Source organism: Setaria viridis, chromosome 1 (assembly GCF_005286985.2).
Source record: "Setaria viridis chromosome 1, Setaria_viridis_v4.0, whole genome shotgun sequence".
Classification (NCBI taxonomy): Eukaryota; Viridiplantae; Streptophyta; class Magnoliopsida; order Poales; family Poaceae; genus Setaria; species Setaria viridis.
In genome coordinates this window covers 25,416,677-25,486,750 of record NC_048263.2, presented here as the reverse complement: position 1 = coordinate 25,486,750, position 70,074 = coordinate 25,416,677, and the positions used below count along the sequence as shown (strand labels likewise).

Below are 70,074 nucleotides of genomic sequence, written 5' to 3'. Positions count from 1 at the left end.
ATGTCCATTGACACAAAAGTTTTTTCTCTAGGTTTTTAAGGGAAATGTGATGCAAATTTCAGATTGATCCTCAGCCTTATTCTTCAATTCAACCTAAGGCTCAGGGGCTACCCCATATAGAGTGCGACTTTCGCGGCACTTTCATATAAAATTCAAGGTTGAAAGATACAAGACTAAAGTTAAATGATGTTTGAGTACATTCTAGCCGTATAGCAGTCTTTGGGTACCTTTGAAGATTCAACCAGATGAAGTACTTGAAGAGCATCAAAACTAGTCGGTGAAGTCTGCAAAAGTGCTCGAAACTGCTGCATTTGACTAAAAAGTACTTGGGGGTTTATCGTACATACATCTATGGGCCCACCAGAAGATTTGGACAGTTCTAAATATAGGACTGGACACCGAGACACATCTGACATGCAGACTATAACATAGGACGGCGTAGTCTACATGGAGAGATAGAAGCTAGTCTAGGATTAGAAAAGTACTCGTAGTAATAAGAGTAGAATTGTCGAGTCGAATCCGACTAGTACTCTTGTAACCAACCGACCTATAACTCTGTACCTAGCAATATAAGGCGAGGCAAGGACCCCCTCCAAAGCAATTCAATCTAACCAACACATAGGACATTGGGTATTACGCTATTCCGTGGCCCAAACCTGTCTAAATCGTGTGTCTGCGTTTACCTTCGAGTTCCTAATCTCAACGATCCCTACTAACCAAAACACTACCTCGGGCACCCCTCTCGGTAGGTTGCCGGGTCTAAACACTGACAGTGGGTGTGTTTCCTACCATCTTCCCTAGTGGGAGAGTGGATGTCATAATTTGTGGTAGAAGGGGTACGCGTTCGCATGGCCCGGGACGTATCCTTCATTTAAGCATGTGTTTGGTTTTGGAACGATGTGGGTTGGGTCGAAGCTGACCCACTTTTCTAGATTGCACGGATGGGTTGGACCTAGTTTTTTGTTTGGTTAGATGGATGCCATTTTAACACCGTTATCCATTGGATCCCATGTGTCATTCTCTTCTTCTTACTTTTTTATTTTGCTTTGCCTTACCTTCTCGCAATGCACAGCCTCCACCACCCCGAGCACCCTGGCGGCGGAGCTCTCCGGCGCCGGCCGCCGCTCGCCCCTCCCACGCCCCGGCAGCGAAGCTCCCCGACGTCGGCTGCCACACGCCCCTTCCTCTCCTTGGTGGTGGAGCTCTAAAAGGATCTTGATGTCGCCTGGAGGGGGGTGAATAGGTGAGATCACAACTTCTTTTAATTTCAACCCACTCAAAACGTACTGCAAGGGCTGACTAGTCAGACCAGTCTACCAGACCGGTCAAGTGCTGTGTGGCACACCAAGTACTGTGAGAGTCCCTCTTCAACTTCTAGCACCAACCAAACTTGGAGAGTAGCTTCTGTAGATAATTTCCGGTAGGACAAAGCAATCCCTACACACAAGAAAGGCACACCCAAGTAGATCGAAGCGGAAGCACATATTATGCAAGAAATTAACGAATGAGGCAAATCAAAGGGAGACACGAGGATTTGTTTCTCCGAAGTTCAGATTCACCCTTATGAATCCTATGTCTCCGTTGAGGACCTTATTGGAATATGAATACGAGTCTATTTCAACTCCCTTCCAACAAGCTGGGTTGTCTTTCGACCACTTTCCTCGTTTCCACTAGTTGATCTTTTTCCTTGCGGAGGCAAGATCACAGCCCTCACAAACTTGCCACTGCTCACCACACCTTGGGAGCTAACCGACGACGCCTAGCCGTCTAGGAGGTATACCTCCAAGAGTAACAAATGCTTCAATGCTTTCTTGACGTCAACCACAGGTGCTCAGGTTATGGATTGCTCTTCTTATCTCACAATTACTCTCAATTGGCTTCTCTCTACCACCCAACTCACAAGATCTATCAAGGATCACACAACCTCATAAAGAGGGGTTGGGGAGAGCTTTTCTTGGATTTGGTTTGGCTTAGAATAGGTAAGAAATACTTCAGGAACTCCAAGAACAATAACCTCCAACTGAGAAGGTCGTGGGGTATAAACACCCCACTGCCCAAAAAACTATCCGTTAGGAACACTGGCTAGACCGGTCAGATCGGTTGCTCAGACAGGTCAGACCGGTCTAGTTTGAAAAACTAGGCGTTGGGTCAAGGTTCCGGAATTTTCCGCAAGTTTCTTCAAAAAACTCCGCAACTTCCGAAATATTCCAAAAAATCTTCCGAAATAATCCAGAGCCCTTAAGTTAGCACTACCTAGAACACCCTGACCGGTCAGACTGGTCTGCCAGACTGGTCAGAATCGGTCTGGCTGACTCAGTCCCAAATCTCTCAAAACTCACTATTGATCCACCCATAGGTTGAACCAACTGTTGTTAGCTGATGTGGAACATTTAGCATACTCAAGGACTTTTCTCAAGGTTAAACTCACATAGGTCAACTAAGAGCATTTTTGGGTGTTGTCAATTAGCTAATGTTGCATCCCTCTTAATAGTACGACATACCTATACTTAAGAATAAATATAAACACTATATCATCCACTTGAGCTTGTAAATCTTCATTCACAATGTACTTTAATCAATAGTCACTTGAGGGCTTTCAATATAGCTATCCTCTTGATCACATCCATCTTGAGCTAGTGACTTAGGATTTTTCCTTATTTATGATAAGATGTACTTTAATCCTTAAGCCACTCCATTTTACCAATCACAATAGATTATATGCATTGCATTGCTTCTCTCGGTAAGGCTTGACTTGATACCTCGAAATCCTCAAGAGATGGCCACTTCACCTTAGCAAAGTTCATGGCTCAAATCACCACTTGACCAAACCTTGCTTAGTAACTCGTTGCAAATCCCTTGCTTGATTTCTTCATCAATTCATATCATTTTGAGTTTAGCTTTGCTTTTGACATCAATAATAAGATCCTATTTGGATTCTGCTTCAAATGCTTGTTCTTCATTGATAAAGAATCTCTTATGAGCTGCAATCTTCCAACAACAAGACCAATAAGTAATCCAAAGGCTCATGTCATTTTTATTATATGCACATGAAGTCTTGCAACTATCCATTTGTGAATATTACTATTCTTTTCTTGATGATCCCTTTACTTTGTCGAACAAGCTATCATATGATTTGGAGATTTATAGATCAACCATCATAGAACATATCCCCAAGTTTCACTTTACTCTTACTTGTCATTGATCTTTTATTTGTATCATGGGATCACACACTTGTTTGCTATCTTCATTGTGAGCCATATGATACTCATTCACCACATGAATCTATCACAATATTAGTATAAGAATAGAACCCTGCTCACAATATTAGGCAAACAAGTTAGTCCTTTAATCGTTTTGTCATTCATCTAACCAAAACCCACTTAAGGGTCTAGATGCACTTTCAAGCTCCCCGATGCCGGCTCCCTATCCCCGACGGTGGAGCTCCCCGGCGTCGAACGCTACTTGCCTTGGCTCTCCCCCAACCACGGCCTCTGCTCCTCACCGCCGCGAGCTATCCAGCTCCGGCTGCCCCAGCGCCACCACGGCCTCTGCTCCTCGCTGGCCATCACAACACCGCCTCGCCCAGGCTCTACCCCAGCTGGCCAGCGCAGCTGTTGCTCTTTGAGCCGATGGCCAAACCTCACCCTAATCTGCTCCTGCTTGAGTCTGCAGGCTCGCTCATCGCACGCACTAAGATGGAGAAGTGATGCGTCCATCTAGCTTGGGACGGTCCGCTCATTTTGGAGAAATCCATCCAACCTGCATCTACGTGGAATATTCCATACTGGAGCCACTCCAACCCACATGTATTTCCAACCAAATAAGGGGCCAACTAGGTCAAACCCGTCCCAACCCACTTCAACCTCCTATCCAAACACATGCTAAGGGTGTGTTTGGCTGGTTGTATCATTTTATTCATGTATGAAATTCAAAATAATAATGATCCTTTTGTTTGGTTAGGTGAATTGTACCAACTCATCCAGAACGAGGCCATCCTACTTAATACATTATTTTACTAATTAGAGTGAATCATATGGTACAAGCAAATTAGTTGAACCACCCCATCCAGAATCATCCATTCATGCATCATGTGGTGTATGCAACCAAACACATCCTAAGTTTGGTCCCTAGTCTTGCGTTTAAGTCAAAGAAGAATAATGGTTCCTGTTAGGTAGATGTAAAACATATTTTTGCAACTTTTAAACTAAAAATGTTTGCATAGTATGTTACTGTATTCGTATTCAGGGTCAGCCATAAGGCCAAATATTCAGGGTCAGCCATAAGGCCGAATAACAAAAACGACAATGCTAGGACGCAGGCGTCCGGACGCGTGTCCCCCGTCCGGACGATCACGTGGCAGGTAAGCCTTATCCTCTTTCACGCTGTCTCCTCTTCTCTACCACTCGTTCATCTCTCTCCTCTCTAGGCTGCGCCTCTCCTGGAGCCCGTCGCTCCCCCGCAGCCAGGGGGCGAGTCGCGCGAGGGCTGCTGCTTCCTGTGGCTAGGGGTGCGTGCGCGGGGCTACCGCTCCCTTGCACGGTGAGGAGGAGGTCTAGCGCGTGGAGACCCGCGGCTGCGCAGGTCAGGAGCGGGTGACTTGAGGAGGAGGCCGGCGGGGATGCCGAGGAGTGGGTAGTGGCGGCCGCGCGGGGACGCTGCGAGGTGGAGCGCCGAGGCGGCGTCCAAGAGGACAGCCCGGAAGGTGAAGACGCCAAGCCACTGCTAGCCCACGACGTCGCTGGGCGCGCCGATGTTCCCGCACCCCAAGCTCTCCACTACTCCCCTAAGCTGCAAGATGAGGAGGATGTGTCGTGCCATGGGAGTAGAATGAGATGTGGATCCATGTTGCAGTAAAGATTTGAAGATGTTGCAAAAGAGATTTAAAAATGTTGAAGTGTCACGTTGTAGATGTTTCAATAGATTTTTTTCTCTCGATGTCACGTCATGATTTTTTTTATGTTGCAATAAGTGATTTTCCTTGTTGCATTAGCTTTTTCTTGATGTTGCTTGAGATGTTCCCCCACCGAGACAATCCAGGTACTCCTCGTCAGAGGAATGTTGAAGTTTCCCATCTGCTAAGCTCTAATAGTTACTCATGTTGCGATTGATTATTCTGAATGTTGCAATAGATGATTATAGATGTCGCAGATTCTTAATGTTGCAATTTTCATGTTGTGGATGTATCTTGGTTGTTGCAATATTATTTTCTAAGTGTCATAGATGTTGTTCGTATCTTTTGACGTTTGCACTATTGCGCTTTCTGATGCTGCAGCATATCTGTTTGCCAAAGTTGATTTTAGTTGTTGCAAGCTACATTTTAGCATGTTATTGAAGGAAATTTCTAACGTTGCATTCGGTATTTTGGAATGTTACAACAGACTTCGTGTTCGATTGAAAAGAGATTGAATGTTACATGCAACATCGTATACATGTTGCAGTGGGAGTTTTTTGGGTGAGGCCACTGTCCGATGCTACGCTCGGATGTCGGACGTCCAGGCGCTAGCAAGTCCGTAACAAAAATAATTGGCTTACATGGACACCTGCAAATGGAATTTGGCCCAACCCTACTAAGCCCCTATTTGGACACTAGGGGTTAAACTTTAGCCCCTCTCACATCGGATGTTTAGATATTAATTAAGATTATTAAATATAAGCTAATTATAAAACTAATTGCACAGATGGAGGCTAATTCGCGAGACGAATCTATTAAGCCTAATTAGTCCATGATTTGACAATGTGATGCTACAGTAACTATTTACTAATGATGAATTAATTAAGCTTAATAGATTCATGTGCCCAATTAAACTAGAGCTTTCGCTAAACTTTGGCTCGGATCAAACACGCTCTAAATGAGACCGGGCTAAAAAATATAGAAATCGATTCACGTTGGGTCTTTGCTTGCCTTCTCCGTTCTCTGATAGCCGCCGTGGCCATTCTCGCCGTCCCGCACATCTGGCCGGCTGCGCCTTCTCCCTTCACGGTGGAGAGATCCCGGCGGCCGCACGATCTATTTGGACAACTTCACATCTTAGTTATCGAATCGAATCTCTCAGACCTGGCTCGCTACCTCCGGAAGGAGTTGGTGAGCTCGACGGAGCTGAAGGACCCCAGGTTCTTGTATGGCCCCGGCGAGAGACCGTCGTCGACGTCGCCCATCTGCCGCCTCGCATCCACGGCGGTCCGCCGCCTGCTGTCCCACACCTTGTACGCCCCGAACGCAGCCGCGCCAACCACCGCGGCGACGCCGACGGCGAGCAGCACCGCCTTGACCCTGCTCGCGCCGCTCCGCCCGCGCGCGGCTGCCTCGTCCTCCAGGCTCCTGACCTTGAAGTAGCCCACCTTCCTCTCGTCGCCCTCCACCAGCAGCTGCGCCGGGTAGTCCATGAGGTAGCAGTACCCTGTCCCGTTGCTGTACACCGCGCCCCAGCAGCTGCAGTTGCGCTCGCACCGCGCCTCGCAGTCCGCCGCCGACGCCGCGCGCTCGAACCCAAGCAGCTCCTTGTTCACCGGCTCCACGCCCTGCCGCCGCACCGCCCGGTACAGCCCGCCGACCTCCCCACCCGTGGTGCCGCACAGGTTGCCCCCGACGGAGGCCGCCGGGGCGGCGGCCGTGGCGCATCCCGAACCGTCGGTCGCGTTGGCCAGGCACTCGCACCGGCCGCTTGGCTGCGCCCTACAGACGCTGTAGGCGCCGCAGGTGGTGGGCAGCTCGCACGGCTCGGTGATGGCGGTGTAGTCGAGGGCCCACCGGGTGCCGTCCAAGTAGTAGGCGCGGAGGTTGCCGTCGGGCTCCAGGGTCATGCGGCGGAACGCGCGGACGCCGCGGTTGAAGGTGTCGAATGAGAGCACGTCGGCGGGCGGGCCCTCCTTCTGGTACATGGCGAGGAAGCCGTCGGGCTCCACGCGCGCGTACGTCGGCCCGCCGCCGGCCACGATCTGGGCCTTGGCCTCCAGCGCCGTGTGCTTGAAGTACATGGCGGCGGCGACGCCGCTCGACGACGGCGGCGGCGGCTCGATGTACAGACCGAAGTAGTTGCTCCCCAGCCGCATGGCGAAGCGCCGGTCGAAGGTGTAGAGCGCCGCCGCGGAGGTGAAGTTCTGGCCCTGGACGATGGTCTCCGACGGGTAGTCGAAGCTCTGCCACACCACATCCGCTGAGCTGCCGCTAGCGCTTTGGATTTGGAGGTTGGACGTGTTGAGGAGGAGGACGCGGTCGCCGGCCGAGGCAGAGGCGGCGGCGGTGGACCAGAGCACCTTGTTGACCGCGTGGTCGGTGAGGACGAGGCCGCCATCGAAGGAGAGGGAGGCGGCCGCGGACCAGGGCGCGGGGCGGTCGGGAATGGCGCGCCAGAGCGGGAACGCCGACGGGAGGTGGAGGACGGCGAGGTCCAGCATGGTGGTGTTGACGCGGAGGAAGCCGAGCGCGAAGGCGCCGGTGGGGTCGCTGAGTACCGGCTGGAACTGCGAGTAGGACTGGTCGTGGGTTACCGAGAAGCCTCGCCGCAGCTCCTTCGCTGTTGCCGCCGCACCCTCGCCGGCGGCGGCGACAAAAGAAGCCATCAGCGCTGCCGCTGCCACGCACAGCACCAGTACAAGATTAATCCTTGCCATCACTGCTTCCATGTTGACCTTGTTGATCTGTAATCACAAGCTTGGATTCTTGAAAAGTTGATGAATTTAAGAGAAGAGCTGACAGCATAAGGCGGTGGCTGGTGGTGGACAAAGATCATCAGTCATCAGTGACGGACGAGCAGGAGCAGACAAAGAGCCCGGAATATTTATGATTCGTCCGTGGCGATGGTGGGGGTGCCCGCTGCGAGCTACACCAGGGAGTGAGAGTGATGCGCAGCATCATCAGCATGGCCGTGTGTGCGGATGGGGAGTTTGGTCAATGCGCATTGAGCACCGAGCACACCGAATAGATTACTGCTGGACTCTTCCTCTCCATGAGATTACGATCGGCAACTCTGAATTGTATATTCCGGTTGCCTACTTGCAGTTGGAAAGCGGAACTCTTCCACCGATTACAAGATAAATAAGGCGCTCAAGGAGTGATCAAGAGTCCAATCCATGTGGGATGGACTTGCCCACCTGGGCAGTGGCTCGCCTACTATATTTGGTGAAGTCACCCCTTTTCCACTCCAGTCCTCTTCCTGTACACCCCTGATCTAAATATGGCTCATTTTAGTTTCGTGACCGTTTGGCTGGCTGAATCAGTTCCGATTCTTGTTTGAATAACTAAAAACGCTGCCAAACGGTCACAGAAGGGATCGGTTCCAGCTAGAAATGTTTCTAGTGTTTCTACTTTTTTCTACTTAGATCAGAATCACCACCCAGTTAGTTTCTCATGATTCCGATTCTTGTTGTCCTACCTCCCATCTAATCTATAAACATTTCTATTGGTCCTTTTTAAGCGCAACAAGTTAAAATGGGTCACATTTTAAACGTTCGTCACTAAAAAAATCAATATTTTGTTAAATATATCAATTTCTATAATTTTTTGTGTAAATATATTGTTTTTAAGTGCCTTTCAAGAATCCGAATCTAACCAAACGATTCTACGAAAGTGATTCTGATTCATACGAGCAACGTTTTCAAAGAGAATCTGGATCCGAAACGTTTCTACAAGAATCTTGATCCCTACCGAACGCGCCCTTAGACTTGCATACACAAGAACATCAGATAAGCTTGTTGATTATTGTTTATACTAAATCGGGTAAGGTGTATTCCCTTCATTTCAAATTATAAGTTGTTTTGAATTTTCTAGATTCATAGATGTTTGTATGCATCTAAACATACATTACATTTAGATACATATAAACATCTATACACCTAAAAAAAGTCAAAACGACCTATAATTGGAACGGAGTGAGTATCATTTATTTATGCTAGTTATATGATTTGTCAAGCAAAGACAAAGAAGAAAAAGGAGGAAGGAAAAAGTGCATAGAAGTATTACATTTGGACTTTGGAGAGAGTAGTTGAGAAGGCTAAAACAATCTACATTTCCAATAGGATAAAATCGGAAAATGACCCTGGTGAAATTAGTGATCTAAGTCAAGTGCTGAAATTAGTATCAAAAGTCAAATGGTGAAATTACAAGTTAGTGATCTAAGTCAAACCATCCGCACACCAGGGTAATCTGGTTGCTCAACCATCGAGCAGGATGTTATGTGGCACTATCTCATCTTATCTCGGCCCTAGGATTTGCGAAGATGTTTCATACTTTCAGCTGAAAGCCTGTCCACTCGCCCTGTCTTTTGAATTATCTTATTGTAAACATGTAATCATGTGGCCACGACGGACAATTATACTCGCGATCATGTTCATACCGACCGTGCGGAATGCATTGTTTTCGTTGACTACCCGGCTGTTGCACGTAGCCAATTTGAACAAGGCTCCTTCATTTGACTAGGTTTTTTCTTTTCCCCAATTTTTCAGTGTCCTCTTGAACTATAAGCACATCACAGATTCACGGATCAAAATCCTTCCGATGATGCGAGATTTGGTTACTAGGGTTTTCGTATTTCCTTTGTCGATGCTTTGCAATTCAGTGGCTTTAACTTTTATTTAACCGTTCCTTCCAATTTCTTTTTCCTTTTCTACAGCTAACTGGTTGCTTATTCATCATGCAAATGTTCAGACAGGTGCCTATTTTATTAATTGTATATTTTTCATGATTCGCAGTGTTATGCTAATGGAAATTAGGAGGCATGTTTTCTCGATCAGTTCTTTGGTAAGCACCTTCAGTTCAGGAACAATCAGAAGTCAAGGCAAGCGTGCGTACTCACTACTCAGTAAAAATTATCATCTTAACTTGACAGTGACATTAACTGTCATCATAGTATGACGTTTGGCTGAATGTGCAATGCTGCGTTGCAAGGATATTATTGGTCCAGTCCATGATCTGCAAAAAGATTATGGTTAGTCCACACCCCACAGCTATGGAAAAATACAGCCGTCGTATTTTAAGTCTTCAACTGTGCACGGTGTGCTCTGTCCTCCATTTCCCTTCTGGCAAGTCTGAAGAACAAGAACCTAACCAAAATTTCACGCGGTTGAATTTACTATTATTCTGTTGTTAAAGAAGTCTTATGCTATTTTTTTATTTTAGTTATCCACTCTAGTCCTCTTCCGAATAAGTCAAACTTCTGGAACTGTCACTTATCACCAACACATGCAGAGAGAGGAAGCCCCATGCCACGATATCTGCTGCAGATCCACACATTATTTGGTCAAAACTGAGAAGCCACTCTGCAGCTGTGTCTGCGTTTGTCAACTGCATTTTTCTAGAACTGGTCTGCATTTGCACGCTGAAACTTCTACTGACTAGGCTGTTTGGACACGAGATGCTAAGATCCTATCGGATGTTCAGATGCTAATTAGAAGGATTAAACATGAGCTAGTTACAAAATTAATTGCATAGATGAGTCTAATTCGCGAGACGAATCTATTAAGACTAATTAATCCATCATTAGCAAATGGTTACTGTAGCACCGCATTGTCAAATCATGGACAATTAGGCTTAATAGATTCGTCTCGCAAATTAGACTCCATCTGTGCAATTAGTTTTGTAATTAGACTATGTTTAATACTCCTAATTAGTATCAAACATCCAATGTGACAGATGCTAAAGTTTAGCGGGTGTTCCTAAACACCCCCTAAGGTTCAATGGCTGGCTGCTCAAGTTGCATCATAAAATGTCAGCTCACCTGTGCAATTTGCACTGGCAAGGTTGGAGGTTGCAGCTCCAGCGGTTGAGCCGCCAACTGCCTGACGTGCTGTTGATTCAGCCTCGGTTGGCAGGTGAGGTAGGCATGCCTGTTCTTCACCCTCGCCATTGCAGTTGCAAGCCGTTGGCTGCGTGATCCCCATGACGGATCAAACATAATGGTGCTCTCTGAATGAGGTTCAGTTTTGTGGTGAAACCAGTGCCTTTTGCAGTTCATTGTCTTTCTGACGAGGCAGTGCTGTCGGTGTTTTTCTTTTCCTTTCTCGCGATTGCGTTGTCGAGGATGAAGCTTTTCCAACAAAAAAAAGGGGTGCTCTCATCTGCAACGTTGACTATACTCCTTCCAAAGTGGGGAAAAAAAAGAAAGTGGGTGTTTGGATACCATGTGTTAAATTTTAGCAGTGTCACATCGAATGTTCGGATGCTAATTAGGAGGACTAAACATGAGCTAATTACAAAACTAATTGCACAGATGGAGTCTAATTCGCGAGACGAATTTATTAAACCTAATTAATCCATCATTAGTAAATGGTTACTGTAGCACCACATTGTCAAATCACGGACTAATTAGGCTTAATAGATTCGTCTCGCGAATTAGACTCCATCTATGCAATTAGTTTTGTAATTAGCCTATATTTAATATTCCTAATGAGTATTCAAACATCCGATGTGACGGGTTAGCTCTGGCCCACTGGCACGTTGAGCAAAATGTTGTGGTGTACTGGTTCTGTTTGACACGATTAGAGATTGTGCAGAATCCGCTTATTAGAAAAGGCCTGTGAACGTTAGCAATTCCAGTGTTTTTTTTAACATCCTTTCCATTTTCAATCGGTGCACTTCCTCACATGTTGACATCTTCCGGACAATTTTCTGTACGTGAAGATCCTCTGCTCAATGTCAGCGGTGTTAAATGTTTTTTTTAGGTAAAGCGGTGTTAAATGTTAATCACGCGCCCGCGGAGGTTTTTGACTTGCTTTATATCACCAAACGTTTTGTCAGTCGCATCGTTAGTTCGTTACCGAGGTTGTTGGAAATTAAACTTTCAAGTACGGCGCACGACAAGGTAGACTCGACACTGAGAGCGATGCCTTTTCTTCGATCTGAAATGTAAAATCGTAGACTTTTTATTCCGTTATTAAGCTAGGTAGAGCGCTAGAGACAATCAAATTGAAATTGCTGGCCTTTGTCCTCCATTTTTTTGGATGAAATCATGGAAACGTTTCAATATATGTGTTCTATCTAGCTTAATAACGGAATAAAAAGTGAAATCCTAGACTTTTTCTTCGATCTGAAATGTGAAATCCTGAGAAAAACATGCATTTGGACCTGGCCCATTGGATTTGCCAAGATATCTGGGCTGGTTTACAACAGCCTATGTGCTTTGGGCCATTTCCGGTCTAGGCTAGGATTAGAACTTCAGCCCAAAAAAAAATCCACCCACTGTTGATAAAACTGTGAACTTATCTAAAAAAACCTCTAAATTTACTGAATAATCATGTGGAGATCCATGAACTAAAGTTTTAGTAATCTTAAACATATAATCTTCGAATTACATATAAGAAAGAATATTGGAGGTGAACAAGATATCGTAATAGTGATAAAATAATCTCTCCGTTTCACATAGTTCGGAGGTACAAAAGCTGGGTGATTTTCTACAGAATTGGATTGTCTTTCCCGTTATTAATCGGCTGTATTAGGTACACTTATGTGATGCTATTTCAATAAATATTGCTCAAATATCATATCATCTCTTTTCTTTACACAGGGCGTATAAGAACGGGCAAGGTCAAACTTTATAAAGCTTAAGGAAAAAACTAGTCAAATTATATTCAGGTTTAGTTTTTAAAAATTGTGCCACTAGTCAAGAGAATCGGATAAAATAATAGGAAAAAGCCCCTCCCTGTTCACTTTGTCCATCCCTGTGGTGAACCGCCTAAATTAACATGGCTAAAGCACACTTAAGTCGCTTAACACGCGATCATGTACTTTAAACAAGTTGAATTTGGTCGTCCGTCGGATTTCATCCGATAAACCACTTAACTCAGGATCGAGAAAAGCAGAGCTCACACGAAGGTGAGTGGTTTCAGAGATTACAATAGTCCATTTAGATTAAATAAGTGCATCAAATTATTACAACATCGAGTTCCAAATTCAAACATAGTTTGTAGAGTTTCAAGCAGCAGAAATAAATAGGCGGAAGCTAACGTCGTTGCCGGATATCATGACGAAGCCGATCATGACATCAATGATCCCGATCCTCGTCGTCCGAGGAGGGATCCCACTCGACCGTCCACCCAGGAGGAAGCTGGGGCGGCCAAGTGCCACTTGCAGCAAGCTCAGCGGCGTCAGCATCACCTGAAAGAGATATGCCACAACAAGGCTGAGCGACTACGCTCAACAAGACTTAACCGACCGGTAGTACTATTCCACCAATACCTAGACATGCAAGCTTTTTTGGCTAGAGGGGTTTATTTTTGCCAAAAGCAACTAGTGTAGATCCTTACTTTCATATTTTAGTCACAAATTCTACGTTCATTTACCAGTCTAAGTTAACAACTATACTAAACAAGCATAGTTTCCAAACAATTAGTGCAGATAACCATATTAGATCATCATCATCTTTCATTTTTACTCAGTGTACCATAGCGATCAAGTAATCCCAAACGGTGAGAGGCAGACGAATTGATTCGAATTTCTTAACCATGCATGGCGAACCTAATCCCACGACATCCGCGCACCACGAAGGGTCGCTTCATTTGTCACCCGTCCCCATCAATTCCTAGACCCGTGTCAGGCCCACTTCTCTTGGTACATGGCTCCAAAGACCCGGCCTCTGCCGTCCTATGACCACACTTGTCACCACATGCGGCCGCAAGGGAACTCCGTTCCGAAGACAGTGGAACGATCCGCTCACGTTCCAGTTCAATCAGGTACTAGGCTTCCCTATCCCATACTAGGTATGAGATTAGTACTTTCAAACACTTGATCACGAACACTATCACATCTCGACTTTAGTCCAATTTCATGTAGACAGATGGGGCAAACCACCGAGTACCAAACATAAGCCTGACCCCGTCCATCATCCTTATAGTTACAACATAAGTAAAGCAATCAACTCCTATAACTCGCGAGTGATAGGAAATCACTCGACTTTTACCGAGTCCTATTAAGCATTGCAACTACTCGGCCTATCATACTAGTGTTCAGATCAAAGGACACCAATTCATGCATCTACGATTTCAAGCAATTCCTATAAATGTAAATGCATAATCAAACATTCAAATATGTTGCAAGTAGTTAAAGATAGGAATTTATGCTCCGGCGCTTGCCTTCACGCGGGGAGGTAGCAAACGGGTCTTCGGCTTGCTCGGGCTCGGCTCCGATGGGCTGCAGATCGGCTACGGCTCCTTCTGGCGTCAGGTGAAGCTCGTAAGTCTTGTCAGCGAGGTTCAGCTCTACACGATGCAATGCATCAAGTTAAAATCCCAAACTTTCTCATAGGATGCAAAACACGAGTTAGTACTGAAGAAGAAGTTATATAAGGGCCACATTCACCTAAACAAGGTTCTACACCTTCTTTATTTGCATAAGGAAGGTGGGGTGTGGTACAAGTCTGGGGTTGTTTTGATGACGATTGTGTACATATAAACACTTACTTTATTAAACTTTAGATTAGAAAGTTATCTTATTTATGAATGTTCTTTTGTACCTCTTCCAATATTACCTTTAATACCTTAAGGTAGCATATGCTTAAATATTTTATAATAGAAACCATAATGAAACTGGTCATGAAATTTTAACAGTGAGTTATAGGGGTGATACAGATCCTTTGATGAATTTTTCACAAGTTTTAGTGAAGGGCATTTTTTCTATACATTTACCATATTTATTCTTCCCTAAACAGGAAGGTGATTTCTCTTTCTGTTTCTGGTCAGTTCCATATTTTTCCGCAAATGATATTATACCACTGACTTATTCCAAAAGGTTTCATATTTTTATCATTTCTGGTTTAATTATTATGCAAAAAGGCAAAAATAAGCTTAGATTTCCATGGCAAAACTAAACAGAGAATTAAACATCTGATCTGGGCTCCAAATCATTTTTCCAAGCTTCTACTATCTGAAACAAACACTTGAGGGTTGGATTTAACTTTTAGCATTTTTCTATGATTTTTTATGATTTAAATAGCTTAAATAAGAATTAAAACACATAACATTAATTCTAGAAGTGACATGTCCCAAAAGTATTTTTATTAAAAACTACACTTTATACTGAGCCTTGCAAAATTGGTTTGACATGTTTCTAATTTTCTATGAGTTTTGGTGAATTTTCAAAGTTAAACATATATTCAGCCGATATAAAAAGATAAACCGCAGGAAACTTACGGTCTAGTCCCTGGGTCTACGGTTTAAATGCGCAAAGGCCCCTGGTTTTTGCACTAAAACCCCTAATTTGATTTTCTCAATCGCAATCGGGTCCTTGGGTGTGGGCGGCGGCGGTCGGCCAAAATTCCGATGACTCGCTGGCGGCCTTGGGGTGGTAAGGGGCCGGGAAGGCTTATGGGCTCACCTTGGGCTGGTTTGAAGCAGTTGGGGGCAACGGGGAGGCTCGGTCGAGGTAGAACGCGGTGGCGGATAGCGTGCGGCGGCGGTGGCTAAGGGTGGCGGTGTTCCGGCGGCGGTGGCACTCATCGTGGGCAACAAGCAGGCTCTAGAGCTGCGGGAGAAATAGGCGAAGCGGCTGGTGGTGTCGGCGAGGTGCGGGGTTGAGCAGAGGTGGGGGCTCCATGGAGGACCGAGCGACGAAAGCGAAGAGTGAGGACAGGGGAGCTTCGGCGAGGCAAGGGCGAGCGGGGAAAGGGCACCGGCGGCGCTGGGCTTCCATTTATAGGGCTAGGGTGGAGCGGCGAACGAGGCAGGGCCGTGGCTCTGGCAAGTGGGACCGGAGGAGAGTTGGGGCGCTGATGCGGCCATTAATGGCGGCGACGCCATTGGCGGACAGAGGGGAGAGGGTGGCGCGACAGGCGAGGCGTGCAGGTGTGGGCGAAACGAGTAGGCGTGCGCAGCGACATCGGCTTTGCCGGGACGCGTCACTGGCAAGGTGGGGAGGAGTTGTCACGGTCGGGGCGGCGGTTGGCGGAGGTGGCGGCGCTCTGGCAGGCGGGCGTGGGGGCGCGCATTCGACAGAGCAGCGGTGGGGCGTGCCCTTGGGCGGAGCAGGGCGCGGCACAGGCAGGGCAGGGCGACCGCGCGCTCACTGGGTGCGGGAAGGCGCGCGCCTTCCTATCGCGGCTGGAGACCGGCGAAAGCGCTGCGCCGGTGAGCGGCGTCCATGCGGCGGGCGGCGAGCGAGGCGCGACGCGCGCGTGCGTGGGCACGCTCTGGCCAAGGGATCCGTGGGATCGTTTCGCCGGGCCGATTTCTAAGCGCGAGATGTCCCAAATCTTGAACCGCACAGCATTAACTCCCTTTTCAAAAGTTGTAGTTCTCAGACCAAAGTCCAACTTTTGAAATTGAACCAAGTTCAAATTCATGATAGATTCGGAGATACAAAGTTCCAAAGTTTGGAGGAACGCTGGTTTTTCGGACTTAGAGGAAATCTGCGGCCTGGCTATTTTTAAGGTGTTTGGCTGACTTGAGCTTCAGTTTTGAAAAGCTTCAGAGGCGAATTGGACTAGATTCCAATTGACAAAGTTGTTGTATAAGCTTAGTTCTCAAACTCTTATAAAGGATTTTTTTGATGTTTGATTCAACTTTTGAGATATAAGTTCATGCCAAGATGTAGGTTTGATCTGATTTCTAAACTTAGTCTAGATTGCAATCTTGGACTGAGTTGACCAAACTAGGTGACTTTGACCTCAATTTTGAAGGATTTTGGGGCAGATTTAGAACTTACTCCTTTGATAAAACTTTAGTATAGGGCTCAGCTTGAGTTTATATTGGACATTTCAAAATAAAGAGCCCTAAAGTCGGGACTTCAACTGTTTTTCTTAATTTAACACAGATTCAAATTTTAAGTTTTTGAAGGACTTCTGCTCATATTCAAGAAAAACACCAAAATAAAAGTTGTTGGGAAAGTTGAGTTCTACAACTCTTAGTTGGACTAATTTTTAAGTTCTTAAGCAAAAATTTAAGTTACTGTTTAAATAGCGGTTTATCTTGTGAGGGGCAAAATTGTCTTTTCACTTGTCTTCATCACTGTCAAAGATCTTCTTTAAGTGCTAATAACTTTATTTAAGATTTAAACATGGCTTAATTAAGCTAGGTTGTTACATCCTCTAACGTAAAAGTTGGCTTAATTTAGTCCCTCGTTCTATTGATACCGGATCGATTTAACCCCTAAACAGGATTCACATTTGATTTTGCCTAAGTGGCATGGTTTTAACCGATCTCTAATCGTTTTGACCGCCATGTAATCTAGAGGCTAATAGTGTGACGTGGAAACGCTGCACGTTGTGTCCCAAGCCAAGCCGATCGGAGCCGAAGCGTTGTCGCACGTCTGAACTAGCCAGCGCCCATCCGTCACTTGCGCACCATTCGAGCCGAGCCTGGTATCACGGGCTCACAACCGTGGATGCATCTCGTTAGTTGTAACTTGTAAACTGGAGGCTCAACCGAGCAGGCTCATACTAACGTGCAGCTGCAATAAAAAGGCAAACAAGGACAAACTGAGTAACTGACCAACCAGTCTTAGCTATTCTACATTATTTTGCATTTACAAAGAGCCACACAAAACCAATGAAAAAGCACCATTATTCCTTTTGCATTTAGAAATTGCCAAACAGATACATAACTTCTTAATTTCTAATACACTTGTGAAACATCATTGTAGTGCCGTCAGTAGAAATAGGAAAACATGCAGTATTTTAGTGCTATCAGGTTAACACTCTTAGACAGCACACCAAAGCTACCAAACACTTAGGAGGGATGTATAGAAGTTCAAAATATCACAAAACAAATTACAGTTTCTAAACCTAAGTCACTGTCAGTTCACGGCTTCATATTTTGGCTTCCAAAACACTATCACTTTCAGTTGATAGCCTTCGGTTGTCATTTTCACCAATAGCTATCATATTAATATGAGGCCTAACACGTACATAAGTGGGAAAATGGTAAAATGATCGTAACTTTAAAACTTTTGGTTAACGGTTTTGGTTGACTTCTTCCTTTGTATGTGCTCCGGTCTATTAATTGTTTAAGTAATATTGCCACTCAAAGATAACGATGAGAACCATGTCCACAATGAAACCTTAATGCCAACATACATGGAATATTGTAGTTACTCTCAAACACTTTTCACTTGCAGCATTTAGTAGTTGCATTCTTTCTTCTCTTACTAACCTGGCACAGCAAACCCATCATAGTTAGTAGAGAAACAAGGCAACAACAAAAAACAGAACAAAAGTGAACAAGAAACAAGGCAACACAAAAAAACAGAATATTGTAGTTACTCTACTCAGTTTGCTATTGATCAAGAACTTAGTCTAGTCTAATATTAGTTTGGCAATGTTTATCAGCTTTGGCTGCCAAAAAAGGAAGAAGAAGATATAGTAGTACCAATGACACTAGTATCATAGTATGAAGTAGCATACAAGATTCAGGAAAGATCACTAATCATCCAAATAAACCTACAGGCTGTACCAAATAATGTACTCTGAAGAAATAATGCATGTGCACATACATGTAATTTAAGTCGATCGAGTAATTGGCATCTACATGCATGAAAATTCACTTACCATCAAGTAACTCCACTATTGATGTTAGCAATTCGAGAAATTGGAATCAGTGATTACATTAAGGAAAGCTAACAAGTTTAGGAGCTAACTAAGAGCAAGACTTGCGGTTAGTCGATGGCCATATGAAGACCGACAAAACTAAAGAAGGTGTTACTGACGAAACTGAATTTGAATCTCTACGAACTACATTCGTGATAACTAGGATGGCAAATTTGCAAAAGAATCTCAGTCAATCCATCCCTCCAACAAATTAGCCTACCCACCATGCATTTGGAACCCTACATAATCTCAATTAATAATCAATCTCATGAAGAACTTGCCCTACCCACCATGTATTAACAATCCTAGCTGACTGTCATCCAATATTGCAGAAAAATCGGCACCTAAATTTCGGATCACTCACCTCAATCCTGTTGTAGTCCACGATCCATCGGCGTCGTTCCCATGGTCCAGTTCCTTTGATGGTGGAGACGATGAGCAGCGAAGAACAGAACCAAGCAGGGAGAGATGGGTGCAATGGGATGTGGTACTTGGGCGGCTCACATCTCGTAGGAGTTGAGGCGATGTGCCTCGGCTTGGTGATGGCTTGCGCAAGCCGTTTCTACGTGTTAAGCAGTGACAAAGCAAAACAGCTCAGCTCAGGCACAAACCTACTACGTCACACACCCAAACGAGTTTGACACCGGTCAAAATCACGCCACGTAGGCAAAACCGAGCGTGAATCTGCTTAAGGATTAAATTGATCCGGTATCAATAGAAGGAGGGACTAAATCAAGGTAACTTTTACGTTAGGGGCGGGATGGACAAAGTTAATATACGTGCAGCAGATCCACGTCGGACATAGTGCCACGGATCGCTCACCGCCCGCCCGGACCGGTTGGCAAGTGCAAGTGGCGGGGGCTTGGAACACGGCGGACGATGCATGCACCTGACGGTTCCGTCGATGATGGGCACTCCCGCTAGCCCACTCCCCGCCGTGTGCCCGTGTCCACCTGCCGCATCGCCCGGCCCCGCCGCCGCCCAAGGCGGGCCCCCTCCTCTTCCCTTTCGACATGCTCCTCCGAGAAATCCCACGCGCGCCGCACGCGCCGCCGCGTGCCCTGCGCTGCGCTCCACCCGGCAGCCGCTCCTCGACGCGACTCCGCAGTCCCCACGGGGCACCCCACCAGTCCTCCCTCCGTCCATCCGCAAGTCAGCGTCCGCCGCCCCTCACATGCGAGCTACTCGTAAAAAGGCTAGCAAAAAGCACAGGCAGCGCCCGCACACCACCAGCGATCGACAGATCGACGACCGACCTGCGCCCCGCGCGCCGCGCGAGGTGGTGATGAAGGACGCGAAGTGGCCGCACGCGGCGGTGGGCGATCGACGACCGGCCTTCGCCCCGCGCGCCGCGGGGGCGTCGTACGCGCTCCTCGCCTCCTCCCCGCCCGCCAGCGTCGGCAACAACGACGGCTGCTCGCCGCACTGCCCTCCCGCCCCCGCGTCCGACGACGACGGGGGGCCCGCCTCGCTCGACGCGGCCGTCGCCTCAGTCAGACCGCCGTTCCAGCAGCAGCAGCCGGCGCAGCAGAGGAATAACGGCGGCCCCCAGCTCGGCGTCGCGGACTGGCTGCTGCTGCAGCGGCAGTCCAGCGGGAGCAGCGTCGGGGGCGACGACGGCGAGGGGTCCTCCACGGCTTCCACCCTCGCCAACGCGGCGGCCGAGTACAGGGACAGGGGCGACGCGGACCGGCCGCCGCCGAGCAGCAGCAGCAAGAGCTGGGCGCAGCAGGCGGAGGAGGCCTACCACCTCCAGCTCGCCCTCGCGCTCCGCCTCTGCTCCGAGGCCTCCTCCGCGGCGGACCCCAACTTCCTCGACTCGTCCTCATCCACCGCCGCCGCCGACCACCACCTCCAGCACATTGCGTCGCCCCAATCCCTCTCCCACCGATTCTGGGTCCGCACATCTCTCTCCCTCTTTCAGTTACCACATCGCTGTCGGTAATGTAGCGAATGCCTGAGTGATCCGAGTCACCACCGCGTCGTGCGCAGGTCAATGGCAGCTTGTCCTACTCCGACAAGGTCCCGGACGGCTTCTACCTCATCCAGGGGATGGATCCCTTCATATGGACGCTCTGCAACGACGTGCACGACGGCGGCCGCGTCCCCTCCATTGAGTCTCTCAAGGCTGTCAATCCCACCGAGTCTGCCATTGAGGCCGTCATCGTAGATAAAGTGGCGGACTATGAGCTGAGGCAGCTGATAAGCATGGCAATGGATGTTTCTCGGAACCGTGCCGACTCCAAGGAGATTGCCACTCGTCTCGCTGGCTTTGTGTCCGCAAGGATGGGGTGAGTAATGCAACTGCCCGTCTCATTTGGTATTGGTACACTTGCTGTCTATCTTACGGGCACATTTCCGTTGAAGGGGATCAGTAGCAGCTACTGAGGAACACGAGTTGGGTCCCCGGTGGAGAGAGACTGTTGGGTTCCTGAAGATTAGCTCAGGGTCTGTTGTCCTTCCAATTGGAAAGTTATCAATTGGCTTTTGCTGCCACCGAGCGTTACTGTTCAAGGTGATCTTGTTTTGTGCTTATAGATTGTGTGCTGAATAGATGTTGACATTTCGTTACATTCTTCATCTCCACTTGCAAGAGTTTATGGGATATTGGGAGGAAATTGTTCTTTTCTGTGATGGAGTTGCTATTATTCCTTTGCCTTAAGATTTTAACAGATCTTGTGTGTCATCCTTGCTCTCTCTGTAAAAGCTCTTATTGTTATTGTTAATCAAATTATATTGATCCTTTTATAGCTGAAAAGATGCCCACCTTGAAGTATCTTGTATCCATTTTGTATACTTCACCATTTCATTTTTCATCACCCTATTTGTTCCTATTTCGTTTTCTTCCACTGATCCTGTCTTCGATCTTTGCCATATAACAAAAAGACCCTGGCGGACTCCATCAATCTCCCCTGTCGCATTGTGAAGGGATGCAAGTACTGCAAAGCTGGTGCAGCCACATCTTGCTTGGTGCGCTTTGGCCATGACAGGTTTCTATCTTGACAAAAACTCTACATTTGGTTTACAAAGATGAGGATACAAAATAGTTTAAGTGAAAGTTATCCTGTTCTTGCGCACATGGTGATACTTCTCGTCAAATATATCTGAAAATATTTAAAATTATGATCTAAATGATATACATAATGCCTCTCCCCTATAACTTTCTTTTGTGAAACATAGTCCAGACACAACCTGTGCTGTAACTTTGGGTTTCTTTAACCCTTCTCTTCTTAATATATCGATACGCAGCTCTCCTGCGTGGTCGAGAAAAAAAGTCCAGACACAACAGATGCTGACATACATGCACGCGCACTCACTTATAACTGATTTTGCAGAGATACATAAGCATGAAGCTGGTATGCTGATAGTATCATACTCGTTCTAAACTGCTTTAAATTTTTGATGAGAATGTGAATACAAAAGCACAGTGGGCTATGCATTCTACAAAAGAAATATAGAGGGATATTCTGCATTTTTTAACTGAAGTTAGCTATTCATTGTTTAATTCTGTTTATATTCCAGCTATTAGAAGATGTAAATGGTGCTTAATCAGTTCTTCCTTTAATTTATTTCCTGATGACAGGGAATATCTAATTGATTTGATAGGGAACCCAGGATTCTTATCTGAACCAGACTCCCTCTTGAATGGACTGTCATCTATCTCGGTTTCTTCACCATTGCGCCCACCAAAACATAACTCAGTTGATATTGCCGACAATTTCAAATCGTTGGCCAAGCAATATTTCCTTGATTGTCAATCGCTAAATCTCATGTTCAGTGATCCAGCAGCTGGTATCTTTCTGCACACTGAACAATGTAAGATTCAGGATCTCTTGGAAATGTCATCTGATATATATTTTATTATTTTAGGAACAGTTATCGACTTAGATGAGGCTATGGGATCAAATCTGGGTCCAAACACATCACATGGAACAAACAGTGATTGTCAAGCTACCTTTCCTCATCTTAATGCTGGTGCACAACTTGGTAGTCAAGATGAAAATTTTATGATGCAAAGGAGGTAGGCAGCTCAGATTTCTGTCTAAAAGGAAAGTTTTTTTTTTTGTCATCCAAAGTTGATTATATTAAAATCTTTTTCAGTTTCCCAGAGGATACTCAGTCTGGACTAAGTGATCCCTTTAGTGATATGTCTCTTGACATAGAAGACTTGATCATCCCATGGAGCGAGCTTGTTTTGAAAGAAAAAATTGGTGCAGGTGTGTCTCCTGTAAAATTATGTACTTACCATCTGTATTTAGGTTTTATTCTCCTTGTTACAGTATAATAACATGCAGTTTTCTATTGCATTATGCAACTCTTTTGGCCAAAATTTAGCACTTCAGCTGAGTTGAGGTTTTCACGTCCTGTATTCCTACAAGGGCATGTCTTGACAATAAAAAACATGTACAAAGTCCTCTTCATCAAAATTTAAATGTTTTTGTATTTATACTAATGAGAGAAACTTCCAGGTTCTTTTGGTACTGTGCACCGTGCAGATTGGAATGGCTCGGTATGTATTTTTGTCACTTATCACAAGCATGGCGTTGCAGTTGGGGTTAATGGATATTCTCTATATCTCTGTAAAGACATAAACACAGTATTTTATATGGAACATGTTAATTATGTTGGTTACAAACTTAGATATTCCTGATGTTTCAGCTGCTATTAGCCATCATTTTAGCATTCAGGACACCAAAAACCTTTTTTTCTCATTAAATCAGACAAGGGTGGAAGAATTATATTAACATGATTACTTTGTAACTCAGGATGTTGCTGTAAAGATCCTAATGGAGCAGGACTTCCACCCAGAGCGTCTCAAAGAATTTCTGAGAGAGGTATGAGAGGGCAAGACTGCATCTTGCATACATTTGAATCGCATAATTCGCATTGGACTTCATGGCTATCTCTGCAGCTAACAGAACCGATTAAGATGTCAGAAACAGCATTCTGAATGTGTCCCAATATAAATAGATTGTGCGATATACCCTACGTATGACTAGATGCTTATTCGGAATTTCAGAATAATTTTCTCCTTTGAAACTAATGTCCAGTGTGTCCTTTGAATATTGAATGCTTAAGCTGTTGCCTCATTGAAGAATCATAAATGTACATTGATGTAGTAATAAGATGTTTGTTTGCCATTTACTGTGTTGGGAATTCTCCTTTGTAGGTTGCAATTATGAGAAGTTTGCGACATCCAAACATTGTTCTTCTTATGGGTGCTGTTACTCAACCACCTAACCTTTCAATTGTGACTGAATACCTATCAAGGTGTGCTAACTTCAAATATACCATATGTTGTGCTCTTACAAGTAATCTTAAGACTGCAGGACTTAATCCGTTTATTTTCTTTGTGCAGAGGTAGCCTGTACAGGCTTTTACACAGGCATAGTGCAAGGGAGAATCTGGATGAGCGGCGGCGCTTGAGTATGGCTTTTGATGTGGTAAAAATTATTTGCAAATAGCATCTAGTGGAACTGTGGCTACATGGGAAAATGTGGTTTTATAATGACAATCAGATTGCATGGTCTTGGTTAGGTTCGCATAGCTATCAATTTCATTTTTTATATCTGAAGTCCGTGGGTAATAATTCAAAATGGAATATGGTCAGAATATATAGCAAAAGGATCATATATGAAATCTGAAATGTATTGGACTGAAGCATGGCTACATATGGTAAGCTGTTAGCAACCATAAAGGGTTGTGAAACGGTTATACTTATACCACTACAGCACCAAAATTGTGCAGCAGCAGTTGCACTGCTGCCACTAGCCTCAGTCAGCTATATGTGGGCTGTGGCAGCATGCCTATTCGAAACAGCGGATGAATCCATAGATACTTTCTTCAATACATAATTTACTTTTAAAAGAATGATGAGTTGATCTATGCTTCGCATAAAGCTGAAAGTTGACATTTCAATTGAAATTGAAGGAACTCATTTTTTAATGTTCTTTACCGTGTGGTCTTGTTTGTATAGGCAAAAGGGATGAATTATCTTCATAAGCGCAATCCTCCAATAGTCCACCGGGACCTAAAGTCACCAAACCTGCTGGTTGACAAAAAGTATACTGTGAAAGTATGAACTTTCTGTTTTTCTTTTTCTTTCAATAGGACAGCATTTGTCTTCAATTACTTAAAATGACATTTTAGTATTAAAATTTCAAACCTGATGATTCCTCATTTGTTTCCTAATCTTCCTGCTATAAGCTATCGTATTCTGTTTATTATGATTAGGTTTCATCAGAGGAAAAAAAATATACTAGAATAAAGCTGATTTTATTTTTTATGGCCAACTTTCTAATATAATCATTGGCTACCTATCTAATGAACATCTTCTCTTGGGACTTAACCAAAGTAACCTTGCAATTCTGCAGGTCTGTGACTTTGGTCTCTCCAGATTGAAGGCAAACACTTTTCTGTCATCTAAGACTGCAGCAGGGACTGTAAGTTTTGAGTTTTTATTTGTTCCGTTTCATATGTTTTATTTTGGTTAATCAAACCCATGTGGTCAAATGTTTTTCTGTCTTATCCAGCCTGAGTGGATGGCACCAGAAGTTCTACGTGATGAGCCATCAAATGAGAAGTCTGATGTTTATAGCTTTGGTGTTATCCTATGGGAGCTCATGACATTGCAACAGCCATGGAGTAATTTAAACCCAGCTCAGGTTTGCATCCCTTGTTTTATGCATCACATGAGTGTTTTCTAGATTCAGAAATACTGGATTGAGCGAATCATGTTCCATTCTACGTTTTTTTTTTCAAAAAAAAAACAACACTCTAGGTGGTAGCAGCTGTTGGTTTCAAGGGACGAAGGCTTGAGATTCCAAGTAGCGTCGACCCAAAAGTGGCAGCACTAATTGAGTCCTGCTGGGTCAGGTATCTAGTAACATACTTGCTGTTACTTATCTTTTCAGAACTCAATTGATCAAAGTTATTTTGATGCATCGTGTTATTTTTATTCTCAGAGAACCCTGGAGACGACCCTCTTTTGCCAGTATCATGGAATCCCTGAAACCACTCATCAAGACACTGCCACCCAATCAACTACCGGAGGAATAGTTGCAGTCCTGATGACACAAGCTTCTGACATCTTAGCCAGCAAAGGTGACTGGCTTATCCTACTTGTTAGGCGTAGAGATTCCGATTCTGGTTATTATAGTTATGTTTGTGTTCTGAAATTTATTCAGGTTATAGATCACTGGTTATTATAGTTATGTTTGTATTCTGAAATTTATTCAGGGTATAGATCACACAAATTGCTGCACTGGTCATATTCATCAAGAGCAGCGTGGGTTTTCATGACAAGATATGTAACCATACTACATTGTAATGTACATAGAAAAATGAACAAGCTCTGAATAAATTCCACCAGTTTAGTCCCAACATGATCTTCACTATTGGGCATCGCTTGATTTCCTACCTCCTTGCCACGCTAAATTTACTCCCTGTGGAATCTTAACTGGTGCAAAATGTATGGCGCGAGAGAGTTTTATGAATAGGTATCATTCTTTGCTTCGTGCGGTGGACGTTTGCTTGATATATTTTAGCTCTTTATTATGTCAGTGACTTTGTAATGATTGATGTATAGACAGGCTGGAATATTTTCTTGTTCCATCATCTGAAAAGTATCAGCCTCTGCTGTGGATCACACATGTGATTTGTTTGCTTTACTGTATGGCTGTAGTCAAGAATATACGACATTTTTCACTAATCATTTGTAATGATCTAGATAAGATATTTTTTCAGATATTGATAATAAAAGGTTTGCCATACAAGCGGGTGTTTGGATCTTTAGTTCTGACTAAAATATATGTCATATCGAATATTCGGAGGTTAATTAAGAAAATTAAATATGAGCTAATTATAAAACTAATTACACAGATGGAGACTAATTCACGAGATGAATCTATTAAGCCTAATTAATCCATCATTAGCATATGTTTACTGTAGCATCACATTGTCAAATCATGGACTAATTAGGCTTAATAGATTGGTCTCCATATGTGCAATTGGTTTTGTAATTAACCTATGTTTAATACTCCTAATTAATATTAAATATTCGATGTGACAGGAATTTTAGGAGGTGCTAAAAAACAAACACCCCCTAATAATTGTTCAAAAAGAGTGCAATTTTCTCAACAATATATAATGTGCTGGTTCAATCTGCCTTCCTTTTGTGGGCATCGGCTTTCGAGCTGATTGGACAGCCGGTTGCCCTTGCACTTATTACCACGTCTGGTCGGAAATACATGACATTTCCAACTGGAGGTTTCAGCTAAGAAGCAAGCTAATCAAGTTGGTCGAAACGTCATCTATTACCGACTGGGTGGAGTACGTTTTTATTTTTTAAATGGACTGAATGACACATATGGAGCATATAATTAAGATCAAAATGCATATTGATTTGACGTTAAAGGGGAAAAAATGGGCCCATATAGCCTTAAAGGGAAAAAAATGGGCCCAAATCCAAGCACTGCTGAATCATTTGCAATTTGGCCTGTACGAGATGTGAATTAGAGTATTAGACAAAAGGGAGGCGGCGATCCTTTGGGGGGCCGAGGCCGATTTAAAATGCGGGTGTGACCCAAACGACTTCAAAATGTCACTTGCTTTTCTTCTCCTTTTGCGAGAACAATGTCCTAACAGCAGCTGATAGGGGTTAAATTTGAGGATAAAATAAAACTAAAAGCAACGGGTAGAGTTCAATAGTGCGATCGCGCCAGCTGGGCATTGTGTTTTGCAACTTGCAAATTATGTCACCTCTAGAGCATTCTGGTTTTGTTTAGAACAGACGGGACCCTCAAACCATTAGCTTCGGCCACTTGTTCCCTGTTGAGAAAGTTACAAAATTACACTTGTCACAAATGGGTTGACACGATTGAACAATCTATGGCTGCTTTGATGGCCAAGGTTCAAGTAGATCCTCAGAGACTATCATAAATTGAAATGTCTGTGGATTTGCTAACTTTTCTAATGTATTTCTAGAACTAGGCAAGCTGTAAAAAGCCTTTAGAAAAACCGTGATTTGTTGAGAGAGACTCTAGAGTACCTCTAAAACTAGGCAAGGCGCATAAAAACTTTATAACAATCTCGGTTTGTCGAGAGAGATCGCCAGAGCATATCCATGGCATGACCTTGTGACCAAAATGGCTACCCTTAACCCTTTCCCATAAGAGATTCTTGAAAACACTCCCTAGAGCAAAGTAAATTAATTTGATGCCCAAAATCTCTAAGAACAATTGCAATTTCTTGAGAGATATTGGTAGGACCCTAATGGTAGAGCTACCTTGGAACTAAATAGGACCTACCTTTTCCCATGAGATATTTTCATATATATCATTTTTATAGATCGCTGAGATGCTAAAGAAATTTAGATTTGCCCTAAATTACCCAATCATTGTGCTAAACATCTATATAATATCAATGATATATAGGATGAGGTGCATAAACTGGTCGACGGAGCAGAGAGAGTGGAAAAAAGTGATTCATAATATTTATTTCTTTGCCCACCTCTATATTTCTTTTTTAAAAAAGTGAACCACACCCAAACTAGAGTAGACGTATTTACATAAGAAGAAGAAAAAGTTCACCTCTATTACTTTCCTGTGGCTAAGTGAAATTTACTAGAACTAGTGTTGTCTGCCACTAACAAAGAGTATGATATAGAAAGGTAAACGTAACTAATAATCCATAAACTGTTTTCTACGTACTTATATTTTATTCATAATACTTTATTAATCCTATAGTTAAAGGGAATTACTAAAACTAGTGTTGTCTACCACTCATTAAAAAGCGGTAGTGCAGTTGTAGTTTCCTCTTTGGGTCAGTCCTTGCGTCATCAAGCTTGGCTGTCCCACCTTTTCCTGTCTTCTTTCTGCACATCCATTGGGGGCTTCCCCACCCCCAAGTCCCATCACTTGTAATCTAACCACCTTCTCCAAGGTTCAGGATGAGTCTAGTATTAGGCATGATGTCCTTTTTTTCGCTTTCACCGTGATTCTTTGTCTTGATGCTATACTTTAAGATACTTTTTTTTCTTGCAATTAGTATAAGCATCACTGTGCTAAAGAATACTAGTCAAAAGCATTATGCAGGCCCACCATAAAAGTTTGATTTGTAGTTATTGTAGCGCTTGTTGCAGACGAGAGGCAGATCCCGCTGTTTTATCCCCCGCCAGGTGTCGGATGAAGAGGCAGAGTTCCGCTAGTGAACAGACATGAAATTAACCAACTTACACGTTGAAAACGCCGATGTAGCTGCGGAGCACTCCTTCCATTTCTAAATTATAAATATATAATGTTAGGATAACCTAAATAGTTTTAAAATAAATTATTAGGCTGTTCAAACGTTATTAGGCCGATGTATCTTATTTGGAAATAAAAAAATTACTTGCTCGTTTTATGGTCGCGTATGAATTCGATGCTACTATGCTAGTGAATGTGCCAATATTGAGGTGGTTTCCACTCCTCCACCGATGCTTATCTTAGGACTTCCCTTTTTCACTGGTACTTTTAACTTTATTATTCAATGTTTCACCATTCATATTTTCTGCAAATAAATTCAATTACACCTGTTTCAATTTATATTTGAGCAAATTAGTCAAGATGTGAACAGTAAAACAAAGGACAATGAAACACGTCTTGTTTAAAGATCAGGGTGAACATGGATGATTTCATCTTTTATCAATGATCTATGGAGGGGGTTGCCACTTTTGATTCTTCAAAGAAGTTACAAAATTATTGGGAGATAGTGATTCGAATAAATACACCTACATTTAAAGTACAAAATCGGACATGGAGGGCCATCCAACTGCTAAAACTGGGCAATTTTGACCCTTAGGGTGGTTTCAAGAGTGGTTTTGCATTTTCTAGAAATTTTAAAAGTTTAGATCTAATTAAAAAAATGCATAAATAATTTATTTCAAATCAGAAAAAATATCAACTTGGTGCTAAAAAATTTATGAAAATGTAACCTATCTGTTGGTGTTCTATTTGGCATCATTTGAATCTTAGTTGTTCATGTTCTTGTTTTTTATTAGGAGCTATAAAACACTAGGAATAGTAACAAATATGAAGTAAACAACTCTAAATAAAGTTGTAACAAATAGACTACATTTTTAGAAAACTTTTGGTACCAACTTCATATTTTTTGATTTGAAATGAATCAATTATGAATTTTTTGATTGAATAATTTTTTTGAATTTCTAGAAAATGCGAAACCACCCTCAAAACCACCCAAGGGCTAAATTTGCCCGGTTTTGATAGTTGGATGGCCCTCCCTACCTGATTTTATAGTTGTTGGTTGAAAATTAGACTTCAGCTATATATAGGATGGAAATTGGACTTGTTTTCTTAAAAAATAATCGTGTGTACATTGGGAGGGAACTCTTCTGATCCTAACAAACCTGGGAAAAATTCCAGGAATCAATTAGATGAGATGGTTCCCGTGCAGTTGCAGGTATGACTGCAACTTAAGCAGTCGCCAGAGCAGAGGAGCGGAACTGTTCTGCACGCACAGTAGGCGTACTGTTCATCCTGGTACTGTTTGGCACTGTATGATACTGTAGCAGATGATCTAGTCCATTGGCAGGGAAGATGGATGGTCCAGATTGCGTGCAGTCACTAACTTGCAGTTGCAGTAGTGACTGCATCTGATCTCGGTGCACAATTCGTCCACCAGGTTTATATCAAGAACCGATCGTACCGTTGGGTCGTGGCCGTTCCTGCCGCGCTCGTTTCATCGTTTGGGAGCGCCGCGAGTCGGCGTCCGCCGCGGCTGACGCGCTCGTGACGCGAACCGACGACGACCGCTTTCCACAACTGCCCCGGCGCCGGGCCGCTTACACGCGGGCCCCACTCCCCCGACCTGACCCACGCCCCACCTGAGCCGGCCGCCCGGCCGCAGCCCGAAAATATCACGGCCTCTCTTCGCCCGCAAGCAAACTTACCCCGCGTTCCCCTGCGGCCTGCGCTGCGCTTTCTCCCCAGATATTTCCGGCCGCCCCTGTCCTGTAGCTGTAGCGCGCGCGCGGGCAGCCGGGCACCGCCTCGCCGTGCGGTCCGCGGCCGCCCGGCCCCGCCGCCAAGTGGCCCGAATCCGGCGCGGGCCCCGCCGCGATCGCTTCGCCCGCCCCAAAACCCACTCCGGCAGCACACGGCCGTCTCTGAGCGAGCCCCCCCCCCCCCCCGGCTGTCCACGCGGAGAGCCCGCCGCTGCCCGATGGCCGGCCACAGTATGTCGGTTCCGCTCCCACCCGAAGCCTATAAATTCCTCGCCGCCCCGCCCCTCGCCGCCCATTTCCTCCTCCTCCTCCTTCCCGCTCGACGCCGGCGAACCCACGCCCGTCGTATGCCGCCATGGACCACACCCGCCCCCGCGCCGGCGCTAGCGGTAACCCCGACGCGCCCTACACCGCGGCGGCCGCGCTGCTGCTGGAGCCCAAGCTCGAGGACGAGGAGCTGCCGCTGCAGCAGCTGGCGTCCCCGGCCCCCTTCGTGTCCCTGGACCAGCTGATGCCGGCAACGGGGCCGGCGCTGCCCGAGCCGCCGCGCCCGCTGGAGGCGTTGCTGCAGGGCCAGCAGCTGCCGCCGTTCCTGTCCAAGACCTACGACCTCGTGAGCGAGCCGGCGCTGGACGGGGTCATCTCCTGGGGCGCCGCCGGGAACAGCTTCGTGGTGTGGGACCCCTCCACCTTCGCGCGCGACGTGCTGCCGCACAACTTCAAGCACAACAACTTCTCCAGCTTCGTCAGGCAGCTCAACACCTATGTGCGTACAGAATCCTTCCTTACTTTCTCCCCTCCCCCCTCACAGTGAGTCGCTCTGTTCTTGACGTGCTATGTCACTCTGTTCGTGATATATACTCTGCTTGAGCCTGCAAATCATGGCCCCTTGCTCTGTTATTGATGATCTTGGATGCCTAAGATTCCTGCTCCGTGTAGATTGCCGATGATGGAGGTGTTGCTGCCGATTTGTGTCTCTTTTGTGTGGTGCTTTTGGTTATTGGTGTTGTATCGTGTGAACCTTGTAATAATCTACCCTGTAAATGGAGCGTGTGTATACTTTTCTTGCTTTGCTTTGTGAGCGGAATCACAACGTATATGTAATAAGAAACTGCTCGAGTGATAATATAAATTGGAAACAATCCTGAGGAGTAGATCCTGTGATGGGCAAGCTTAATCCGTTTCGTGGAATGCGACGCTCTGGAAGGTAAGCTTCACGATCCACATGTGCATACACCCCTCTGTTGCCATTCGATTCTTTATCTAGGAGTGTACAGCAATAGGCTTAGATTGCACTTTAGTTTCCCATTTCTCCTGTCAAGCGCTGCAGAATGTGTTTGTTGGTTGTTTGCTACCCTGTGTGGCTATATGCCTTTTCTCCTAAATACTCTGCCCCGTCTTCACAGTTTACAGGTTTGGTGCAGTGAGCTTATCAATGTTGCCATGTTACTGAGATAATTTTGTGCTTCAGATATCTTCTACTTTTGCATTACAATACATTTGATGCAGTCTTTGGCTTAGAGAAGTTAAGCTCCTGTGTATTAGTAGGTCTGGTATAGGATAATACAATAAATAAGCATGGGCCAATTTGGTTTCATACTCTGTCCTATCTTCTTGATTCGTATTCTTTTTTTTTTTGAAACGAGCCTGCAGGATAGCTGCAGCTATATTAAAATAGAGGAAAGACCCTGATGGGGCAATCTTCTTGATTCGTATTCATGAAACCTAGAACGTCAACTCCTCTTAATACTACTGGAGGGTACATGCACTATCTATTTGGGGGTTAATTGCCAGGAGAGGAAATTATAGTCACTTGTATTTCTTTATTTCTTGGGTCCAACTGGGATGAAAACTAGTTTCTCAGTAGTTGACAATCAGATTTGGGGCACTTAGTGGTTATTCTTAATGGTAGTTTAGTCCCTTTTTTTAGAACATCGAAAAGTTACAGCATGCATCATAGCATGCACTTAGCCTTTGTTCATTGTTACATTGTAGCAGCCAGAAAAAAGATGTTAAGTTTTTGATTAGTGATAAATGGAAGCTAGCTAGCTTCTTGGTGTAGGTTTAGGTGTAGAGGACTACATAAATGAGGTTTTGGCATATTACTGCATCAAATGGAATTCAGTTAACTATTACACTCTGAATAATCATAGTGGAGCTTATTCCTTTTCTTTTACCGAATTTCTTTTTTTTTCTGGTAATTATAACTGTGTGTACCTTAATATTTTCAGGGTTTCCGCAAGGTTCATGCTGACAGATGGGAGTTTGCTCATGAAGATTTCCTGCGAGATAGCAAGCATCTGTTGAAGAGGATTGTCAGGCGCAGGTCCTCCCCAGCACAACAAAGCAGCATTCAGCCTGGCTCTTCTTCTGGAGAATCCAGCCTGGACCCTGAGCTACACACACTGAGAAGAGAGAAGAACGCACTGCTTGAAGAGGTAGCCAGGCTGAAACAGGAGCATCGTCAGACAATTGAGCAAATGAGCACGCTGAATCACAGGCTGGAGTCGGCGGAGGACAGGCAGAAGCAGATGGTCTCTTTCCTGGCCAAGCTCCTTCAGAACCCAAGCTTCGTGAGGCAACTGAAGCTGCACAGGGAGCAGAAGGAGATTGACTCAACCAGGGTGAAAAGGAAGTTTCTGAAGCATGTACCGCATGGCAGTATAGAGTCAGGTGAGTCCAGCTCACAGCATGGTGGAGAGAGCGGTTCACATTTTCCTGCGAGTTCTCCCATGGCTACATGTGTGCAAGATGACATTGCAGAACTTCAGAATTTTCTCTTGGAAGACGATGACCTCAACTTTGGTATGGATCCAGACAACATTGGGCTTGACAGAGTCGAGGCACCGGATGACATCGGGGCACTGGTTCAGGGCTTCGATACACAAGAAGAACTTGAGCTCGGCAGTGGAATTGAACTACTGGAGATGCCCCCAGCTTCTGGTCCTCTTGGCCAGGATCCCACGATTGGCAGGTCCAAGGGAAAAAGTGTGCTGTGTCCAGGATTGGACGCTACCTCTTCTGAAGCCAGCTACCTCGGATCAATATCAGACACTATGGGGGTGCTTTCACCAAGCACCATGTTAGGGACAGCAAGCACAATGATGGACGCTGACGAAGAGCAAATGTGGGGCGTGGATGCTTCAGCACCTCTGCAAAGCACTTGTAGCGGCTCTAGCCAGCAAACCTTCAGTAGCCTTGCCAGTGATCCCTATCTGATGGACATCGGCAACAAGCCTGAGAAATTCTGGGACCTTGATTTTCAGACACTAGATCAAGAAGATCTGCAGCTGGACAAGTGTGCTATTGATGACCCTACTCTTCAACAGCAGCAACGAAATATGAAGAAGCCCTAGATCAATTGCCATATGATACTTGTCGACCTAGTAGTAAAATCATATATGGACATTGCTGTAGTTATTTTGATATTTAGGAGGCTACTAAACTCCTAGATATGCCCACTATGGCACTTAGTAGCAGTAGTATGTTTTCGTTTCTCATTCATTCACCCCTAGTGTTTTTGAATGGAAACTTCTATCCTATGATTTGTTCGGAGCAGCTGCGACTGATCGGGCCGATTCTTTTTTTTCCCAATTATTATTGGTTTTTTCCTTGCGGATATCTTGATGAGCAATGGAATCTCAACTTTTTTCCATTGTCAGAGGGTCAATCATATTGTAAGTGTACTGCCGAATGCCGATGCATTCTTCTGTCTTGCGTCCATTTTCTTCTTCATCAGATGGCTAAATATTACCTTCAGAAGGAAACGTACCAGTTCTGTGACTGCTGGATCTGCTTTGTGCCTGTGTATTGCATCAAATGTGCTGTGCTGTGCTGTGGTCTGATCATACGATGTGTGTTAAATTTGTGATCCTGCTGCCATTATCCTGGCGAAACCAGCGACGACTTCTTACTAGATCTTTCTAGATTTGTCCTGATGAGTGAACAAGTAAGCACAATACAGGCCAAACTTATCCAGGATAAGCGGAGCTGAGTTGGATTATTTGGTTGATCCGAGGCCTCTGAACTTGTGCAGCCTACAGATGGTGGTATGTTGTAGATTTGCAGTGTATCAACCTCTGGCGCAGTCCAGTGACAGTAGGCTATAGAAGCACATGATCACAATCTATCGACCAAAAAGAAAAAAAAATGAGTTTTTGCTCGCGCTGAAACTCTCGTTGCGAATTGAATTCACGTGGCCGTGTCGACGACGGGTGGCCGAGCGGGAAAAATACTGGAGGAGATTTCACCACGGATGTACGTGCTGGATCAGCTCTTCGGCAGAGGTGGAAGCAGTGGGTAGGATTTGAAAGTTGGGTATTCCTGTATAACAAAAAAAAGTTCACAGTAAAAAAAAATCCTCAGTTCACATTGTGTCAATACTGATAATCGAAGAAATAACAGTACAAACTATTCAACTCTAAGATAACCATGAAATAAATCAAAGTTACAAAATACATCAAGAAGATTTCATGGTAGCTCTAACTTTCTATTTCGGTTCCTTCATGGTCAGGAAGAGTAACATTAACTCTGCGTTCCTTCATGGCTTGAAAGCGGTTTATAATTTCACATTCCTTGACTTTTAAAAAGAACTCAAGCTCAATAAATATGACCAAGCAATCATTCAAGTATTGATCCCCCATCTTGTTTCTCAATTTATTCTTCACATAATTCATGGCGGAAAAGATCCTTTCAACACTAGCTGTTGCTACTGGAAGTACTAGCACCAATTTGAGAAGCTTGTAAACAATCTCGTGTCTCTTATGCAACTTTGTTTTAACAAGTATAATGGAAAGCTAAGCAAGACTTTTCACTTTTCTGAACCTTTCATCTCTACGCATCTCAGTGAGGAAGAGTTTCAGTGCTGATGGAAGATGGTTTATCTCTGAGCTTGAGAAATCATTAGGATAAAACTGTGCAAGCTTAATCAACTTATCTTTGTCCCAACTAGCAAAGTTATCTATAGGACTAAATGCAGCGATACAAAGGAGTAAATCCGTATTTACCTCATCAAACCTTTCATTAAGCTCTTGTAGTTGTCTATCAATGATACTTAGAAACATGTCAACATGGAAGCGATGCATATTCTTGATTTTGATAAAGAACCTCCTATCTCTTCCAACTGGCTCATAGTAGAAAGAGTCCATATTAGGGAGTTTGATCTTATGCTTGACACAAAATGATTGCACTTCTTGAAGAAAATCATCCCATCCAGGATCCTCACGCAATTGCTGCAATTGAAACTTTGTCAATAAAATGAGTTCTGCTGCATTAACAATATCTTGATCCCTCTTCTGCAAAGCATGATTCAAGTCAGCTGTGAACCCAAGTATTGTTTGCATCAAGTGTGCCATGAAACAAACTCAAATAATTGGAATATTGTCAACATTGTTTGTGCATTTGCACATTCTGCACCATGAGAGCGATCATTGCCAACCATTATAAGAACTTTTCGAATTGAAGGATACAAAGATAAGATATGCATAACAGTTTTATAGTGAGATCCCCAATGAGTATCTACCGTCCTACCCAAACCCATTTCTTGATTCAAACCCTGTCCAGTTTCAATATCACCCAAATCTAGTTCTACAATTCTTTGAGCCTGTGCAACTCTAAGCATTTGTGTCTTCTTACAAGAATTCCCAAGAAGATTCAGCAAAAATCTAAGTTGCTCAAAAAACCAAATACAATCTGAGTTTTCCTTTGCAACAACCACATGTGTTAATTGGAGTTGATGTGCAAAGCAGTGAACATAATAGGAAGAAGGACACTCATCCATAATCAGTTTCTTTAGTCCATTAGCATGACCCTTCATGTTACCAGCTCCATCATAGCCTTGCCCACGGACCTTGCCGTGGTTGACATGTCCCTAATGCAATGTATCCCCTTATCACAGAATTTCGTTCATTGACATCATATCTTTTGATTGGAATCCTCCTTCTGGGATCATAAGAAAGTAAATCAATGTCATGAATAGCTTCATCACTTGAGTCCTACTCTGTCTCTTCATCATCACCATCTCTGATAAGAGACCAATCTCCGATAGGAGACCAAGTGGAAGGATCAGGTTGTTGTTGCTCATGCTCATGCTCCTGTTGTGTCACTGATGCTGCTATGTTAGGATCATTGCTGGCTACCTCTGTTTTAGGTTCTGTCACATCTCTTGCTACATCACTGGCTGCTACCTCAGGCACAACCTCAACTGGAGTAATTTGAATCTGAACTTGACTCTCATTTGCATCTGTAACCGGCTTAACAGAAGGAACACCTGGAACAGCTTCACTCTCAATTGTAACCGGCTGTGCTATTGATGCAGAACCTGACCCTACCTTTCTAGACTTTGAATGTCTATCCCACAGTGTCTTCAAATCAATCGAGTGCTTCTTCATTTTGAAAGCTCTTCAATCTACAGAACATAATAACTTCAATTTTATTTCTATAGAGACTAGAGGTCAAATGAGTGCATTGAGTGCACACCTGTCTGCAGCTGTGCTAAATGCTTGAATGCAGAATGCCTGGCGCCGCTGAATGTGTTGGACTGGCTCGGCTGGCTGCTAGCTTGTCACCGGATACCGGCCACCGGCCGGCAAATCGACCTGGCAGGCAAGTGGGCGTTGGCCGCGCACGCCGCTACCGGCAGCCCCCTGGCCGCCACGGCAACGGCCTCCCCCCTCCCGCGGTGGCGCGGTTCCACCGCCCGGTCACCACAGGACGTCGCCTAGGGTTTGGGATTGGGGTGCCAGTTTGGGGGGAAGCGGCGCGAGTGACGGAGGGGGAGCAAGAGGGGGTCCGTTCGGGGGGGGGGGGGGCCGGGGCTGATGGGAGAGAGGGCATTTGGAGGTGGAACAACTGATGGGCCGGTCTGGTGGGAGGAGGTGACGCAAGAGGCCTGGAATCGATCGTTGGGCAGTGTTTGAATTGAAGAAACAAGGATTTAGGTCCACAAGTATATGTACATGTGTATAAACTTGAAGTATACTTATTTTTTTTAAAAAAATTGGGTATTCCCGGGAATACACAGGCATCACTGTAGCCCCACCCCTAGGTGGAAGAACCCTAGTTTGACAAGTCAGTGGAGGATCTGGACCCGGTTCTTCTTGAATGACATGATGATTGGCATGATTTGCTTCCATCATTTTAGTTTGACTTCAACCCAACAAATCTGCACATGTTAATGATTGCTCACAATTTGCAATGAAAACCTTTTCTTGCAATGAGACATTATATCATGGCAAACCCCGCAACAAGCTTACAACCTCTCAACTACTGTTGTAAACAAACATGGGTACATGAGTCTATATAAATAACATGCATGGTCATGCGGGATTAATGTGTTTGATAAGTATGTGCAAGTTTATTAGAACTTATGGATGAAATAAGAGAAAAGACACCAAAGCTAAACACAGTGAGGATTGAGTCTCAAGTTAGTTGCAAGTGCTGGATGGTCCAGGGCTCAATGGTTTGTACACGTCGGAGTATTCCTCCTAGTGTGGATTTACACACATGACATGATTGTTCAGCACTTAGAAGTTGGCAATACCTGTGCTTTTCTGGGATGAAGAAGTTAAGACTTAAGAGCATCTCTAGTAGATTGATTTTTCCCTTTCCCCGGGGAATCCCTTTCACAATTTTACAATTTTAAGGAGAGCTGCTACAAACGATCCCCTTTCCTATTTCTTCTCTCCAGACACATGGGACCCACCTGTCAATGGGTAAAACCCTTTCTTCTTCCTCTTCCTGTCTCTTCTCTCTCTATGCTTGTGGAGGTGCAGCCGCAGGTGGCGCAAAGGGAGGCCGGTGGCAGGGGCACTCGCCAGGACCGGCAGGGGCGCCCAGCTGGGGCCCATGCCGGCATCATTGGCGGGCGGTAGCAGTGGTGCTGGAGTGGGGAACCGGTGGACGATGGCGTGCAGGTGAGCAGCGGGCGGCCTGGGGTGGAGGAGGAAATCTCATCTGCAGCAGCAGACGCTGGCAGCACGCACGGAGCTCAAGGATGGCTGCCAGCGGTGTGGAGCTTGGGGACGGCTCGGCTGGTGTGGAGCTCGACCGTGGGCAGCACGGAGGACGGGGTCGCTAGGCCGGCGACGTGCGAGAAGCTCAGGGACGGCTGCTGACAATGCAGAAGGTGGCTGGTGGTGGCGCGGGTGGCTGGCAGTGGTGCAGATGGTGAGGCAGCCGGCATGGTGAATCGAGCGGCTAGGAAATCACGCAACCTGTAGATCATGTGGCAGGAGATAAAGAGAAGGAAAGGGAGATGAGTGGATTCCCCTTTGTAAAGGGGAGAGGGAGAGAATTAAAGGGGATTGAGAAAAAAGAAAGGGGAAAGAGGAATAGAAAGGGGATCTGCTGGAGAAGTTTTTTCTCCCCAAAATCCCCTTTATGGCTGGAAAGAGGAAGGCGAAAAGGGATCTGCTAGAGATGCTCTAAGAGGTTGTACTTGTACACATTGAAAACAAGTATAAATGCTTTAAGCATAACACAAAATTATCGATAATAACTTTATCCTAGATCTAGTACGATCACTAGAGATAAATTAGAGTAAACCTTTTTTAGTAAATTACTTGAAAGTAAATGCAAAAATTAAATAATATACATAACACAAGTAAATAAAAATGACATAATTGAAGTATTGCAAAATGAAAGGTATGAGAGAAACCATACCCAGACTTTTGAACGCGAGTCCATATTTTTACCTCTAATTTGTCAACGGATCAGTTTACCTTGTTATTTTATGTCTGTTTATAGATGTAGAGGTGGGTATGCTCATGTGCAAGGTGGCATAGCGGTGCTACCATGATAACCAATTACATGGTTGCAACTAGTGTTATTTGAATGGAGTTATGTTCACTTTGTTTAGAGATACAAGTGGGGTGTTTGTGGGCAGCTCACCAAATGTCTACACCAGCCGTAACAACGTTTGTGGGCATGCAGATGTGGTAGCCCGCACGGGATCATGAGATGGTTGCCTGCACTAGCTTACTATAAGCAGTGTCTGCTTCACTCGCTAAATGTGTTCTCTACTATAGAAACATATACAAAAGTTTCAATTGAAAACCCTATTTTCAAGCGAAACTCAAGAAAACATATTTTAAACCAAGGATCAAGAATCACAGAAATGCGAATCTTTTAAGTATATAAGTGTCACACTTGAGCAGTGCCATGGATCATATATTGGACCCATTGCATGTAAAGTTCATCAGTCCAAGTTAGAGCCCAAGATCAAGCCCATGAGGGGAGTTAGCTCTATACAACAACAACACCAACTCGCTGGAATAGCTATCCTCGATGTGGGTGATGATTACGCATTTGGGTGGCACACGGCGGTGGTGGTCTGGTGGATACCAGTGGCATGCTACAACAGTACACCCACTTGGGGTCGACTAACACGGTGCAAAAAGTAGTGTTGCGGATTGGCCTTGCATCCAAGGTGGCTGACCATGTTTGTGAATCTCATGACCTATCTGTTGAGGCAGAGATGCCTAATGTGACTGCCCACAAAATGTTTGATGATTTGCCTCATTGGGATGATGATGCAACATAGGCTAAGCAAGTAGCATTCAAGGCTTAAATGGTGTTGGTAGCTGCTACTCTTGAGTTGTTCGATGAGAAGACTCCTCCAGATGTGATTTGGGATGGGGAGTTGTAGGATGGCTTCAGTTCACGTGGCTTACTGGGACAACTAGTTCAAGAGATGGATGACCAGAAGTGCAAGCAGGGTGGTTTTAGTGCACCAGAATGTGATGAACTCAAGGTGTTTGATGAAGTGCGTCCTATAGTTGTAGTGTGGGATGAGCAATCGAGGCATGACCTTGACCTGCATGGCTTGTTTTAGGATCTGTTCATGGTGAGAAGATCATGGTGAGTGGTGACGGCAGTTACTTGCTCCAGCAGGATGTTGTTGAACCTAATGCCCCTCAAGTGTTTGTTGTAATGCCACAATAAGTGAGTGCAGACCATGCACCAAATGGAAAGCCTCATGTGAATGAGTTGTCCAATGGTAATGATAGAGAAGGCGAAGATGCCCCATGGTTGTAGGAGCTGTCACTTGCACGTGCTGCATCAAAGCTAGAAGGGTGTGAGGAAATCAATTTGGTTGTTGTGCAGGTAACCAACAATTTGCTCATTGAAGTTGGTTGTTCATCACCATACTTGGAACTTGGAGTCATTTGATTCAGGAAAAATGTTTAGGGAAATGTCTCATAAAGTTGTGGTATGGGATAATTATATGAGGTACTCGATGAACTGTTGTTTGGGATGAGTTGATATTGTTTGATCTTAGCATGCACAGTGGCTTATTGCAACAACTAGCCTTAGATGGAGAGTATTTGGATGGCGAGAAGATGATAGTGAATGCTGAGCACATGGTTGATGTTGTGACCTTCCATGCTAACGGCTTATTCCAATTTGTTGATGTTGACATAGATGCTACAGGTTAGGTGCCCAAGGCAATACTTGACGAGGACTCCAGCGATGTATATACATGTGTAGTATTTGTTGTTGAGGAGGCTAACATCCTGCTCACAAACGTCGGTAGCTCATCACTGATCTTGTGTTTTAGGAAATGCTCAAGCATTGCATGGCTTATGTAAACCAATTGTTGAATGGAAGGCACAACAAAAGAATAGGTGAAGAGTTGCATGGGGTACGCCATCACATTTCACTAGCCTCTGAAGAACAATATGTCATAGAGGGAATGCCTGATTTACTGGAGAAGAGGTTGGCACCTGCAAATTTCATGATGAGTGGCAACATGGCTGCCATTTGCTGAAGCTTCAAAGGTTTATGGAGCAGGGGTTTGGAAGCTTAATGGTTTTAGCATTAGACAAGGTGAGGTAGACAAAAGGAATTTAGGCATAGATCCTAGAAGGCAAATTAGTAATCAAGCTTTCAAGTCAACATTATTTGTTGGTGCTTACATGCTCCACATGATGAATAAGAGGGCCAACATTTCTATTAGGCAATGGGATCATGGTATCTTGAGGTATCTTGCTATGAGACTGGCTTGTAGGATGGGTACCATACCAACATTACTTCAGTTTATTCATAATTCTATAGGGCAGTTGAGGATGCAACTAGAAAATCCCTTTGACTATACAAATCATTTATCTCATTTGATGGAAGGGGAATGGATGGTTCTGCACAGGTCAAGGGACACTCAGTCCATTACTCAAGATGTTGTCATCATCACTGCTATACTTTTAACAAGGGATTGTGCATTTAGATATCTTGAATTTAAGAAGCGGGGACATACCTTTTCTTAGGGACAAGCAAAGTTTTCAGGGGTAGTAATGTCACGTCGAGTAGTGCCATGGACCATATATTGACCCATCACATGTAAAGTTCATCGGCCCAAGTTAGAGCCCCAGATCAAACCCAGGAGGGGAGTTAGCTCTATACAACAACATCAACGGCTCTCCGGGAGAAAGCATCAGAAAATTGAATCAGAAACAAAGGCATCACCTTCTTCCTTGGGAAGGTCCAGTAAGGTGAGTTCCTATATCTCCTCACACATCGATACTCACCGGCGGCGGCTACAGGGCGTGATAATAAGATTGCAATTCTTCTCCAGTTTTGTCTCTATCTCATGTACTCTTGTTGAATTGACCAAGTTAGGATTTGAAAATTGTTTCTTAGCTCTTTCTAACTCCAAAATAGGATTTGAAGACTGTTTCTCAACTCTTTCTTTATCTACCAAATTATACATTGAGTATGAGACTATTTGGTGACATCATAGAGTGGTTTTAACATGATAAATAGTCTATTTGCAATCTTCTAGTCCTCAATTGCAGGCTCACGTCTCTATTGCAGATCATTCTGCATTTATTCTCTCTTTCCAAATTGACAAATAAAATATTAAATTTGATACTATCAATATACAAGAATTATATTATACATTTAAGTTTTAAAACAAAATTTATAATATACACGTGCCCATATCCTCCACGAGACATTTGCCTATAAACTAACACAGGTCCATATCCATACTAATATGTAAAACAGAGGATAGACCAGGTCAACTGACATCGCGATGATGTATTCAATCTTCTCGTAATGAATCGGCCTTTTGGGTTTAGTATCCATATAATTGTCAAAAACTTGGCATCATATGCCCAACATCAATCAATAGGAGTGTGTTTCTCAATAGGTATGTCCACTTGTTCCATCATTGTCACAAATTTTTTCTTGGATTTTGTGAGCTCTTAATATATTTTACACTTTCTCTAACATTCTTGGTGGCACTACTAATGAACTTCAAATCCTTTTGAACATTATGATTAAACATATGGACATCACAATTTTTTCACAAAATTATTATTTACTCATGCATTGTCTAAAGTGATTGCAAATAACCTGCTTTCTATATTTCAACCTTAAAGAGTTATCAACATAGCATTGAACATTGTCCATCTTGAGGTGACTCTACTAGAATAGGCTTTATGATCTTTTTATTAATTATCCGATCGTCATTAATGTAGCGATAAGTCAGGCACAAATAGCCCAGATTTCAATATGACGATTCTAGAAATTGGTCTGAACCACAGATTTTAAGGCAGCCGCAAATATCCTAAACTTCGGATTATTGAGTAGGCTAAAAGCAATCCAAGCATCACTATCAAGTTGACTAGTTTAGCTACTTGATCAACTTCCAATCTTTTAAAGAGACATAGAACTCATTTTTTTTATCTAATCTATTTTTTTGGCATAAGTCTTCAAATGCCTACCACATGCAATTGTACCAATATCTCTGGTTGCTTTGAATGGTTGATTGCAATGAGTGCATTGAGCTTCTACTAGAATTCCATTATCATATATTGCCTCAAATTAATGTTGCCATGTATGTGAGCCATCATGTTAACTTTTCAAAAACTATAAAGTGAGCTGCAAAACTAGTGTTTTTTTTACAATGAGCACCCTGCACTACAAATACTACAAGGCTCACATGCAACAAGATGTTGTCTTGTTGCCCTCTTTCTATCTAATCTTGAAGTGTCTACAATCAATCCAATGGTCTGTGGTGCTCACTTTGTTCAATATGCTTTTCAGTACAATGTGCTTATTAATCTTGAAGAATAAAAATAAATTTATAGCTTATGAAATCATGGGAAACAACGTCACTCGACAACAAGGTGTGCATTTTGGTTAGTACAATCTACTATTTCATAACAGCACGTACAGCAAGATAAATATGGCTAGTGGTGTACTAAGGCAAATAGAGAAGGACGCCAGTGGTGCACTAATTTAGGGGATGTTTGGCAACACGCCACTCCAGAGCCGGGCTGCTGAGGCCGCACCGCCCGGCGGAGCGGCGCCGCACACGGGCCGTGCCTTGTTGCCCGTACAGACGCCGGCCTGCGGCGTCTGTGGAGTTCCTCTATGGCCTGTGGTGAGGCCTTCGGCCGCTAGTGGTGGAGAAACCTGGCACTCCCTCTCCCTCCTCGTGGGATCCGATCGAAGAACTTGTCCAATGTACACTGACACGTGGGTCCCACAATACAGGGTATAATAGACAATGCACATAAAAACATCATGTTCCTAGAGCTGGAGTCCTCTCATTTGCCAAACAGGTGCAACGACTCCATGTTTTCGTGGATTTGGTGGAGTGGAGCTGAAGGAAGGTGGAGTTGGTGGAGTGGAGCTATATTTTTTTTTGAAGTGAAGTGCTCCCAAACACCCCCTTAGGCAAGTTCATAACCTGCCTATGCATGCTAGATAATGAGAAGGATGGCACTAGCCGAGTGCACCCTCACTATGAACAAAGAGGTAGGGATCCTTAGATCCACTACACATCCCATAGTGTTGGTGTTTAAACCCGGCAACATACCGAGGGGGATGCTCGAGGTAATATTTTGGTTAGTGGAGCTTGTCGAGATCAGGAACTCGAAGGTAAACGCAAACACACGATTTAGATAGGTTTCGTGTAATACCTGCCATTTTTTTTAGTCATCAAAGTGACTTTGAAGAAATGGAAGCAATTCATGAAGAAAAGAAGAAGAAATTGGCCAAAAAACAAATTCGGGTCAAATTTGACCAAAAATTGAATTTTGAATTTGAAATTCAGAAAAATTCGGCAAAAATATGGAATGAAGGTGTAAGAGTGATTAGAACTTAAAGATCAAGGATTGGGACAAGATTTGATCCAAAATACCTCAAAAGAATCAACGAAAGGAAATGGAAATTTAAAATTACTGTTCATCGTTCGACAATAGGGCATTCAGAAAAACAGCCTCAGAGTCCATTTTGGAAATTAATTTCTGATGAATTTTTCAAATAAGTGGATCAAAACAACTACACCATATTAAAGTGTGGACTTTGGACTACTAGATTTGGGTGTTGTTGATCAGGAATAGTATAGGGAACCATTTCAAATGGAGGCCTAAAGTCGGCACTTTGTCACAGTAGGCAGCCTTGCTGAAAATGGCTAAGTCTGAAAACAGCAGTACATGGCCGACTTTGGAGTTGATTTTAGAAGAACGTAGATCAAAAGGTGTAGGTGTTTTTGAGCAAAATGGAATCCTTGAAGATGGTAGAACACAATTGGGAAGAAATTGGACTACAAGGAAAGGATTTGGATCACTGAACTCATTCACAAAGTGAGGTAAATGGCACTGTCAGATAACTGCCGAACTGAACTTTGAGTTCAGCGAAATTCAGTTGAAGCAGGAAGAAAAATTCAAATTTCACTGTGCTCGGATGTTTATCTCGGGGTAGAGCCAAAATAAAAGTTGAAGGATTCAAGTTTATCTACAACTTTTTTTAAGAGACTTGGGGACCGTCGGATTTGAAATCGGCCGTGGTGGAGCTCTGAAATTTCATTCGTCTGAAGAAAAGGGCGGGGGGGAAGAATGACAGAGTCGCACTCAACGTGTCGCCGCCGCCGTCGTCCACATCTCCACACATACCCCACCAACACCCCTAGCCACTTGTTGCCCAGCTTCCCCGCCGGCGTGCTAGAACCCGCCGCAGTTCCTGTCCGCCGTCGCCGCGCCTCCCGCTCACGGTGAGCACCCCCTTGCGTTTGTTCTCTTCCTTCTTGGGTAGCCATAGGCAGGTCCTTGGGACGCTAGGATGGTGTAGTAGTAGTCGTTGGGGTAGGTTGCGCCGTCGTTGCGCGTAGCCGCAACCGGCCGTAGGTGCCGCCGCCCGCCGCCGTGGAGGGAGTAGCTCCGGCCATCTCCCGAGGAGCTGTCGCCGCGCATGGGTGCGTAAGGGCACAGAGAAGCTTTTTCGGCCTAGCCCCGTCGCCGGTAGGGCGCCGTCCAGCGAGCCCGCCGCCCCCTGTCGCGCGCGGGATTTGGCGAGAGGAAGAAGAAGGCGCTGGAGCCTTGGGCCCGCGCGTCAGAAGGGAGGAGGAGGAAAGGAAGAGGCTGGGCGCGGGCGTTGAGTAGGCCGGAGTCCGGAAGCCCATGAAGCCCAGCAAGCCGATAGGCCGGAGGCCCAGGAGTAAGGCAGGCCGCACTCGCGAGGGAAGGGAAAAAGAGAAGCAGGCCATGGGCCGGTGCCGGTCCGGAAAAAGAAGAAAGAAAAGGAAGAATCGGCCCAGTAAGGCCCGGCCGGGGAGGAGTAGGTCGGCGGGTGAAAGAAATAGGAGAAGGGGTGGGTCCGCGCCGCGGGCTCAGCGTCAAAGAGAGGGGGTAGAGTCGAGTCGCGTGAGAAAAGTTGCCGGGGGAGTTTTTCGGGAAAAATTTAGATTTCCTTTATAGAATAATTAGTTTAAATCCGAATCTCACCATTTAAATCACAAAAATTTCTAGGAGTGTCCAAAATTAGTGAAACCAATTTTGTTAGGCTTGTTTTATTTTCCGTTATGCATTAAAATATTTATACCCTAGAAAAATAATAAAAATTTGGGTATTTATTTAATGCCTTTCTTTTAAGGTAATTAAATAAATACTTAATCTTTATAAAATGCATAAAATATGGGATAACATTTTCATAATCACAAATTATTCTTAACTCATAGGAAATTAAGTTTTCAAGTTAGAAATTAATTGTAACATTTTCTAAAAATAAAAGAAAGGCCTTAAGTAAGGTTAATTAAGGAAATAAAAATTGTGGGCTAATCTTTTCGGGTTTTTGTGTGTTGGCTTGCAAATTTATCATGAAGGAAAGTTGTATAGTCTTTTATTCAAAAATTGCATTCCTAACCCCTGCATATGTTGTGCTATAGACCCCGAAGCGCCAGAAGGAGATTACTCGGAATATTCAGAAGGATCTTCGGAGTTTGAGGAAATCTTCGAATTGGTCCCCTGCGAGGCCAACCCTTCGGACAGTGCTAACTTTTTAAGCGAACAAGGCAAGCCTCGGTGCATTACACCTATTATTTTGAAGTCAATATTTCATGTGTCCTGTATTTAGCTAGTTGCTATATGTATGCATTAGGTCTAGGAGTTGCTTGAAACCTATTCTTGTGCATGATCATACCTTGTTTTAAGGACATCTTTGCCACTTGTTCAAACCTTTAGTAGATAACCCAAGTCTAGAAATGCTTAGTTGCTTAAATGCTTGGTTTACCAACCTTAAGGAAAATTTTGAGTCATACATGTTATTTTTGGAAAGATGACTTGGAAATTGAGAAGCGGACAGAAGCTAGAGATGTAGTTCTGTCTGCTAGATTAATTTGGTTAAGGCCCGATTCGTTGTCTTAACCTTTGATCAAGTGATAATCATCTGATCACTTACTGGGTATGGGACCAGTAAAGCCCAGTAGGTTAGTAAACTCTCTGATCGGGAATACTTCGTACCCGCGCTTGACGTGCTGGAGATTGGCAGGGCGTAGCCTAAAACTCACATGGTGATCGGGCCAGACGTGGGGTCCCATGTGGGGGTGCGTCCCTGGGTCCGGGTAGTCTTATTCCCAATCATTGGTTTTGCTAATCGAAAAGTCGTTACGTACGACCTGGACAGTCGTATATATAACTGGTGATCAGGGTACTCTCCTGCAGGATGTAATATGATCCGGATCGCCGCAATTCTCGGTTATGAATGCACTTGAACACTGTTGAGCATTGTAGCATAAATTCATGAGTAACATATCTTTCTGATAATGATTGGTGTATGACTTAAATACCTTGTTGTTCGCAGTAATCTTTTCTCAACATCTAGAATGGTTAGGTAACATCTTAACTCAAATAAAAGATAAAACTAAGGCGTCACTTGTAGTAAGCTTTTCGGCAAAAATGTAACAGCCAAGTACACCAAAAGCTATCATGTACCTCCAAGAAAAACTATTATATTGGTTAGTCGGGTAAGACTTGCTGAGTACCTCGTACTCAGGGTTATCCCTTGTGGCTATCTTTTCAGAAGCACCGCAGGAGTCCATCAAGGAGGAAGCCCCGAAACCCTAGGGTATTGTTATGAGTTTCACAATACCCTTAAAAGAAGTTTTATAATGCTCATCTCCACCTGAACCGTTTATGTTTTCAGTCCTAGAACTCTGTCTAACACTGCACTATTAAGTTTGCTTCAAACTAAGTCTTGTAATAACTCGTACCTCTTGTATGTATGTAAAAATGTAATATTTGTTGATGCTATCCCATCGCGGATACAATCCTGATATATGGCTATGAGACGCGACGTGGATCTTTCGAGGAGTCCTAGGGACACTCGACGGACGACCGGACTTATACTGTTTTAAGTGCGTTTCGGATAATTGCTGCGTCGGCAGCAATTTGGCGCATTTAAACCAGTTTAAGTTGGACGGTTCCGCCACATTTGGATCGCTAGATTGCGTAATACCCTACGTCCTATGTGTTGGTTGGATTGAATTGAATTGGAGGGGGTCCCTGCCTCACCTTATATTGCCGGGGGCAGGGTTACAGGTCGGTTGGTTACAAGAGTACTATTCGGATACGACTAGAGGAGTTTTACTCTTATTACAATGAGTACTTTCCTAATCCTCGACTAGTTCCTATCTTTCCATATAGACTACGCCGTCCTGCGCTATGGTCTCCATGTCAGATGCGTTTTGGTATCCAGCCCCATATTTAGGACTGTCCAAACCTTTTGGTGGGCCCATAGATGTATGTACGACACATGGATCACAGCCGGTAACCACAAAAAAACAAATTGAAACACCAAATAACTAAAAATGTGCCTTATTTTGCTTCCTCCTCCAGATGTGCTATGGCAGTGGCGGCGGCATCTGAAGACGAGCTTGCAACCTTGAGCCTAGATCCCAACTGTGGAGGAGGACCAGCAGCAGACGATGGCAATGATGGTGACAATGTCTTGTTCATGCTAGGCACGGGTGTGGGTACCGACGATGGCAACAAAGCATTCATATATGGAGTAGAAGGTGGTGGCGACGAAGGTGACACATGCGGAGCAGGTATAAGAACGGGAGGCGACGATGTCTTCAACGATGACGATTTTAGCAACATTAGCGGTGATTTTAGCAACATTAGTGGCGGTTGAGCCAGCTCGGGGAGGGGGAGGGATGCTAGAGTTTGCCAATAACATGTGAAAATGTGGAGATGCACAATGCGGGAGCAGCTAAGGTTTTGTGGGTGCGAGTTGTGGTAGATGCGGGTTTTGCGGTGGAATGGCCTAGCCTGTAGCGGGTTGGCGGCATGGGCCTCCCTAATTCCAACCTCCATCCCTTGTGTTTTGAATATGCGTGCAAGATCGTTATATTCCGCTAGTTTTTGTGTGTCTATATATTTATATCCGAAAAACAACTTAGTTTTATAAAATGCAAATATTTAGTGCTTTTTCTATTCCTTTGATTTCCTTAAAAATACTAACATTCCGCTAGTTTTTGTGTGTCTATATATATATATGTATGTATTTATATCCGAAAAACATCTTAGTTTTATAAAATGCAAATATTTAGTGCTTTTTCTATTCCATTTGATTTTCTTAAAAATACTAACATGTGGATCCAGCTTGAGCCCGGTCCTGCCAGCCCCAGGTGGGCATCGTTGCCACCACTCACAGCATCAGCAGCAGATGCCTCCCCCAGACGCGAGCTTCTCCCTCCGCTCCACCCTACCCCACCCCACCCGACCTCGTCAATCTCCCGACTCCCGGGCTGTGTTGCGTGACAAAACGCCTAAAACCAACCGACCTTTTTGCTGCCCCAATGGCCTAGCGCCAATCCCAAATTTCCAATCACATCAGTTCACTGCTGCTGGAGAAGCCTCGGCAGACGAGGGCAGCGGACGAGCGGCGCCTAGCGCGTCATGTGGCGGTCGAATAGAATGGGATGGAAGTCATGGCCCATGGGACAGGGAGCGGGTCCCCCGTTTTCTTTACCACAAGCCGATTAGCCCCGGCCTAGCATAAGACAAGGCCACGAGTTCCCGCCAATTTCAAACCTCTCTCTACGATCAGCCAGTGAACACCAGCCACGACGATCGAGGTGCCATCTTTCTGCCGCTTCTTTTCCACAATAGAACGTGAGTATTGCCAAAGGGAACAAAAATGATGAGATTATTGTTGGGCTCCGATCGCCCGCCCACGTGACAGCGACCTACTAGCTCCGATGTGTCGAACGAGCAAGCACTAGCAGTGTGCTGCGCCAGGACTTTCGCCGTGTCGGACGGATCGATCAAGCGGCGTGCGATGGCAGCCTCTCGCCGTCTTACTTAAATCAGAGCCGCCGGGGCTGCACGCCTCACACTTGGCACCGTACGAGCCGAATGTTTTCCCCTCCCAAAGAATCCAAACCAATCACCTCGAGGATCCACCGCCAATGATCAGATCTTGCTCGTGTCTGTGTGTATATGTATAAGCTCCGGCCCCAGTCCACCTTCATCCTCCTGTCCCTGCAAGGCTGCAGAGCTCGGTAGTAGCAAGTGACCTGAGGCGCAGCTTCTCTTCGAGCATCCACAGATCATCCAGCCACCCGCTGCCTGCTCTGTTGAAGCCGATCGCTTCTGAATTCTGATCCCACGCCGCTCCGGTCTGGGAAGAAAGAAAGAACGATGCCTCCTCTTGCGCCGCTGGTGGATCAGAAGGCCGGGCCGAGGCAGCGGCACCCGGGGATACTGCCGGCGCTGGCGCAGCGGTCGGCGTCGTTCCACGGCCTCGGCGCGGCCGAGCAACAACAGCATCAGCGCGACGATCTGCTGAGGCAGCGGCTGTTAGATAACGTAAGTCCTTAGGAGTCTATCTTTAGCACAGATATGATTCACGTGATTATCTCCTGCCTAATCTCGGTTCTGTTTCTATAAACCGATTGATACGGCATAGAGTATCATGGGCCTCCGGCCATATAAACATGTACGTCCCTGTATGGTTAAATCATCGATAATATTATTTGTGTTATCATGGTATCAGACAGACTTCGTTCCCAAAACCGCTTCCGCTAATCTCTCCACCGCCGTACATCTGTGCCGCCGCCGCCGCGCCCTCTTTGAGCGCCGCCGCCGCCGACAGTTCGTCATCATGTCCGACAATACGGCCGACGCCGCCTACCGTGCTCTCGTCGCCCGCGTTGCGGCCTTTACCCCTGAAGAGCGCCGCGAGGCCGCCCGCCAAGAGGCCGAACGTCTGGAGACAGCTCGCCTTGAGGCCGAGCGCCTGGCTGCAGAGCGCCTCGAAGAAGAACGCCGTGCCAATGAGGCCCGCGCCGTTGTTCTCGCCGATCAAGCCGCAGCGGCCACCGCTGCCCTGCACGCCCAAGCCATGACGATCCTCAACATCAAGTCATTGGTACCCCTCATCCTCGAGCTTGCCTCCCCCAGCTTCAACCGGTGGCGAGGGCTCTTCATGAACACCCTCAAGCGGTTCGAGCTCGACGACCACGTCCTCTTCGACGACAACCACTCCGACGATGCTGCGTGGCTCCGCATGGACTGTACAGTCCTCTCTTGGCTCTACGGCGTCATTGCTCCTGATCTCCTCGAGATCGTGATGAACCGGGAAGATGGCCCGCCGACGGCTCGCCTTGTCTGGCTCGGCGTCGAGCAGCAATTTCTTGGCAACAAGGAGTTGCGTGCCCTGATCCTTGACGCTGAATTCCGTACCTTCATGCAAGGTGATCTGGGTGTTGATGAATATTGCCACCGCATGAAGGCCATGGCTGATCGACTCGGCGACCTCGGCGAGCCCGTTCGCGACAGCACCCTCGTCCTCAACATTCTTCGCGGCCTCAACGAGCGTTTCGGCTAAATGGCTGCCTTGATCCAGCGCACCCATCCGTTCCCGACCTACCGCGACGTCCGGAGCGATCTGCGCCTTGCCGAGATGAACATGAAAGACAAGGCTGCCGCTCCTGCACAGGCCTTCGCCGCGACCACTCCACGCTCCTCCACGTCGGCTGCTCCGACGCCTCAGCACCCGTTCAACTCCAACAACACGGGCGCCGGCGTTGGAGGCAACACCGGCAACGGAAATCGCGGACGCTAGAACCGTCGTGGTGGCCGTAATTCAAGAGGGACCGGTTCCCAGGTCAGCTCGCAGGTCGGCTCCCCTGCTGGACCCGGCACGCCCCCACGGCCCTTTCATGGGCCGCCTTGCTTTGGCTACCAGCCGGCCTTCGGCACGTTCCAGGCCTATGTGACTGGGCCGCCCGGCTTCCCTCGATTCCCAGCGGCTCCACCACGTCCCCAAGCCTTCTTCGCTGGGCCTCAGTATTCTGGGCCATCACTACCAGGGCCTGCGCCGCCCTTGGCCCCGCTGCCTCTTCCACCGACGGCTGTTGGGCTGCCTCCTGCGCCGCCTGCGCAGCCCGCGACTTGGATGCATCATCCCAGCGGCCTTTCCTGGAACAACGACGCTCTCGCCTCAGCATTCAACACCATGACGCTGCAGCCGCCCCCTCAATCAACTGAATGGTACTTCGATACTGGTGCTGAAACCCATATGACATCCAACTCCGGTACTCTATCCTCCTCCCATCCGCCTACATACTCTACTCCTTCTCATATTATTGTCGGCGATGGTTCGCTTCTGCCTGTTGAACGTTCCGGTTCTGTTTCGTTTCCTTCCACTAGAGGTCCTCTTCACTTAAATAATGTTCTTGTTTCTCCACAGCTCATTAAGAACCTTATTTCTGTGCGTCAGTTCACCATTGACAATTATTGTTCCGTTGAATTTGACCCTTATGGTTTCTCTTAGAAGGATTACAAAACCAAGAACGTGATCATCAGGTGCAATAGCTCCGGACCGCTCTACCCCCTTCTGTCATCAGTGTTTCGGCCGCTTGCACTCGCTACCAGTACCACTTCAGCTACTCTCTGGCATCGTCGTCTTGGTCACCTTGGACATGAGGCGCTCTCCCGCTTAGTTGCTTCCTCTGCTATTTCCTGTAATAAGCACGAGTCTGAGCATTTATGTCATGCATGTCAGCTTGGGCGCCACGTGCGTCTCCCTTTTAGTCCGTCTAATTCGCGTTCTGTCAAAAATTTTGAGTTAATACATTGTGATCTCTGGACGTCTCCTGTTCTTAGTGTCTCTGGTTACAAGTACTACTTGATTATTCTTGACGACTGCTCCCATTACGTATGGACTTTTCCACTGCGTCTCAAGTCTGACACTTTTGCTACTCTTGCTAATTTCTTTGCCTTTGTCTCTACGCAGTTTGGCACCACCATCCAGAGCATCCAGTGCGATAATGGCCGCGAGTTTGACAACTCTGCTGCCCGCACGTTCTTTCTCTCTCATGGCGTTGCCCTCCGCATGTCCTGCCCTCACACCTCAGCTCAAAACGGCAAAGCCGAGCGCGCACTTCGTACCACTAATAACATTATACGTTCTCTGCTTTTTCAGGCCAGTATTCCTCCGTCTTACTGGGTTGAGGCTCTTCACACCGCCACATATCTCCTCAACCGTCACCCCACCAAGACCCTAGCCTCCTCCACGCCGTTCTTTGCTCTTTATGGAGTACATCCGACCTATGACCACCTTCGCGTGTTTGGATGCCGCTGCTATCCTAACCTCTCCGCGACAGCTGCTCATAAGCTCGCTCCTCGCTCCACTGCCTGTGTCTTTCTCGGCTATCCTTCGGACCACAAGGGCTATCGCTGTCTCGACCTTGCCTCAAATAAGTTAATTATTTCGCGGCATGTCACCTTCGATGAGTCCTCCTTTCCTTTTGCCGACGTCTCTTCACCACCGTCATCTGACTTTGATTTCTTCTCGGAGTTGGATGTAGCACCTGTTATCCCTATTGGTACTCATTCTAATGTTTCAGGTACCACGGCCCCGACTACTTCGGTTCCTGCTGCCCCGGCTGTCTTCCCACAGTCGGCTGTTGCCAGCGGGGTCCTCCCACAGCGCGCCAGGGCGAGCACAACTGTGCCCCTGGCGGCAACGCCTCGGTCCGCCGCGCCCTACCCGTCTACTACCTCGGTCGGGTCGGCCTCTGACACAGCCCCGACAGCTGCGCCCCACCGGGCCCCGCCGAACAGCGCCTAGGACGCTGTTGCGTCCTCGTCCGGCGCCCAGAACGTGCCCCAGCGCACGCCTGCGTCCTCTGACGTACAGGACGCACCTGCGCCGCCCTCGCCTGGCGACCAGGTGGCACCCGGCTCTGCGCTCCGGTCTTCACGCCCGCCGAAGAATGCCGTGTCTGTTGCTCCCACCATCAACGACCACAGCATGATCACGCGCGGGAAGCGCGGTCTTCGGCAGCCGACGTCTCGGTTCAACCTGAGCGCTGCTGTCCTCTCCCCGGTGCCTAAGTCCTATCGCGGTGCGCTGGCTGATCCTAACTGGCGTGAGGCCATGAACGAGGAGTATTCTGCACTTATTGCCAACAACACGTGGCAGTTGGTGCCTCGCCCCTCCGGCACAAATGTGGTTACTGGCAAATGGGTGTATCGCCATAAGTTCCGTCCTGACGGTTCTCTGGAGCGGTACAAGGCTCGTTGGGTCCTTCGTGGCTTCACCCAACGGCCCGGCGTTGATTTCGGCGAGACTTTCAGCCCGGTCGTCAAACCGGCCACCATTCGCACGGTACTCACCATTGCTCTCTCTCAGAACTGTCCAGTCCATCAGCTTGACGTGAAAAATGCTTTTCTTCATGGTACTTTGGATGAGACTGTCTACTGTGTTCAGCCCTCTGGTTTTGTTGATAGCACCCATCCGGATTTTGTTTGCCGACTCAACAAGTCTCTTTATGGTCTGAAGCAAGCACCTCGTGCCTGGTACAGTTGCTTTGCTTCACACATTTTGTCTATGGGATTTGTGGGTGCTCGATCAGACAATTCGCTATTTGTTTTCCGTCGAGGGCATGAGACAGTTTATTTGCTACTTTATGTGGATGACATTATTCTGACAGCCTCTTCTGATGCTCTTCTTCGTCGAGTTATTATGGCTCTTCAGGAAGAATTCTCTATGAAGGACCTTGGACCTTTGCATCATTTTTTGGGGTTATCTGTCAGTCGTCAGAATGGTGCCTTCTTGCTCTCCCAGCGGCAGTACATTCTTGAGGTACTTGAGCGTGCTGGGATGACCGATTGTACGCCCTCCTCTACGCCGATTGACACTTGTGCCAAGGTTTCCACTTCTGACGGGTCTCCAGTTGCCGATCCCTCTCACTACCGCAGTCTGGCTGGTGCACTACAGTATCTTACATTCACTAGGCCCGACATTGCCTACGCAGTTCAGCAGGTTTGCTTGCATATGCATGATCCGCGAGAACCTCACTATGCCTTGGTGAAGCGGATCCTTCGCTACTTGCGTGGCACCCTGGATTTCGGCATTATTCTTCGGCGCACTGATATTTCCAGCCTGGTTGCTTATTCAGATGCTGATTGGGCTGGTTGTCCTGACACTCGACGCTCCACATCAGGCTATGGTGTTTTTCTTGGTGATAATCTGGTTTCCTGGTCTTCCAAGCGGCAGCCGACTGTGTCCCGCTCTAGTGCTAAGGCAGAGTACCGCACCGTTGCCAATGCTGTTGCTGAGACTACCTGGCTTCGACAGTTACTGCTCGAGTTGCATATTCCTATCAAGCGCGCTACTCTGGTTTATTGTGACAACATCAGTGCAGTGTATCTCTCGAGCAATCCGGTACAACACCAACGTACCAAGCACATTGAGATTGATCTTCACTTTGTCCGTGAGCATGTGTCCGCTGGTGCCGTCCGAGTATTGCATGTGCCCACTTCGTCACAGTATGCAGATATCTTCACTAAGGGACTCCCGACTTCTGTCTTCACCGAGTTCAGATCCAGTCTGATCGTTGTCTCCTGTGGCTAGTCACGTTCTGACTGAGGGGGGTGTTAGATAACGTAAGTCCTTAGGAGTCTATCTTTAGCACAGATATGATTCACGTGATTATCTCCTGCCTAATCTCGGTTCTGTTTCTATAAACCGATTGATACGGCATAGAGTATCACGGGCCTCCGGCCATATAAACATGTACGTCCCTGTATGGTTGAATCATCGATAATATTATTTGTGTTATCAGCGGCCCCGGACGCACCCGGACCTGCTCGCCGGCGTCAGGGACCGGAGCTTCCGGCGAACCGGCACGGGCCGCGGCGGCGACGCTGCTGCTGCGGCTCGTGTCCCGTGGGCAGGGGCCGGCGGGAGGGCGGTGGCGCCGAGCAAGGTGCTGGTGACCGTGGCCGTGCAGCGGAGCATGTGGCCGCTGCACGTGATGGCGCGCGCCGAGTTGCGCGTCGCCGACCTGGTCGCCGCCGCGGTGGGGCTCTACGTCAGGGACGGCCGCCGCCCGCTGCTGCCGTCCGGCGACCCGTCGGCGTTCGGGCTCCACTACTCCCAGTTCAGCCTGCAAGGTACGTGTCTACGACGCCTCTGCTGCGCTCCTCGTTAATCCTCAAGCTAGTCCTATCCTATCCATTGACATGGCTCATGCCTGTTTTGAGAACGAACAGGCTTGGACCCGGACGAGAAAGTCGTGGAGCTGGGGAGCAGGAGCTTCTTCCTCTACCCCAGGGCTGCGGCGGCAGCCGCGGCTTCCTCGTTTAGTTATCCATCAACTGAAGCCAGCAAGACCATGGCCACCCCTGCGGAGAGGCCAAACATGCTACCACCATGTCTTGGCTTCATGCACTTCTGGCCGCTGTTGTAGCGTAGTCTTGGATCGGCAGACAGCACCTGTAAACTGTAATCTACCTACATAGATTCATAGATTCATAGATTGTATAGTTGTGCTTGGTCAGCTCATGGGCGTGCATATCACTATCTTCAGTGGTTGCTTGGACGCAAATGTTAGTCAGGAACCCGTGTTTCTTCTATTTTCTTAAAAAACTTTCTCAGTTTCAAGTAGGGGCCTTCTCCTTATCCTATTGGTATTAGAATAGCCTCTTGCACCTGTAGCCTATAGGTGTCGGCATTTGAAACCAAGTGGGGGGAATCATTTAAGTTCTGTAAGGTTATCTTGGTAGGAGCACGTCATCTTCCATGTTTCTTTCGGTTGCTGTCCCACTCAGTGAAGCGTCTTGGACTCTCGACAGCCATTAATCATGCTCATTATATGTGCACCATTCCAGAAAAAAAAATGCAATCTTTCTTCTGCCAACTCTCAAGTTTTGTTCATGATACATACAAAATTATGTGTACAACAATAGCTAAACGCCGGAAGATTGAAGATGGCAGCAGCAATCGGAATTCTTGCACTCGCTTTGCCTTCCTCTTTCTGCTTTTACAAAAATAATGCTCACCATCAGATCTCAACAGCCCTTTTGTTTGTCTCAAGAGAAAAGCATCTTCAGTTCTTCTATACGTGCCGTGCGGACTTCTTGATCTGTTAAGGCTCCTGAAATCATTCGCTGCTTACGCGCCTGCACGGCTTCCATTCGTTCTTCGACAGTGCCCTGAGTTGATTGCATCACATCAAAATAAATACATAATGATAATAGGAGACCATATGATAATATCCAACCTGGACTATGATGAGATTTTGAAAAAAAAAAGTACCTTCACAATGAATCTTTTGATAGAAACAGTCTTTGTTTGACCAATTCGATGGATGCGCATGACAGCTTGTTCCTCAACAGCAGGATTCCACCAAGGGTCCTGAAGCAAACATCATTAATAATACTCACAAGACGCTCATAGAACATGTAAACACAGACAAAAATCACAGTATCACTTCAGCATAAAAATACTAGATGTTCCAGCACACTATATTATTGTATAGACAAGCTATATTACTATGGGCGGGTGCAAGTACGGATGCAACTTCACCACCGGACTGCTGCAAAAGTTTCACCTTATGCTTAGATTAACACAACTCATTCCCTATTGTAGTCATATATATTTACAATGTTCAATCAGAGAAACAGATATATATCAACCCATCAGAGAGTGTTGAGGATTGCTCAAGTCTTGAGAACAAGAAGCGATTTAGAGAACAAACGTATTTAAGGCATGTTTGTTCCTAGCTGCATGTCACCACAATCAAAAAATTCACCACATCAGGTGTCTCTTAGATCATCATCACAAAAGTAGCAATATTCATTTTCTACATGCCAGGTCCCATGCACTAATGAACATGTGGCAAGATTATCTTTGCTTGCTAGAGTGTGGTGTTGATTTTGATCGCAGTTTGGCATATAAAGGGCACACATTGGCTACCTTAATATATGTTCCATTCAAACAAATTTTATGGCATGGGCTGGTGTGTGGTTTAGCAAGGCCTGTCACGATGCAATGTATGCATGACACTGCTACCAGCCCAGCATATTGACATATGTTGTGTAGGTTCAGCTTTGATAAACCAAACATAATTACAATGAAATTATTTCCCTTTATATGGTTAATTTGGTGATGATTGTCTAATATTAACAGTGAAGATTGGAGGCTGACAGACAGCAAAACTAAGGAACTCAGTGTGCCTTCTAGTTCAAAAATGATATTGTTTCGAAACTTTGCAAAAAGGTTAATGGAAATATACCATGACAAACGCATTAGATGCAGCAGTAAGGTTGATACCAACACCACCAGCCTTCAGAGACATAAGCAGAACCTGCATAGATCAAATGGAGTGACGTCCTAACATTTTTAACATCAGCTCTTTTAATTTAGGATGACACTAGTCTAGAAAGGAGTGATTTGAGCAACAGAAGGGATACCAAAATGCCTCTGTCCTCAGAGAACTCCTTGATTACTTTCTCTCTTTGCTGAAGATTCAACGTCCCATCCAGCCTAGCAAATGAGATGTTATTCCTGCCATGCAAAAACTCAACGATTAGTTGGTAATGTTAGTTTGGCAGAAAAAAAGATCTTACAGGTGGTGGCATGAAAAAAGCATAACATCCAAATATTGGCCTATGCAAACTTGATATTGATTCATAGAACCGAACACCATTTACCTAGAAAGAGGAATTTGCAACAGATCTAAAAATGCAGTCCACTGGCTAAACACGATACTCTTGGCACCTGAACTGCGAAGAACTTCCAACTCCTGCAGTAGAGCAGATATCTTGGAAGATTCAACCCAGTTTTTATCAACATCAACTTGAAAGCGGCTATCAGTTGGAGCAGTTATAAGATCTTGCTTGCTCATCGACTTCCTGCAATAGTATGATTAAAGTGAAGGACATGACAACATGGAAAAATGCATAGGCAAGAAAAATGTGTCAGAGACAGAAGAAGAGTGAAACATTGAATACCTACAGACAGGGCAAAGACCTGCTGTTGCACTCTGCCAACTAGATAAGAGACACTCTCGGCACAAACGGTGAGCACAGGGAGTTAATACAGCATCCTCAAAGGCTTCCAGGCAAATAGGACACTCCCCTTCACCTTTTTGCAATTCTTGGACAACCTCTTCGATGTAAGCTCTAGAGGGAAGGCAAGAATCCCCATTAACAGGACCATTACCACCACGCAGGAAACGCTTTGCAAGCTTGTTTAGGTCTGCAAACTCCTGTGTATCCCCACGACTGGCAACAAAAAAGCTCCCTCAACAAGGTTATCAATGACAAAACTTGAAATATCATGTCCAATTTTTAGAAGCTATTGCCCTTCATGTAACAATATATGAACCCAAATTTCAGGTACCAGAACAACCTACTATTCAACATAGCATTGCATGTAAACAAACCTCATAACAAGGAATGGATGGTCACAGCATTGACGAAGGCGCAAAAGTAACTCCAGAATTGAAGCATAGTTGTGCAGAACCTTTCCTTGCTCCACAAATTGATCAAATTTTACCTATAAACAACACAAGGCAATTAATTTATCTCTGAATGAACACGCTAATCAGTTGAAGTGCATTACCTTAGATCTCCGAAACAGAGCTTCATAGAAATCCTTCTCAGCCTCTGATAAATCACAATATTTTACTTCAATATTTGCAGGGGGTAAATTAAGGATTGGTCTGCACAAAAGCATGCATACAAGTCACGTGCCAAAAAGATTGTTCATATGCAAAGGAGAAAGTGCACCAAAGTTCATATGCAAAGGTGAAAGTGGTTTAATAGAGTGCAGGCTTTTCAAGTGCACACAGCCTGCTTGTATTTCTTCTTCTGAGTAGTTTAATAAAGGTCCTCTACCTCACAAAGGAGGGTAGAAAGATAAAATGCATCATAACCAAAGTTGAATGTACCTGCCCTCCTTGTCTGTGCTATTTTTAGTCCTTCTCAACATAATTGGCTTCAAAATGGACTGCACCAGCTTTAATCCTCTTTCATCACCTTCTTCATATGGTTTTTGTACAAGTTTATTCCACCTAAACAGAAGACAATCGAAAGTTATAGAAACCAGTTAACCATCAAAATCTGTTATAAGGTAAGAAGAACATAGCCAGACTCCAACAGCAAGACTAATTAACATACTTGATGTGAACAAAATAGAATATCAAGATTCGCGGAACAATAGTCGATTGTATAACCAGGTTCGCAGTTCCCGTTTTCAAGAAAAACAAGAATGTGGTTTGCATCTTGCAGTAATATCATCTTACATCTTGCAGTAATATCATCTTACAGCTAACAGATAAGTTTCTCAAGTCTCGTAGAACAGAAAACTTGGATGCAGACACTACAAAACAGCGCTGGAGGAATCTACCGTGTAATGTAGTGAGAAAATTTCTAACTGGTTCCTATTTAAGATTTATCTCTTCCAGTTTGGCTCCCTTAATATAATTTTCTTAGTTCTCTGCCACTACTATGAAACAAGTAAATCATCTACACAACCTAAAAAAGCTGCCGTTATGTGTACAATAAATAGAGAATGGTAAATAATGTCAAAACAACCCATAATGAATTTTCAACGGCCCAATTAATTTATAGTTGCCACGTTTAACAAGACCAGTCAATGAAAACGAATGAATGTCACTTACAAAGCCCAGTTCCTCCATGGTTCAACTCTCAGAAACCGGAAAAGGCTGTATAAATCCTCCAGATTGTTCTGCCAGTAAAGTGAAATTCATAAAATTTTAATGCATAAGCACATAATATGCAAATACATGCATGGAAACAAGAAGTATAATTTGCCTGCTCCATCATCCAGCATTAGGGTTAAACATGATCTGTTCACTGAATTCTAACAAAGACCCTACATATCCTCACCTGAATTGGTGTACCAGTGAGACACCAGCGCCGATCAGCAGTCAGAGCAGCCGCAGCTAGGGATATCAAACTTTTAGAAGATTTTATCATGTGTGCTTCATCAAGCACAATTCTGAACCAATGTATCGAGTACAAAGCCCCATTTTCCGTTGAACCCTACCCAAGCATATATCAAAAGTTAAGTCATGAATCAGATTGCAAAATCAACTAAAGATTAATAGCTTAGCCCCAGCGAAGTCCCCCATCATTACGTGCCCACCTTAGTCAATGTGCTTATCTTCTTTATACTTCCCCTCATACATGAGCCAAATTTAAGCAAGCCACTTATATTAAACGAGATTGCATAAGTATAATGAAATGTATACTCATGGCGAGGACAAAAAACAAACAAAAAGGTAATGCAGTATCTGTATTACTTTGAATTATTTCTTTTTAAAAAGAGGATACAAGTAAAATGTCAAAGATGCCAAATCCAGGGGCTATAGAGGTAGAAGTAAGCAAATGACCAGTCAGATCTCATGGGCTGGTGCTATCTAGGTTATCTTACAACAAATGAAAATATTTACAGAAGCTTGAGCATATTAAGAGTAAATTGAAATTAGGTACATGCTATGAGATCTCAGAGCTTACATCGATTGAAAATTCTGATGACACAACACCGTATGTAGTCAGGACAATATCACTCTGACCAATAAAGCTTGCTTCCTTTGGCCTGTTTTGTCCATAATAAACGTATACATTCACAGCGCCTGGCTTAGTATGAGCTTCTATCTCTGCCTATTATTCACAGTATCAGTTCTAGCATTCAAAATTAGTTGGAGTACATTTATAAATAAAATTGGTAAAGCAAGTCAAATTATGATCTCTTATCTTTTACTTCTCTGCAGGCAGCAAAATGAACATACATATAGCATAGCATAGACAATGGTGTGATGATGCCACTATTGGACTATACCTTCCACTGACTAATAAGTGTCATCGGGCAGATAATTAGATTGCCACCTCCAATAAGTGGGCCCTTAGGTGTCTTATGCTTGCTAAAAGAAAAAGGGTTAGCAAGCTTCTTCACAGCATCTTGCGATTCACCCAACCCACTGGCTTCTACAGAGATCCGTGCAGTATTCTGAGTTGTGATGCATCCTTTGTTAGAATCGGAAAGAAGAACAGCTATTGTCATAATAGTCTTCCCCAGTCCCATTGCATCTGCCAGAATCTTAAAATTTACCCAGTCAGTTAATAAAATGGATCGTCAATTTCAACCAGAAACTATAACTATCAATAGAATGGTAAAGACAAATGTGTGAAATGTTAAGAATATCCTTACCCCTCCTCTGGAAAGTTGTAATGTGCTAGGAAATTCAGTTGTAGCATCACCTGAAAATACATTCAAGTACAAAACTAGCTCCCTCCTAAAATAAATGCAGTAAAATGTGAAATGTTAATGTTCAACTATTGCTACCATGATCATAAGAAACGGCTCATACAACACATACATACTTGTCCTCAAGTCTGTATGCTTCCCAACAAGGGTGAAGGGTTGTAGCTGCATCCTGGGAAGAACTGCCTTTCTCAAGCTGCAGCATCCAATGAAGGGCCTGCTTTTGATAAGGGCGTAGATCACACAGCAGAGAATCAGGGGGATCCTTTTCCTACAAATACAAATTCAGAGTGCTACTAAAGTCAAGACAAGATCAAATGGTTGCTGACACTCTGAAGAACAATGTGTTATTCAATTACCTCCAGTGCAGAGCTGTCTGAGATCCCAATTATACCATCCAAATCTGAATCTGAAACAGTTTCTTCACCATGATCATCTTCATTTCCAGTAGAAGATAATCTCAAATTCTCGGATCTCAACTTTGTGGCAGGTGCTCCAATACTGCTCTGTTCAGGCAGATGAATGGCCAATATTTATTATGTTGATTGCATTGTAATGTATGAAGTACTAAACTATTACCTTTGTTTCAATTGGTCGCTTCCTGGAATAAAGGTCTTCTGGAGTAAATGCAGCCTGATTTGAATTTTTGTAGAATCAAATAAATCAGATGGTACTAACATGCTGATTCTGGTGAAAGAGCAATACTCATAATTGTCATGGACTCATTTCTTTTACTGTCTCTATACCATCCTTCACATTCCAAAATCATGTGCATACAATGTTGGGTAAAGATTTAAATGGTTTTCATACTTTTTAGTTCTTTGCTTTCAGTGTGTATCAATGAACATGTTTCAAAAGTATTTATCAAGGACAATTTCAGGATACCAAAGAGCTCCTAAGTACAAATTTTTCAGGTGCATATTTATCCATGATGGTTTCACCTGTACCAAGAGCTTTGAATTGATGACTTTTGTAGTGCATTTGCAATAATGATAAAACGAACAAGAGCAAACAGCTCACCTTTTTAAAAGGAGCAAGCCCAATCAATTTGAAAAGTGCAGGTAGGGGGTAAAATGTGGAGTCCTCTGGAGCAACCCGAGCTGCCTTGGGCAACGATTGCTTTTGATCACGAAACATTGAGCTGTTGATATATACACTGCAAAGTACAAACCAAACTCAAGATGGTGTAGGTCGTCAAACAATAGAAACCCTCAACTGCATATAAATGGGATGGAGTTAACGCTAGCTGCAATTCATATACCTCACTGACAAGAGGACAGTGTCCATAATGCTAAGCGCCTCGGGAGCTGATTTGCAGGAGCCCTGGACTTTTATCTTGTTCTCCTTGAGTAGGGGAAGCAGGCACCGCGCCCACTCGTTGGGGATGCGACCAACCTAAACAGCAACAAATCATTTACACCCGACGGTGTTGCGATGCAGTGTCAAGAATTAAGGTGGGCAGCAGTGATGAATGTACCTCCCCGTGGTTCGGGGTGGAGAAGCGCATGATCTCGGAGGAGCAGGAAGCGAGGGAGGGGCGGCCGGAACGGCTCTTCCCCGCGGCGGAGGCGGCCGCCGCGGCGTTGGGGAAGGAGAAGGTGACCGCATCCCCGGGGGCAATCCTCCTGCCCTTGCAGGTGGACAGCCCTGCCATCTCGGCGCTCCCAACCAGCCACCAGTTCTCGCCGGTGGCGGCGCCAGCGCCATTGGTTGTCGCCGGCACAGGCGCTGCCTTAGGTTTCTCTGCCGTGGGCTTGGGCCGGGCAGGGGCTTTGCTTGGTGGGGTTGACTCGGCGAGGGTTTTGGCGGGCTTCCCCGGCGGAGGCGACGGCGACGGCGACGGCGTCGGCGGGAGAGGAGGCGGGGGCGGCTTGTGGTCGAAGTCGAGGAGGATGTTGATGGCCTTGGTGGGGTCGTCGGCGGCCATATGGAGCGCGCGGATGATGTCCATCTCCGGCATGCCGTCGCCGAGCACAGCGCGCACCATGGCCACCTGCTCCTCCCGATCCCTCTCCTTCCCCATCCCCCCAGCGAGGCGGCGGCGGCTAAGGCTGCGGCTACGGCTCTGGCTCTGATTGCGCCCGGCCCGCGAAATTTTTCCCCCAAACTGAGTCTCGCTTTGCGCCGCCGCCTATAGATTTCGCGGGAAGCTGCAGGGCTGGACCGAGTTGCCCTCGCTGCTCTGTGGGGCTGGGGGGGTTCTGTGAAAAAAGAATGCTCGTGTGTGAATTCTGAAAAAAGATACAGAACTTGCCCATAGTTCCATTGGAATTATGAATCCTTGCTCTTGCCTAGAACTGGTAAGCAACTTTTTGTAACCAGCCAAGAATGAAGAAATTTGGTATGAGGTGGCCCAAATTAGGTCATAAGTCAAAACAAAAACACACATTACATGATTACAAAGGGTCCTTAGGGCATGCTTGCAACGTAAGAACTCATGTCAATCAGGAAGAAAAATTCACACAGAGACGGGCCCCATCAGGCCGATAGACCGGGGGCCTTCCATAACGTCAGATCCGACGACTATCTGATTTATGAACAAATTCAGAATTTTGACGCACATCCAAAACACCCATTCTACAGAATAAAATCGATGCAGCAGCTTGAATAAGAATCATCCATGTCTATCAGAAGTGCAAAAGATCCAGATGAGTTGTTTCTGCAGTAGAAACTGCTGCCAACAATTATTAAATGCCGTAGTTCATCACTACTTCCTGATTTGGGCATCCATTTGCCATTTCATATACAACCCCCACTTAATTTGCAAAACTTGCTCCCTCCAACCCCCCAAAAAAAAATGAAGTTATAGTGGAATAGGCTTCCATCAGAGAATGAGAAACAAAATCATGGGGGTTTCTCTGCATGGACCATTTCTTTTTCTTGGATTGAAACATTACATTTCTTCACTCGATTTTTCTTCAGTTTTCTTTTAATCTACGAAACATCCATGTCCAGTGGCAGCAGATCTGACTTGTTTTGTAAAAAGCTATCCTTTCTCAGCGTGAGAGATTAATAACATGTTTGTTCACTAGAGTACGAATTCTAGAAAACCCGTATTTCCTTGGCCATTCACACTAACAAAGTAAAAAAGTAATAAAATAGCAAGTGTTGATGAGTTCTTTTTGCGATTTAATAATAATCCTTACATTACTCTCTTCGATAAAATAGACCTTTATAATATATTTTACACCATTGACCTTCTATTATTAGGTCTGGGTTTGACTGCTATTTTGTATTGGAATATATTTACAAAATATAATAAATTTGTACGACATGAATGTTTTTTCCGAGACAAATCTGCACACATGATTCTTAAAAAAAGATGTTACAGTCAGTTTTTAAATTTTAAACCAGACAAAGTCGATAACCTATTAGCATGTGGTACCGCTGTGCATGCGCCGTGAACTCAGAATGTGCGTGTTTATGAGCTATTACGTTGAAATTCAATTGAACCACGGAGACGAATTTCGGTTTTGTTTCTGGTTCATCAGCATTTCCCTCTGCCGGCCCAACGAAAACCGGAGTCAAAGGGCCTGTCAACTTGGCACCACTGCACCAGCCTACATCAGAATCATCTATGCTGAACAGAAGTGCTGAAGATCCAGAGGAATTGACTTCGCAACAGAAACTGGGTCACGAGACCGTATAACATCATTCATCACTGCTTCCCTGTCCAATTTGGACATCCATCAACCCCAAAACGAAGATAAGCTTTCCCGCCCGATTTGGACATGCCACCCCAAAACGAAGACAAGCTAGGGAACCCCAAAAGGTATCCGACGATCACTGAAGCTTCAGTTCTGTGCAGTTTTCTTGCATCAAGTTAGCCGATCCTTCCTGTCTGGTCGACCAAAGTTCCTACATGATCTCCACACAATGCTCTGGATATGTTACCAGGCTCCAGCATGTTAAAAAGGACAACTGAAAACAAGTGCAAAAGTAGTTATCACATCTGGAGTATTTGAAAAGTTACCGGTCTTGAATACATACATGCATGAGACAGGGATAGTACGCTAACAGGGAATGTTGTTCTCCTCGCAAAAGCTTATTGCTTTGACATCCATTTCGCTGAACCTTCTTGCCACTAACTTCCGATACGAAATGTGTTCAGATTCTGCATCACCATTGCTTCCAGGAGCCCAACCATATAGAAATGTGTTCAGATTCTCCAGTTAAACCTTTAAAGGAGTACATCTGCGTTGACTGGTTAACAGTGCATCTAGTAAGATTTATATGCCACAAGTGGAGCTAAATTCCATGAAAAGAAAACAGTTTTTAAGAAACAAATTGTGATATTCATGTAGAAATGCTGGGTAGAAATAGGGTCTGGTACAGGAAGGTAGTTCAAAGAGATACCCTCAGAAGCCCTCAAGGCTGCTGCGCTGTCGGTTGTCAAAAGTGGATTTCCCATTGCAGCACCAATCCCTCCAAAGATAACAACCCTTCCTTTCTCAAGATGGCACATAGCTCGTCGTCTGATGTATGGTTCAGTAGCATCTTGCATCACCAATGTTGTCTGAACTCGAGCCTCAATGCCTATCTTTTCAAGCGATGCTTGAAGCAACACCGCATTCGTCACTGATGCCATCATCCTGAAACAATTTAAGTGTTCAGGCCAGTGTTAACTTCTAAGGGTTACATTTAATGCCAAACTATGGTTGCATCATCAGTCATCAAAGTAGTCGAATGGTAAAACAAATACTGCTGAGATTTTCCGAGCAGAGAAATGAACTAGCGGCATGCTAAAAGATGTTGTCTGAACGCCATATATGAAGATATATGAAGGGTGCTTTTTGTTAGCTTTTAGCTTTTAAAACACCTTCCTCTACTTTCAAATATTTTTGAGGTAAAAAATTACCCACCTCTGCCGCTGGTTACGAGAGTAACGGTTCGTTTTTTTCTTAGTTTTCTGTCGCGTGGGAGAAGCCGCCGCCGAGCCCGAGCTCCGTTCGCGCCGCCGCCGGGCGCGGACTCCGTCGCCGCGGGTGCCGCCGCCGGTGCAGGCGCCACCGGGCGAGGGCTCCGTCGTCCCCGTGCAGAGCAGATCAGATAGCGCCCCCGTCATCCCCGCCGGGCGTGCGCCTGGTCGACCGGATCCGCGTCTCGCCGGCGCCGTCCGATTCCGCGCAAGAGCACGTGCTGCCGCTCACCTTCTTCGATGTGGCCTGGCTCTTCACCAGCCCCATCGAGCGCCTCTTCTTCTTCCGCCACCCGGACCCGTCATCCGCGCTTCCGCTCCTCCGATCCGCCGACAGGAACTGATGGAACATGGCGTGCAGTCTATATCTCTGTCGTTATCCCGTTCGTCACTTGTTACTGGCCTGGGCGGGCTGGAAATTTCTCCGTTGAAACCACAAGCTGATCATACACGGAGGATGAAGATGAAGGACAGAGCCAGATGATGCGTCAGGGGTCAGGTCGTCTCACTCCTGTCTCCTCTCCTTGAGATGGTAGCTCCGCAATGAACCGGAGCAGGGAGCTCTTCTCCTGATCGGAGCACGGCTTGGCATGGGAGGCCATGGAGAGTAGCAGCACGGCGAGGGCGAAGCCGGAGAATGGCATGGCTGGCTGGTTGCCGCTGCTTCTTGTTCTTGCTGCTGATGTGAGCTGCTGCACGTGTTTCTCTCTTGAACCTTACCGGCATGGAGGGACCTAACGAGGCTTTGCTGAAATGCAAGCTGTTAGTTGTCTAGTTCTGCAAGCATGAAGGATAATACTAAGGGAGTAAGGGTATAAACAAATGCTGTCAAATCTGCTGATGCTAGACTGATGATTCACTGCTTCAAAAGCTTTGTCAGAATTCATGTCGTCTCCACATGGCAAGGAGGTCGAGAGATGTGATGTTGATAAGAGTACTTGGTACAGCATACAAGTAGCACGAGACAAACACAAGGAGATGAGAGTGACAGTGTGAAGAATGAGGATATTATGAATACCATTCATACTAGGATAGCTGATGCTTTGATTAGTACGAGAGGAGGACATTAATGTTGAGGGGTGACATCATTGTGTAAACTTTTTGATGGATATTGTTCTATTTATGTGGACCAAACACTTTGATGGATGAAGAACATAAAAAAAATTATTTTTTTCCTTTCCAAAATAGTTATTTATATGCGAATTAGTGAATACATTATTTTGTTACGAGCAATTTGCATATAAACACACCACAGACCTTTAGAGGCATTACAGATATTTCTTACACAGCTTACAGTTTCAAAGTTGTTCTAACCAAACAGTCTTGTGCTTTTCCCACGGTTACTTTCTCACAGCTGCTTTTCCACAGCCCACAGGTCACAGCAGCTTTTTCCAAAATCACAGCCCAACCAAACACACTCTAATGTTCGGAGGTGACCCGATTAACTAATACATGTCATGGATCACATGGGTTGGGTTGATTTTTGTACCAAAAAATACTCCTGTGCATTCTGAAATTGAGTCAAAATTATTTTCGTCAGATACGTTGTTGCTTAATCTCTCACAAATGATGCAGCAAGGATACATCAATTAAAAGCTAAAAGTATTCTGAACATAAATAGATTAGAATTACATGGCTCAATCATTTATTGTTGTTACAAAAGAAAATGGCTTCAATTTTCAGCAGCCATGTCCTTAGATGTCAAATGGAAAGGTAACACAATTCACGCAGATACATCATAAAAAACACATGCCAAGCTATTTCTTAAAGTTTCTCCTCCAGTATATAGATTCTGATATACATCCATAAAGGTACTTTTATATTTGAAATATTGGTCAAAAGGAGAGGTTTTAACAGCTGGAAGTAAGAGAACTATCAGATACAGAGATTTTTTCCTGGATCGATAAGTAATAATGATATGTAACTCATAAGTCACAAACCATCCAATATGGCTCTCGTAAGCAGTGACGGAGCCATATATGAAGGTCCATTTCCAATACCTGTGTAATGTGCGTAGGTAGTAGGTAAACCTATGAAAAAGAGTTAGGAAGAGTACTGAATGCAGTCTACTCAAAACAAACAGTGTGATGAAATAAACCCAAGAGAAGCTCTGCTCAATGCAGGCACATAGCATGTAATGTAGTTACCCTAAGCCCCCTAAAACTTACTACAGCCTATCTGTACATCACCTAGTTAATTCACACTGAAACGTTGGCACAGCCCGCAAGTAGCACGTAAGATCAGCAATGAGCATTTTTGATAAGGAGCACGGGCCATTACAGGAAATGACATTACAGAGCAGAGAACTAGCAAAATAAGTGATCTTGATCAAATTACCCTATTGGACATGCTGCAGCCCTTTCAATGCATGTTTCGGCCGCCCAAGTGCCGCCACAGCACAGCAATTGCTACCTGATAGTAGCCTTAATGGTCAGGTGACAAATAAAATAACATTCGATATCATTGACCCCACTAAACAAATTTCTTCTATCTACCTGAACGCCACGAAGGCTTGCGGCCTGAACTTCTCTAGCAATTAGCGGGATCATCTAGAACAGACATGCGCAAAATTAGCATCATCTAGCACGGAATTGTCAAACTATATAGGCTCTTAATAGGAACACACCTTTGGGTCAACATTTTCAGAAGCTGACCCTGCCAGCAAACTGCCCCCAATCTTCAAGAGTGCTCTTTTCCATCTCGGACACAAGAGAGGTCCCAATCTGAAACCAACAGTAGAAGGTGCACAACTGCAATGCGAATTATTTCCTCATCAGTTCTTGCCTCTGGTAGTGCCCAAAGTGAACAAACAAAAATTTACTCGTGCTTCTTCTACC

The 70,074-nt window shown here is 45.2% G+C and overlaps 5 protein-coding genes and 1 pseudogene across 9 annotated transcripts in view; 2 read left to right on the top strand and 4 right to left on the bottom strand.

The window, feature by feature from the left end:
* Positions 1–5,622: 5,622 nt before the first annotated feature.
* LOC117855156 (PAN domain-containing protein At5g03700) lies at positions 5,623–8,053 on the bottom strand. The gene has a single exon (XM_072293240.1). It carries the CDS (start codon positions 7,621–7,623, stop codon positions 6,064–6,066), a length of 1,560 nt encoding a protein of 519 aa, XP_072149341.1. The 5' UTR covers positions 7,624–8,053; the 3' UTR covers positions 5,623–6,063.
* Positions 8,054–19,398: 11,345 nt separating this feature from the next.
* LOC117862043 (serine/threonine-protein kinase CTR1) lies at positions 19,399–26,158 on the top strand. 4 transcript variants are annotated; one of them, XM_034745561.2, is made up of 17 exons: positions 19,399–20,403; positions 20,499–20,797; positions 20,874–21,021; positions 21,393–21,496; positions 22,090–22,298; positions 22,377–22,527; positions 22,608–22,723; positions 22,976–23,016; positions 23,273–23,341; positions 23,677–23,777; positions 23,866–23,950; positions 24,484–24,582; positions 24,881–24,949; positions 25,040–25,171; positions 25,288–25,382; positions 25,472–25,610; positions 25,746–25,889. In XM_034745561.2, the coding sequence occupies exons 1-16, from the start codon at positions 19,411–19,413 to the stop codon at positions 25,563–25,565; spliced, it is 2,805 nt and encodes a 934-aa protein (XP_034601452.1). In that variant the 5' UTR covers positions 19,399–19,410; the 3' UTR covers positions 25,566–25,610; positions 25,746–25,889. The 4 variants fall into 4 exon arrangements, 3 of the variants coding, with proteins under 3 accessions (XP_034601452.1, XP_034601459.1, XP_034601443.1); XM_034745568.1 differs by having other exon boundaries at positions 22,383–22,527; positions 25,472–26,158; XM_034745552.2 differs by having other exon boundaries at positions 25,472–25,889.
* A 4,522-nt stretch (positions 26,159–30,680) lies between these two features.
* On the top strand, positions 30,681–34,162 carry LOC117834166 (heat stress transcription factor A-3). Its single transcript, XM_034713792.2, has 2 exons — positions 30,681–31,273; positions 32,739–34,162. The coding sequence occupies exons 1-2, from the start codon at positions 30,863–30,865 to the stop codon at positions 33,861–33,863; spliced, it is 1,536 nt and encodes a 511-aa protein (XP_034569683.1). The 5' UTR covers positions 30,681–30,862; the 3' UTR covers positions 33,864–34,162.
* A 1,141-nt stretch (positions 34,163–35,303) lies between these two features.
* LOC140221645 (uncharacterized) lies at positions 35,304–36,896 on the bottom strand (annotated as a pseudogene).
* A 20,018-nt stretch (positions 36,897–56,914) lies between these two features.
* LOC117852960 (DNA repair protein RAD5A) lies at positions 56,915–64,509 on the bottom strand. Of its 2 annotated transcripts, XM_034735284.2 has the most exons (20): positions 63,797–64,505; positions 63,581–63,714; positions 63,340–63,475; positions 62,899–62,952; positions 62,679–62,825; positions 62,439–62,590; positions 62,266–62,350; positions 61,897–62,154; positions 61,572–61,718; positions 60,942–61,097; positions 60,713–60,780; positions 59,981–60,103; positions 59,653–59,752; positions 59,474–59,586; positions 59,040–59,312; positions 58,740–58,940; positions 58,500–58,593; positions 58,322–58,393; positions 57,343–57,441; positions 56,915–57,239 (listed from the first exon to the last, which is right to left on the bottom strand). In XM_034735284.2, the coding sequence occupies exons 1-20, from the start codon at positions 64,340–64,342 to the stop codon at positions 57,117–57,119; spliced, it is 3,081 nt and encodes a 1,026-aa protein (XP_034591175.1). In that variant the 5' UTR covers positions 64,343–64,505; the 3' UTR covers positions 56,915–57,116. The 2 variants fall into 2 exon arrangements, with proteins under 2 accessions (XP_034591175.1, XP_034591190.1); XM_034735299.2 differs by lacking the exons at positions 56,915–57,239; positions 57,343–57,441; positions 58,322–58,393; positions 58,500–58,593 and having other exon boundaries at positions 58,799–58,940; positions 59,044–59,312; positions 63,797–64,509.
* A 1,233-nt stretch (positions 64,510–65,742) lies between these two features.
* LOC117855148 (uncharacterized) overlaps positions 65,743–70,074 on the bottom strand; it is a 5,313-nt gene continuing 981 nt past the window's right edge. The window contains 9 exon segments of the mRNA XM_072291381.1: positions 65,743–66,240; positions 66,338–66,476; positions 66,478–66,501; positions 66,503–66,522; positions 66,676–66,911; positions 69,575–69,645; positions 69,706–69,786; positions 69,864–69,960; positions 70,022–70,074. The exon segment at positions 70,022–70,074 is cut by the window's right edge and continues 216 nt beyond it. Coding sequence (XP_072147482.1) covers positions 66,143–66,240; positions 66,338–66,476; positions 66,478–66,501; positions 66,503–66,522; positions 66,676–66,911; positions 69,575–69,645; positions 69,706–69,786; positions 69,864–69,960; positions 70,022–70,074 — 819 coding nt within the window. The 3' untranslated portion in view covers positions 65,743–66,142.

Bases quoted from the DNA above. Each gene is read 5' to 3' on its own strand.
- LOC117855156 (XM_072293240.1), bottom strand. From the start codon at position 7,623: ATGGAAGCAGTGATGGCAAGGATTAATCTTGTACTGGTGCTGTGCGTG.
- LOC117862043 (XM_034745561.2), top strand. From the start codon at position 19,411: ATGATGGGCACTCCCGCTAGCCCACTCCCCGCCGTGTGCCCGTGTCCA. The intron at 22,528-22,607 runs GTAGGCAGCTCA...AATCTTTTTCAG, and splicing joins AATTTTATGATGCAAAGGAG to TTTCCCAGAGGATACTCAGT. The intron at 24,583-24,880 runs GTATGAACTTTC...GCAATTCTGCAG, and splicing joins ACAAAAAGTATACTGTGAAA to GTCTGTGACTTTGGTCTCTC.
- LOC117834166 (XM_034713792.2), top strand. From the start codon at position 30,863: ATGGACCACACCCGCCCCCGCGCCGGCGCTAGCGGTAACCCCGACGCG. The intron at 31,274-32,738 runs GTGCGTACAGAA...TAATATTTTCAG, and splicing joins TCAGGCAGCTCAACACCTAT to GGTTTCCGCAAGGTTCATGC.
- LOC117852960 (XM_034735284.2), bottom strand. From the start codon at position 64,342: ATGGGGAAGGAGAGGGATCGGGAGGAGCAGGTGGCCATGGTGCGCGCT. The intron at 62,826-62,898 runs GTAATAGTTTAG...CTGCCTGAACAG, and splicing joins AGCGACCAATTGAAACAAAG to AGCAGTATTGGAGCACCTGC. The intron at 59,587-59,652 runs GTAATGCACTTC...TGTTGTTTATAG, and splicing joins CTCTGTTTCGGAGATCTAAG to GTAAAATTTGATCAATTTGT.